The sequence below is a fragment of the Tachyglossus aculeatus genome, chromosome X1 (genome assembly GCF_015852505.1).
Source record: "Tachyglossus aculeatus isolate mTacAcu1 chromosome X1, mTacAcu1.pri, whole genome shotgun sequence".
Classification (NCBI taxonomy): Eukaryota; Metazoa; Chordata; class Mammalia; order Monotremata; family Tachyglossidae; genus Tachyglossus; species Tachyglossus aculeatus.
This window is the reverse complement of record NC_052101.1, coordinates 133,791,690-133,859,997: the sequence shown is the minus strand read 5'-3', so window position 1 is coordinate 133,859,997 and position 68,308 is coordinate 133,791,690. Positions and strand designations below refer to the sequence as shown.

The 68,308-nt window shown below is 46.9% G+C and overlaps 1 protein-coding gene, 1 long non-coding RNA gene and 1 pseudogene across 3 annotated transcripts; 1 reads left to right on the top strand and 2 right to left on the bottom strand.

Moving 5' to 3' along the window:
• Nucleotides 1-7,803, top strand: part of LOC119949978 — a 32,932-nt pseudogene extending 25,129 nt beyond the window's left edge.
• Nucleotides 7,804-28,520: 20,717 nt separating this feature from the next.
• LOC119919647 (telomere repeats-binding bouquet formation protein 1-like) lies at nt 28,521-53,627 on the bottom strand. Of its 2 annotated transcripts, XM_038740226.1 has the most exons (11): nt 53,505-53,627; nt 51,945-52,076; nt 49,639-49,699; nt 49,424-49,539; nt 49,139-49,261; nt 43,847-43,999; nt 41,909-42,040; nt 36,965-37,090; nt 34,961-35,085; nt 31,687-31,892; nt 29,137-29,240 (listed from the first exon to the last, which is right to left on the bottom strand). In XM_038740226.1, exons 1-11 carry the CDS (start codon nt 53,590-53,592, stop codon nt 29,210-29,212), a joined length of 1,293 nt encoding a protein of 430 aa, XP_038596154.1. In that variant the 5' UTR covers nt 53,593-53,627; the 3' UTR covers nt 29,137-29,209. The 2 variants fall into 2 exon arrangements, with proteins under 2 accessions (XP_038596155.1, XP_038596154.1); XM_038740227.1 differs by lacking the exon at nt 31,687-31,892 and having other exon boundaries at nt 28,521-29,240.
• Nucleotides 53,628-56,729: 3,102 nt separating this feature from the next.
• Nucleotides 56,730-61,673, bottom strand: LOC119919648. Its single transcript, XR_005447713.1, has 3 exons — nt 61,553-61,673; nt 57,504-57,564; nt 56,730-56,836 (listed from the first exon to the last, which is right to left on the bottom strand). It is a non-coding gene; the product is annotated as an uncharacterized LOC119919648 (long non-coding RNA).
• Between the last annotated feature and the right edge of the window lie 6,635 nt (nt 61,674-68,308).

The following is a 68,308-nucleotide window of genomic DNA, read 5'->3' as shown; positions in this document are numbered from 1 at the left end:
CAATCGTATTTATTGAGCACTTACTGTGTGCAGAGCACACGATTTTGACCCCTTCCTCACCTTCCTTCTCTCCTTTTCCATGTCCACTCTGATCCTCGGAGACTTCAACATCCACATGGATATCCCTGGTGATTCCTCTGCCGCCCACCTTCTATCCCTCCTTGACGCTGCCAACCTCTCGCTCCACCCCACCTCGCCCACTCAACAACTTGGTCACACCCTCGACCTCATCATCTCCTACCACTGCACTACCTCCACCCTCACCAACTCTGAAATCCCTCTCTCTGATCATAACCTTCTCACCTGCCTCCTCACTCACACTCCTCTCCCCTGTAAATCTATATTACTACCTCACAGAGACCTCTGCTCTCTCGACCCCAGCCATCTTTCTGAGCGCCTCACACCCCACCTCACCTCCCTTTCCTCTCTACCCAATCTTGATGATCAGATTACTGCTCTCAACTCTACCCTCTTTGCTCAGCTTGACTCCCTTGCTCCCCTTTCCCTTCATCACTCTCCTTCCACTAACCCACAGCCCTGGATCACTGCCACTGTCTGCCTCCTTTGCTCTTATGCTCGAGCTGCTGAACGCTGCTGGCGAAAGTCTAAACACCATGCCAACCTCGTTCACTTCATGTTTATCCTTTCCTGCCTTAACTCTGACCTCTCCTCTGCCACACAAAACTATTTCTCCTCCCTTATTGACACCTATGCCCATCATCCCCGTCAGCTCTTCTGTACATTTAACTCCCTTCTCAGGCCCCCTGTTCCTCCCCCTCCTCCTTCCCTCACCCCCAACGATCTGGCCTCCTACTTCATTAATAAAATTAAATCCATCAGGTCTGAGCTCCCCAAAGTCACTCCCCCCCTTCCCCAACCCCCGGCTCTCAACCCTCTCTACTACTCTCCCATCTTTTCCAGCAATATCCTCAGATGAGCTCTTCTCCCTCCTCCCAGGTGCTACTCCGGCCACCTGTACTTCTGACTCCATTCCATCTCATCTTATGAAATCTCTCGCTCCGTCCCTCCACCCCTCCTCCCCTCCTTAACTTCCATCTTCAACCACTCACTCTCCACTTGTTCCTTTCCCTCTGCCTTCAAACATGCCCATGTCTCTCCAATACTAAAAAAACCCCTCTCTTGACCCCACCTCACCTTCTATTTATCGCCTTATCTACCTCCTACCATTCCTTTCCAGACTCCTTGAACGAGTCGTCTACATGCGCTGCCTCTAATTCCTCAACGCCAACTCTCTCCCCTCCAATCTGGCTTCCATCCCCTACATTCCACAGAAACTGCCCGCTCAAAGGTCACCAATGACCTCCTGCTTGCCAAATCCAACGGCTCCTACTCTATCCTAATCCTCCTCGACCTCTCAGCTGCGTTCAACACTGTGTACCACCCACTTCTCCTCAACACGCTATCCAACCTTGGCTTCACAGACTCTGTCCTCTCTTGGTTCTCCTCATCTCTCTGGCCGTTCATTCTCACTCTCTTTCGCGGGCTCCTCCTCCGCCTCCCATCCCCTTTCTGTAGGGGTTCCTCAAGGGTCAGTTCTTGGTCCCCTTCTGTTCTCTATCTACACTCACTCCCTTGGTGAACTCACTCACTCCCACGGCTTCAACTATCATCTCTACACTGATGACACCCAAATCTACATCTCTACCCCTGCTTTCTCTCCTCCCTCCAGGCTCGTATCTCCTCCTGCCTTCAAGACATCTCCATCTGGATGTCTGCCCACCATCTAAAACTCAGTATGACCAAGACTTCAGTCTTCAGTCTTCAGACTTCAGACTCCTTATCTTCCCTCCCAAACCCTGCCCTCTCCCTGACTTTCCCATCACTGTTGACGGCACTACCATCCTTTCCGTCTCAGAAGCCCGCAACCTTGGTGTCATCCTCGACTCCGCTCTCTCATTCACCCCTCACATCCAATCCGTCACCAAAACTTGCCTGTCTCACCTCCACAACATCTCCACGATCTGCCCTTTCCTCTCCATCCAAACCACTACCCTGCTGGTTCAATCTCTCATCCTGTCCTGACTGGATTACTGCATCAGCCTCCTCTCTGATCTCCCATCCTCCTGTCTCTCCCCACTTCAATCTATACTTCACGCTGCTGCACGGATTGTCTTTGTGCAGAAATGCTCTGGGCATGTTACGCCCCTCCTCAAAAATCTCCAGTGGCTACCAATCAACCTCCTCATCAGGCAGAAACTCCTCACTCTCAGCTTCAAGGCTGTCCATCACCTCGCCCCCTCCTACCTCACCTCCCTTCTTTCCTTCTACAGCCCAGCCCACACCCTCTGCTCCTCTGCTGCTAACCTCCTCACTGTGCCTCATTCTCGCCTGTCCCACCATCAACCCCCGGCCCACGACCTTCCCCTTGCCTGGAATGCCCTCCCTCTGCACATCCGCCAAACTAGCTCTCTTCCTCCCTTCAAAGACCTACTGAGAGTTCGCCTCCTCCAGGAGGCCTTCCCAGACTGAGCCCCCTTTTTCCTCTCTCCCTCCTCCCCCTCCCCATCCCCCTGCCCTACCTCCTTCCCCTCCCCACAGCACCTATATATATGTTTGTACAGATTTATTACTCTATTTTACTTGTACATATTTACTATTCTATTTATTTTATTTTGTTAATGTGTGTTGTTTTGTTGTCTGTCTCCCCTTTCTAGACTGTGAGCCCGCTATGGGGTAGGGACCACCTCTATATGTTACCAACTTGTACTTTCCAAGCGCTTAGTACAGTGCTCTGCACACAGTAAGTGCTCAATAAATATGATTGAATGAATGAATGAATGAATGAATGGTCGTGGTCAAGCCTAGAGGAAAGGACACTTAATTTGTGGGCAGGGCAGTGGAAAATGAAGATGACTAATCTAAAGATTGAGAAAGCTGACAAAGGAAAGGAGTTCCGTCTTCATACTAAGGGAGGTGGGCAGCCATTGTAAGGTTTTGAGGAGTGGAGCTAGGTGTGCTGAGACATGTTATACTGTCATATTGTCCTCACCCAAGGACTTAATACAGTGTTCCGCACACAGTAAGCGCTTAGTAAATACAATTGACTGACTGACTGATAGCAGCATGTCGAGTTCAACTGAAGGGGCCAACGCTGAAGGCAGGAAGACCAAGGAGGAGATTCATTCATTCATTCATTCATTCAATCGTATTTATTGAGCACTTACTGTGCACAGAGCACTGTTCTTAGTGCTTGAGAAGTACAAGTTGGCAACATATAGAGACTGTCCCTACCCAACAACGGGCTCACAGTCTAGAAGATGAAAACTTGAACAGGTGTGGTGACTGGTTGAGGAGGAAGGGGCACATCTAGGTAGCGTTTTGGAGGAAGAGTTGCAGATTTAGCAGTGTGGAGGGTCTCTAATGCACTTTGGGAAAAGCAAGGGTAATTTCCCATAATCACTGGTTTATTTCAAAGAACAGGCATTAGGCATCTAGAACTGGCACTCAGGTTACAAAATGAGAGGAAAATGTTCTCATCTGTGTTGCATTAGGATTTTCAGTTGAAATAACACGAGAGCTAAACAATTTAATACCAAATTACTGACAAGTTAGTGACATGCATCTCAAACCTTATTCTGCAAATAATGTACTGAATAAGGATCACACTCCAATTGATCATTCGTACTTATGGAGCACTTACTGTGTGCACAGCCCTGTACTAAGTGCTTCTTTGTTACTTTTCCTGTTCCCTGTAAGGAGAATGTGTCTTTTACTTCCATTGTTATTTCCAAAGGAGAATTGGGGTTCCAGGACAAAGAATAATATATAGGCTTAGTGTGTTATGTAATGTTTTGTGAATTGAAGTTTGGTGACATCAGAGAGGTGGGTGGGCAAATTTTGTGGATTTTATTTTAAGACAATAAAGCGTTAACATTAGAACATTTATAATAATGTCCCAATTCTTTTTTCCACCTTTTACATAGCTGAGAATTTGCTCGATAAGCTTCTAGAATTCATTCCACATGACGTTTCAGAAAAAGAAGAATAAAGAAAAGCTCTTGGCTGCTTGAAGAACCTGCTTAAAGAACAAGTTAAAAAAGAAGAAGATAAGGTTTTCCTGTTCCTTTCAAAGATTATAAATCTATTTCCAAAGACTTTACAGAAAGCCTGAGAGTTTCACTGTGGGCAGGGAATGTGTCTACCAACTCATTTATATTGTACTCTCCCAAGCGTTTAATACAGTGCTCTGCACAAAGTAAGCGCTTAAGCAATAATTGATTGATTGATAGTTCTCCACATGTGAGTCCTAATTTTGGGAAGAAAAGAAAACTGAATTGCCATTTCTCCAAGAATTTCATTCTGTTATTTTCTGCATCGATATGAGGTGAAGCAAGACTTTCAGGGAAGTGAATCAGGGCCATTTGTAGGGAAAGGCCAGTTGGGCCAATGACTCCAAGTCCCTCCTTCCTCCTGGAGACCCCACCCCTCCTGGGGAATGAAGTTCTGGACAGTTGCTGTTGTGCAGGAGAGGGGGCTAAGGACAAAACAATGCACCCAAGTCCCCGGTGTCCCTTCTCTCTCCCGCCGCTCCTCACACAGGTAGCTCTCTGAGGTCCCTTGACCCATCAGAAGAGGCGGAGGGGGTTGCACACATGGGAAGCCATGGGCTCTACCCCTCTTGGGGTGCCCCTGAGAGGAATGAGGTCCAAGATGGAACAATGACGCGGCTGTTGATTGGCTCTTTAAGAGACCCTCTGCCATGATAGCAGATGTTGAAGCATAGGGCAAAAATACTCTAGTGCAAAGGGTTTAGTCTTAGGATGGGACATAATGATTAGGGCCCCATTAACTTGGAGTTAGCAGCAACTGAGAGAAACTTCAAGCACGAATTTGCACCCAGTAAGCACTCACTAAATACACTTGATTGATTGATTTGCTGTAGTCCGAGGGAATTTATCTAGACATTATTCATGTTAGGAAATGACCTTGCCCAGGACGAGAGTTTGTCCAGGTTTGTGCAAGTACAGAGTGTAAGCTCCCTGTGGGCAAGGATTGCATCTACTGACACCCAAGTGACGTCCTCTCCCAAACTCCGTGCACCTGAAGGATGTCCTTCTCTGGCCTTGGCCATTAGCACATCCTGGCCCTGCTTTTGATTTAACCTCTTACTATTGTGAGCTTTTCAATAGCATTTGTTGCAAGCCTACCAGTTGATCGGTCAGTCGTATTTATTGTGCAGCATGCTAGGTGTTTGGGAGAGTACCATAGAATTAGCAGATCTGATCCCTGCCTTTAAAACTTGTATTTTCTATAGTTAACACCACTCATTTTCCACATTGTGCCAGGGTGATGCTACGTGGAGCCACAGCACACCCGCCTCCTTGAAATGGTTTCTGTGGTGTCCTGTATTGCAGGGACAAAGCCCTAAAACAAGTGCCATTGTTGGAGATTCCTTGCTGAAAGGCAAGGACCAAGAAAAGGACCTTCCAAAGCAGCATTCTGAGTTACGTGCTCAGGTTTGCCACCCACCTGCAAATGATGAATTCAAGAGTCAGTTAGAGAGTCCGGAAGGAGATCCCACAAGTACTCTTTCTGGTGAGCTGGAACCCGTCGTAAGGTAAACCACAACAAAAGACAGCACAACGATTTTGTTTATTTTCATGTAGCTGTACCACGTGACGATGAGCCAGATCAATTCAATGAGTTTTAGCATTGTGTGATAGAGGGGATGGGGAACCTACTTACCCCCTTCCTCCTCAGTGTCACCTGATGGAGCTCGTGAGATGAGTCTGGCCTATGTAGCATCACAAAAATGGAGGAAGGAACCATGAGCAATCCCACCTGGGCCTGCCCTTTGCCCAAACTCCCCACGGGCTTCCTGTGTCTCTCCGCATCAGGCAAAAACTCACCATTGGCTTCGAGGCTTTTCACTGTCTGGAAAGGCAGTCTGTGTGTTGTTTCCATTGTATGTTCCCAGGTGCTTAGAACAATCCTTTGCTCAGCAAAGGCCACTGATTGATTGATTGATGGATCGTTTGATTGCGGTGGATTATGACCACCCTCCCCCACACATACCCAGGGTCTTTTTCAATTGTTTTGTCCCCGACCGAGCTGTCCCCTTTTGATTACTTTTTTTTCCTCCTCAAGTGTACTGTCTCACACTGTCAATCAATCACATTTATTGAGCACTTATGTGTACAGAGCACTGGACTAATAGCCTGGGAGAGTACAATATAACAGAGTTGGTCCTTTTTGACTTTTATTTCCTTTTTATAGGATTATTTGTCTGAAGTCATTTGGCCTTCCAAAATGTTAGCCACCCTAACCCGGTTTTATATTGATGGTAAATCTGATAAGTGTACTCTCAATTCCTTCATCCTGATCATTAATCAAGATACTGATCAAAAACACTATTACTTTATTACAACCTACTATCCCCTTTCTTTTAGTGAACCTGGGTCGGAGCATCCTGCTCCAGCAGTTGAAAAGTCGAGTGCAGCAGCCACCCAAAGAAAGTACAATTACAAATGTTTTCTATCCCTTTTTTAAGCTTAGCTGGAAATTTTAGAGGAGAGAATGGGTCCACTCTTCACCATCTCAAGTGACTGTCTCAGCTTTTACCTCCTAATGCTTGTGGCTCTGTCTCCTGGAATCTTTCCACTTTTCAACTAAAGCCTTTCAGCAACAGAGTGACTGGATGGGTAGTTGGGAGGGAATAATCAGGAACAGTGTTTCATTGTCTGATGACAATGCCAAGAAAGCTCTATTCATGAGAACCTGGATGAATTGTGGCGGGGAAATTGTTTTTGTCCCAATCCAAATAGTAGGCGTAGTGGGAGTGGTGGCAGTGGTTATTTGGCACCCACTTACTTGAGGTGCATCATACTTTGTGGGTGCTCTTGGTAAATTCAGAATAACCAAGTGACATATTCTCTGGGCACAAGGAGCTAATGCTGAAATGAGAGATCAGAGTGCTAGACTGCAAACTCCTTGTGGGCAGGGAATGAGTCTGCCAACTCTCTCAAACCCCTAGTACATTGCTCTGTACACAGTAAGTGGTTGCTAGAGGCTGTACATTAAATTCATAACTGCTAGAGCTGGCCAAAGGGATGGTATGACTCAAGGTGCTGGGAAATGAATCAGGGAGACCTGGCCTGAGGAGGTAAGATTTCAGGAGGGATTCGAATGTGGGGAAAGCTGTGGTCTGTCTGACATGGGGAAGGAGAGAGTCCCAAGCTGGGGGAATGGGGTGAGTAAGGGGTTGGAGGAGGGAGAGTCGAGAATGAGGTGCAGTCAGAAGTTGGTTTTGGGGAAAGGAGGAGAGCGACTTGGGGGATAGCCAGTAGAGAGAGCTGTTAGGTCAGGTGGGACCAGATTGTGGAGTGCCTGGAAGCTTACAGTATGCAGAATAGCATAGTGAGTCCTGGGAAGAATACACAGGTAGGAATTAGACACTGTCCCTGCTCTACGCTCCCTCACACAGCTCTCTCAAGTGTGCACTAAGCTGTTGAAAGGAAAGGAGAGGGGGCAGTCGTGCTGGTTGCAGAATTGCTGGAGGTCCCTATTCATCATCTCCCTTGGCGGATAATACTCGCTAGCATTGTCCGCACTGTGCTTTGTGGGGAAGGTATTGTCCCTCCTCACACTTGCTCTGCGGAGGCGAGTCTCTCAGCTATTATGACTGTCAGGGTGAGGGATGGGGGCAGGTGGATGGACAGATGGGCAGACAGCTCAGGAGGTACTGTAGATATGCAGACTAAGGAAGCCTTTCATCTTACATGTTTATGTAACCATTAAAGAACAACCCGAAAATCCCTAAAGAAGGTGCAGAAGAAAAAGTAGCCACCATCTTGACCACTGGAATTCAACTTCATGGTTTTACCCAGGAAAGAAGACTGCAGTGGCTCTGGACCATAAACACTACGAGTTAGAGAAATTGAGTGATATATAATTCCCGAAAGAGTTTTGGTGTAGAGATTTAAAAAAAACTGTACTCTGTTTTAGGCATTTCTGTTTTAAGCAAATTTTGTCTTACCGATCCCAGGTTGTTTCCCTGCAAGATATTCAAATCGGGGGTGGTGATATTGTTTCTTAAAGGGTCCTAAGGTAGCAGAAGTTGTGGAGACCTTTGTTTGGCTTGCTAAAGAAGCATGCCAAAAAGGAAGAAACACAAGAGTATTCACTGCTTTTAACTGTTTTCAAATTTGTCTTTTGTTTTTCCCATGACAAATGATTAGCAGGGGCAGAGATCACTAAATGTTTAAATAGGATTTTTGATGTTTTAATTGAATTTGGTTATTAAAAAGTGTTCTTAGTGAATGAAATAAATTGTGGGACGTTAAGATGTCATTATGCTTAAGTCATTAAGAACCAAACTTACCACCGAGGAAGAAGTTATGTAACCCATTGTTCAAATGCATTTGCATCACTTCTGGCCTGATGGGCAGAACAGAATGTAAGGCACTTTTGATCAAGGTGTACTTTTTTAAGTAAGTTAAATGAGATGTTATTATTAAATTAAAAGGATTTTTTCCTGAAAATGGTATGTGAGTAGTCCTTTTGAGTATTTTTTTTGTTCTAAATACATTTCTGGGTTGCAGAAATTGTACACGTCCTCTTTGGCCCCACACAATTATACATCACTGGTTCTCTTACATTTTTAAGTTCTTATTCCTTTTGTTGTACTGTCTACCATGCTTTCTGATGTCCCGACTTTCTTGAGGAGTAGGGAAACATGGACTTAACGATTTTGTTGATAAATGATTCGTGCAGGAGAGTGAAGTATGGATTGGAATGAGGAGAGACAGGAGGCCGGGAGGTCAGCAGGGAGACAGATGCAATAACCAAGGTGGGTTAGGGTAAGTGCTTGGATCAGCATAGTAACAGTTTGGATGGAGAGGAAAGGGCAGATTTTAGCGATGTTGTGAAGTAGAGCCGAAAGGATTTGGTGACAGATTGAATATGTGAGTGGAATGAGAGAGATGAGTTGAGGAAAACGCCAAAGATTATGGGCTTGTGACAGGTAGGAGAGTGGTGTTGTCTACAGTGATGGGAAAGATGGGGAGAGGGGACAGGGTTTGTGCAGGAAGATAAGGAGTTCAGTTTGGGACATGTTTAATTTGAGATATCGGTGGGACATCCAAGTAGTTATGTCTTGAAGGAAAGAAGAAGTGCAAGATTGCAGGGAAGGAGAGGTCAGGGCTGGAGATGTAGATTTGGGCATCATCCACATAGAAGTGGTAAATTGAAGCCATGGGAGCGAATGAGCTCTCCAAGGGAGTGGGTGTAGATGGAGAACAGAAGGAGACCCAGAACTGAACCTCGAGGGATCCCCTCTGTGCGAAGGTGAGAGGCAGAGGAGGAGCCAGCAAAAGAAACTGAGAAGGAGCGATCAGAGAGATAGAAGGAGAACCAGGAGCGGACAGTGTCAGTGAATCCCAGGTTGGATAACTGTTCAAGGATAAGGGGGAGGTCTACAGGGTCCAAGGCAACTAGCCATGACAGGGGTTCTCTTTGTGATGGGTGAGGTTTCTGAGCCTTCTTCCCCTGGCTAAGGACACGAAGAGTGGGGCATTTTGTTTACTCATTGGTGCCACCGTGTGGGGATCCCAGGGTAATAATAATAATAATAATAATGATATTTGTTAAGCTCTTACTATGTGCCAGGTACTGTATCCCCCCGGCCTTACCTCCTTCCCTTCCCTACAGCACTTGTATATATGTATATATGTTTGTACATATTTATTACTCTATTTATTTATTTATTTATTTTACTTGTACATATCTATTCTATTTATTTTATTTGTTAATATGTTTGGTTTTGTTCTCTGTCTCCCCCTTCTAGACTGTGAGCGCACTGTTGGGTAGGGACCGTCTCTATATTTTGCCAACTTGTACTTCCCAAGCGCTTAGTACAGTTCTCTGCACACAGTAAGCACTCAATAAATACAATTGATTGATTGATTGATTGATTGATTGCTGGGGTGGATACAAGCAAATCAGGTTGGACATAGTCCCTGTACTATATGGGGCTCACGGTCTCAATCCCCATTTTACAGATGGGGTAACTGAGGCACAGAAAAGTGAAGTGACTTGCCCATGGTCACACAGCAGCCAAGTGGCAGAGCTGGGCTTAGAACCCATGACCTTCTGACTCCCAGGCCCATGCTCTATCCATTATGCCACACTGCTTTCTCTTTCCTTGTTTGCCTTTTCACACACCATCCCCAACTTCTATTCTCCTATTGCACACCACATCCAATTCCCAATTTCTGAGTTTTCAGTGAAGGCCCATTTGTACATCTAATGTGAGCACTTCAGTCAGTGACAGTGGATGTCACAGGAATCAATCAGAGGTATAGATTGTGCGCCTACTCTTTGTGGGGCACTGTACTAAGCATCTGGGGGAGCATAAGACAGAGGGTGTTCCAGGCCAGGATCAGGACGTGGGCGAGAGGTCGGCAGTGGGATAGATGAGACCGTGGTACAGTGAGGAGGTTGGGGTTAGAGGAGTGAAGTATGCTGGCTGGGTTATCGTAGGAGCAGAGTGAAGTGAGGTAGGAGGGGGCAAGGTGCTTGAGTGTTTTACAAACCGATAGTGAGGAGTTTTGGTTTTATGCGGAGGTGGGTGGGCAACCACTGGAGGTTCTTGAGGAGTGGAGAAACATGGACTGAAGGTTTTTGTAGAAAAATGATTGGGGCAGCAGAGTGATGTATGGATTGGAGTGGGGAGAGACAGGGGGAGGGAGATCAGTGAGGAGGCTGATGCAGTAATCAATGCGAGATAGGATAATTACTTGGATTAACGTGGCAGCAGTTTGGATGGAGAGGAAAGGGTGGATTTTAGCCATGTTGTGAAGGTTGAACTGACAGTATTTAGTGATGGATTGAATATGTGGGTTGAATGAGAAAGAGGAGTCAAGGATAATACCAAGGTTATGAGCTTGTGTGAAAGGAAAGGATGATAGTGCCATTTTCAGTGATGGTAAACAGGGTAGGACAGGGATTGGGTGGATAGAAAGAGTTCTGTTTTGGACACGTAGAGTTTGAAGTGTTGGTGGACATTCAAGTAGAGATGAGGGGAAATGGCTGTTTGTGTATGTGGAGGGGAGAATGAGGTCAAGGGGGCGGGTAGGGGGGCATAGAGGGAATGGAACTGAGAGTGGGGGTAAAGCAGGGCTCAGGGTGGGGAGATCTTGGGAGAGTGGGGAGAGCTTGGTGTGGACTAAAAATATGGCACATCAATCAATCAATCATTTGTGTTTATTGAGCACTTACTGTATGCAGAGCATTGTACTAGGCGCTTGGGAGAGTAGACACAGTTGGTAGACACATTCCATGCCCACAATTAGCTTATGGTCATTATTATTATTATTATTCTAGGATACAGACTGAAGGGGTGAGAGGTTGGAGGGAGGGAGGCCTACCTAAGGGCACTAAATAAAATTACATGGACAAGAACAGGAAAACTGGTTCAAGGACTATAGCCAAAGAGATTTTACCATTAGTGTATCCCTTGCTCTTTTATAATCTTTATATTTCCTTGTGTGTTATTATTCATCTACAAGAAAAGTGTGCTTTCAAATTATTTTGATCGGTTTGTTTCAGAACATTGTCAATACAGTAAAATGCATTAAGGGTGCAAGAACATTTCATCAATAATACTACTAATCGGACTGTTTGACTTTTCATTCTTTTATATGGGGTATATTTTCCCAGGGAATAGAAGACCTATCTTCTTTTCACAATTCTGCCATTCATTTCCTGGACAAGAGTTTTTAGAGCCCTTGTTACTCAGAATATGTCTGTGCGTCTGAATTTCCCCTCATTGAAGAAAGGAAGATAAGAAATTTTCCAACTATCTATCTAATAAAGCTGTTGTGAAGGTATCTTGGGTTTTAAAGTTAAATCCCTGAATGCTAAGTCCTATAGAAATGTTTAGGACAATCAGCCCCCCAATCATTTGCTCTTTGTGGCACACTTGTACGACCTATGCAAGTTATAAAGGATGTACAAGACATGATCCTGGTCTTCATGTGGCTTCCTAACACCTGGAGAGACGCAAAACCACAAATTATTGCTGTATATTTACACTTGTCTAACATAAAAATATAAGTACAATCACAGTCTGATAAATAGGTTAAAAGTTTTCAAGCCTTCACAAATATTCTACCCACCTGCCCGTCAAAATGCCTTATATATAATCACTCAGTGGTATTTATTGAGTATTTACTGTGTACTGAGCACTGTACTAGGCACTTGGCAGAGTACAGTACAGTAGAGTTGGAAGACACATTCCCTGCCCACAAGGAGTGGGAAGTCAAGAGGGGAAGTTGTGAAATAAAGTACAGGTGGGGAAAATGGGAGATTCCCTCCTCCTGTCCCTTCTTCAACACTCCCATCTTTCCTAGTAGTATCTCAAGAGGCGCTCCCCCGCCTTTTCTCAAAATCCATCCCGTCCACTTGTGCATCTGACCCCATTCCTTCACACCTTATCAAAGCATTTGCCTCCTCCCTTCTTTCTTCCCTGGCCTCCATTTTCATCTTCCAGTGACTTTTTCCCCACTTTCCAACCTGCTCACGTCTCCTCTATCCTAAAAAAGCCCCCCCTTGACCACACGGCTCCCTCTAGTTATCACCCCATCTCCCTCCTACCATTTCTCTCTAAACTCCTTGAGCGATGTGTCTACACCCACTGTCTCAAGTTCCTCTCCTCCATTTCTCTCCTTGACCCCTTCCACTCTGGCTTCCTTCCCCTTCACTTCACAGAAACAGCCCTCTCAAAGACCACAAACGATCTACTTCTTCCAAATCCAATGGCCTCTACTCCATTCTAATCCTCCTCGATCTCAGAGATTCATTCATTTATTCAATCGTATTTATTGAGTGCTTACTGTGTGTAGAGCACTGTACTAAGCGCTTGGGAAGTACAAGTTGGCAGCATATAGAGACGGTCCCTACCCAACAATGGGATTATAGTTTAGAAGGGGTAGACAGACAACAAAACAAAACATGTGGTCAGGTGTCAAGTCATCAGGATAAATAGAGGTAAAGTTAGATGCACATCATTGACAAAATAAATAGAATAGTAAATATGTACAAGTAAAATAAATAGAGTAATAAATCTGTACAAACATGTATACAGGTGCTGTGGGGAGGGGAAGGAGGTAGGGCAGGGGGGTGGGGAGGGGGAGAGGAAAAAGGGGGCTCAGTCTGGGAAGGCCTCCTGGAGGAGGTGAGCTCTCAGTAGGGCTCTGAAGGAAGGAAGAGAGCTAGCTTGGCAGATGTGTGGAGGGAGGGCATTCCAGGCCAGGGGAAGGACATGGGCCGGGGGTCGACGGCGGGGCAGGTGAGAACGAGGCCCAGTGAGGGGGTTAGTGGCAGAGGAGCGGAGGGTGCAGGCTGGGCTGTAGAAAGAGAGAAGGGAGGTGAGGTAGGAGGGGGCGAGGTGATGGACAGCCTTGAAGCCAAGAGTGAGGAGTTTTTGCTTGATGCGTAGGTTGACAGGTAGCCACTGGAGATTTTTGAAAAGGGGAGTAACATGGCCAGAGCGTTTCTGCACAAAGATGATCCGGGCAGCAGTGTGAAGTATAGGTTGAAGTGGGGAGAGACAGGAGGAGGGGAGATCAGAGAGGAGGCTGATGCAGTAATCCAGTCAGGATAGGATGAGAGATTGAACCAGCAAGGTAGTTGTTTGGATGAAGAGGAAAGGGCGGAACTTGGTGATGTTGCGGAGGTGAGACCAGCAGGTTTTGGTGATGGATTGGATGTGAGGGGTGAACGCGATAGCAGAGTCGAGGATGACACCAAGGTTGCAGGCTTGTGAGACGGGAAGGATGGTAGTGCCGTCAACAGTGATGGGAAAGTCAGGGAGAGGGCAGGGTTTGGGAGGGAAGATAAGGAGTTCAGTCTTGGACATATTGAGTTTTAGTTGGCGGGCAGACATCCAGATGGAGATGTCCCGAAGGCAGGAGGAGACCCGAGCCTGAAGGGAGGGAGAGAGAGCAGCGGCAGAGATGTAGATTGGGGTGTCATCAGCGTAGAGATGATAGTTGAAGCCGTGGGAGCGAATGAGATGACTTCGACACTACCGACCACGCACCCCTTTTCTCCTGGAAACATTACCCAACCTCGGGTTCATGGATGCTGTCTTCTCCTGGTTCTCCTCTGATCTCCCTGGCTGCTCATTCTCAGTCTCGTTCACAGGCTCCTCCCCTGCCACCCACCCCCTAACTGTGGGGGTCCCTCAAGATTCAGTTCTGGGCCCCCTACTATTCTCCATCTACACCCTCTCCCTTGGAGAACTCATTCACTTGCATGGCTTCAACTACCACCTCTATGCAGATGATTCCCAAATCTACATCTCCAGCGCTGATCTCTCTCCCTCTCTGCAGTCTTGCGTTTCCTCCTACCTTCAAGACACCTTTACTCGGATGTCCTGCTGTCACCTCAAACTTGACATGTCCAAAACAGAACTCGTTCTCTTCCCATCCAAACCCTGTCCTCCTGTCACCCGTCATTCGGGGACGGGTTCATTCAGTAATCCGCACGGAGAGAGAGAGAAAGAGAGAGAGGCCAGGGATGGAAAGCCTGAGTTTTATATAAAATTTACTCTGCAAGGCGAATTGAATTATTTAATTGTTTAGGCACAATGGATTGAACTTCCCTTTCGGGAGGAATGTAATCAATTAGTAATATTAGAGCTTCCCTAATGGGTGGAACATAATCATACGTTAGTCGCACATGGGTGAGGCGGCTAGCTCTCACCCATGTGCACTTCCCACACGGGAAGAATCCACTTACTTTCCCACACGGAAGAAATCCACTTACTTTCCCATACGGGAGGAATCCATTACATTACCCACGCACGTGGTGGGCGGCTAGCTCTCACCATGTGCTCTCCGTACATGAGAGGAATCCACTTATGTTCCCCATCTGCAGCAGGACACCTGGCTCCCACCCATGAACATTCAGCGAGACACTCACCCACCCCGCGGCCCTCTCCTCAGTGTGTTGGTTCTGGTTGCAAAGCAACCTTGGTGTAGCCCGCAACCTTGGTGTCATCCTCGACTCTGCTCTCTCGTTCACCCCACACATCCAGTCTGTCACCAAAACCTGCTGGTCTCACCTCCACAGCATTGCCAAGAACCGCCTTTTCTCTCTATCCAAACCGCTACACTTGCTGGTTCAATCTCTCTTCCTATCCCGACTGGATTACTGCATCAGCCTCCTCTCTGATCTCCACTCCTCCAGTCTCTCCCCACTTCAACCTATACTTCACGCTGCTGCCCAGATTATCTTTGTGCAGAAAGGCTCTGGGCATGTTACTCCCCTCCTCAAAAATCTCCAGTGGCTGCCTGTCAACCTACGAATCAAGCAAAAACTCCTCACTCTGGGCTTCAAGGCTCTCCATCACCTCGTCCCCTCCTACCTCACCTCCCTTCTTTCCTTCTACAGCCCAGCCCGCACCCTCCACTCTTCTGCCACTAACGTCCTCACTGGGCCTCGTTCTCACCTGTCCCACCATCGACCCCCGGCCCATGTCTTCCCCCTGGCCTGGAACACTCTCCCTCCACACATCCGCCAAGCTAGCTCTCTTCCTCCCTTCAAAGCCCTACGAAGAGCTCACCTCCGGGAGGCCTTCCCAGGTTGAGCCACCTTTTTCCTCTACTTCTCCCCATCCCCTCACCCTACTCCTTCCCCTCCCCACAGCACTTGTATATATTTGTACAGATTTATTACTCTATTTATTTTACTTGTACATATTTACTATTCTATTTATTTTGTTAATGATGTGCAAATAGCTGTAATTCCATTTGTTCTGATGATTTTGACACGTATCTACATGTTTTGTTTGTCTCCCCCTTCTAGACTGTGAGCCTGATGTTGGGTAGGGACCATCTCTATATGTTGCTGACTTGTACTTCCCAAGTGCTTAGTAATAGCAATAATAATAATAATGGTGTTTATTAAGTGATTACTATGTGCAAAGCACTGTTCTAAGCACTGGGGCGGTTACAAGGTGATCAGGTTGTCCTACAGGAGGCTCACAGTCTTCATCTCCATTTTACAGATGAGGGAACCGAGGCACAGAGAAGTTAAGTGACTTGCCCAAAGTCACACAGATGACCATTGGTGGAGCTGGGATTTGAACCCCTGACCTCTGACTCCATAGATCGTGCTCTTTCCACTGAGCCACGCTGCTTCTCTTCTCAGCCACTTCTGCACAAAGTGAGAGCTCAATAAATACGATTGAGTGAATGAAAAGCGGGCATCTGACCTTCTGGGCAGAAAAAGACACTTTATCATCATCAATCGTATTTATTGAGCGCTTACTATATGCAGAGCACTGTACTAAGCACTTGGGAAGTACAAATTGGCAACATATAGAGACAGTCCCTACCCAACAGTGGGCTCACAATCTAAAAGGGCCGCCACTGCTGCTGCGGCTGATCCTCCTGCTGCTGCATGTCTCGGTGTTCTGTTCCCAGAAGCTCAGAGGCGACAGGTATTTATTACCTGTGCTCCTAGGACATTCCAGCTTCCGGCCTAAATTTATCCAATCTCTAACCTGCCCCCTCCTCCTTACCTGATTTGATTGGCACAAAGGCGAGGGACATCTTCTGTATTCCCGGCTTGGGCTGTCAATCTAGCAGTTTTGGTTGTGGGGGCGGTATCCCACCCTCACTTCCAAGTTCTGCCTGCTGGCTCAGGTGGTCACGAGATAGCATTTGACCTTGAGATGGCCGGTACCCCAGGGTCACCTTGGGACACCTCCCCCTGACTTTAGAGAAGCAGCGTGGATCAATGGAAAGAGCACAGGCTTTGGAGTCAGAGGTCATGGGTTCAAATTCTGGCTCCACCAATTGTCAGCTGTGTGACTTTGGGCAAGCACTTAACTTCTCTGCGCCTCACTTACCACATCTGTAAAATGGGGATTAAAACTGTGAGCCCCTCGTGGGACAACCTGATCAACTTGTATCCTCCCCAGTGCTTAGAACAGTGCTTTGCACATAGTAAGTGCTTAATAAATGCCATTATATATAAAGTGTGCAGGCTTGGTTGTAGTGGGAGAAGAGCTAGAATAGGTAGGTGGGAAAGAACTGATCGAGTGCCTTAAGCCAAATGGTCAGGAGTTTCTGTTTGATGAGGAGTTGGATGGGCAACCACTGGAACTTTTTGAGGAGTGGGGAGATTTGGACTGAGGGTTTTTTTAGAAAATTATCCAGGCAGCAGAATGAACTATTTACTAGAAATGGGAGAGGCTGGAAGCCGGGAAGCCAGCAAGGAGGCTGTCGCAGCAGTCGAGGTGGGATATGACAAGTGCATGGACCGGCATGGTAGCAGTTTGGATGGAGGAGAAGGGGCAGATTCTAGATGGTGCGAAGATAGAACTGACAGGCTTCTTAGCAGACCGAATATGCAGATTGAATGAGGGAGATCCATTGAGAATAATGCCGAGGTTACAGGCTTGTGAGGCAGGGAGGATTGTGGCGCTGTCTATAGTAAAGGGCAAGTCTGAGGGAGGACAGGGTTTAGATGGGAAGATGAGAAACTCTGTTTTGGACATGTTAAGCTTAAGGTTTCAGTAGGACATCCAAGTAGACGTGACATGAAGGCAAGAGGAAATTCGAGGCTGCAGAGAAGGAGAGCGGTCAGGGCTGGAGAGGTAGATTTTGGGAAGCATCCACGAAGTTGAAGCCATATGTACTAATGAGCTCTCTAAGGGAGTGGGTGTAGATGGTGATTATAAGGAGACCCAGAACTGGGCCCTGGAGGGACCTCCACAGTTCGAGCGTTGGAAGCAGAAGAGGACCCCATGAAAGGGACTGAAAATGATTGGTCAGAGGAGGTAGGAGGAGAACCAGAAGAGGACAATGCCAGTGAAGCTAAGGTTAGATAATGTTTCACGGAGAAAGGGGTGAGCCACAGGGTCAAAAGCAAGTGAGAGATCTAGGAAACTTCGGATTTGGTAGAATGCATTGAATTCAGCAGAAAGGAAAGTCATCAGTGACCTTGGAGAGGGCAGTTTTAATAGAGTGGAAAGGGAGGGAACCTGACTGCAGAGGGTCGAGGAGAGAGAGAGAGAGATGAGAGGAAGTAGAGGCAGTGGAGGTAAACCATTCTTTGGAGAAGGTCAGAGGGTCTTGTTTACATGCTGTCCCAGTACTAGGACACGGAGTCCCCAGAGTTCTCTTTCATCATGGTTGTCAGACACCCCTTCTTTTCATCAGAGGACAGTGTCCTCACGGCTCTGGGTGAAGGGGCTAATGGCCCCATTCAGTTGTCTTCAACTGAGGTGTCTTCACCCCAAGGGAAAATGGGCACTTGTCCCATTCCCCCAGACTGGAACGTTGCTTGTACACACCCCCTTCATTCTCAGGGGATCCATCTCATGCTCACTCACCAGCACCGCATCAATCAATCAATCAGTCAATTGTATTTATTGAGTGATTACTGGGTGCAAAGAACTGTACTAAACACTTGGGAGAGCTCAATGTAACAGAGTTGATAGACACATTCGCTGCCCACAACGAGCTTACAGTTTGGAAGGGGAGACAGACATTAATATAAACAAATAAATTATGGAGATGTTGTGGGGCTAAGGGAGGGGTGAATAAAGGGTGCAAATCCAAGTGCAAGGGCAATGCATAAGCGAGTAGAAGAAGAGGAAATGAGGGCCTAGTTAGGGAAGGCCTCTTGGAGATGTGCCTTCAGTAAGGCCTTGGAGACGGAGAAAGTGATCATCTGTCAGTTGTCAAGAGATAGAGACGTTAAATCCGAAAAGAAGGAGTTTCTGTTTGACACAGAGGTGGATGGACGGCCACTGGACTTAGCCTTCCTTGACCAAGCCCCCTTTCCTCTTCTCCCATGCCCTTCTGTGTCACCCTGACTTCTTCCCATTATTTTTCCCCCTCACAGCCCCACAGCACTTATGTACACATCTTTAATTCACTTATTTGTATTCATGTCTCCCCCCCGCCACCATCTAGATGGTAAGTTTGTTGTGAGCAGGGAATGTGTCTGTTTATTCTTGTATCATACTCTCCCAACCACTTGGTACAGTGTTCTGCACACGGTAAGCATTCAATAAATATGATTGAATGAATGAGTGGGGAAACATGGACTAAATAATTTTGTAGAAAAATGATTTAGGCAACCGAGTGAAGTATGGACTGGAGAGGAGAGAGACAGGAGACAGGGAGGTCAACAAGGAAGCTGATAGAGTGAGTAGTCAAGGCAGGGTAGGATAAATGCTTGGATCAACATGGTAGCTGTTTGGATGGAGTGGAAAAGGTGGATTTTAGCCATGTTGTGAAGGTTGAACCAATAGGATGTAGTGACATATTGAATATGTGGGTTGAATGAGAGAAATGAGTCGAGGATAACACCAAGGTTTTTTTTATGGCATTTATTAAGCGCTTACTATGTGCAAAGCACTCTTCTAAGCGCTGGGGTAGATACAAGGTAATCAAGTTGTCCCACGTGGGGCTCACAGACTTAATCCCCATTTTCCAGATGAGGGAACTGAGGCCCAGAGAAGTTAAGTGACTTGCCCAAAGTCACACAGCTGACAAGTGGTGGAGCCGGGATTTGAACCCATGACCTCTGGGTTATGACCTTATGAGATGGAGAGGATGGTGGTTTTCTCTGTAGTGGCAGGAAAGTCAGGGGGGAAATGCTCCCTTAACCCCATGGCTCCCTCCTACCATTTCTCTCCAAACTCCTTGATTGAGGTATCTACACCCACTGTTTCTGCTTCCTCCTCTCCAGTTCCCTCCTTGACCCCCTCCAAACTGGCTTCTGCCCACTTCACTGCACTGAAAGTGCCCTCACTCGAAAGTCACCTATCAATCAATCATATTTATTGAGTGCTTACTACATGTAAGTGCCCACTGTACTTGGGCAAGTACAATACAACAGAATTAGAACATATGTTCCCTGCCCCTAATGAACTTACAGCCTAGATGGAGAGACAGATATTTGTGTGAATAAAATGATTTCACATCCATTGCCTAGGCCAAGGGATCTCCTAGGGAACATTTCCTCACCCAGAGAGTGGCCAAGCTGTGTCCTACAGAGACATTTCCTCCCTTGGAGGTTGGCACAGCGGGTGTCCAAGAGAGGCATTTCTCATCCCTAAGTCCAGGATATGTCTAGATAGGCATTTCCTTTGCCAGAGAGTGACCAGTAGGTATGCAGATGCCCTTCCTCTCTCAGAGAATGGCACAGGAAGTGCCCTAGAGAGTCATTTCCTCCCCCAGAGAGTGGACCAGCAGGTGTTCTATGGTGATGATGATAATAATGGTATTTGTTAAGAGCATACTATGTGTCAAGCACTGTTCTTAACACTGGGGTAGATACAAATTAATCAGGTTGGACATGGTCCCTGTCCCACATGGGGTTCTCTGTATAAGTAGGAGGGAAATCAGGCATTGAATCCCCATTTTACAAATGAGGAAACTGAGGCACAGAGAAGTTAAGTGATTTGCCCAAGGTCACACAGAAAACAATTGGAAAAGCAGGAAATAGAACCCAGGGCCTCTGACTCCCAGGCCCATGCTCTTTCCACCAGGCCACACTGCTTCTCCAAAGAGGCATTTCCTTTTTCAGAGAATGGCACAGGAAATGTCCTAGAGAGGCATCTGCTCTCCCAGAGACTGTCCAGTGAGTGTCCTAGAGAGAAATTTCCTCTTCTATAGAGTGGCCTAGTGTATGTCTTAGAGTGGCAATGGCTCTCACAGAGAGTGGCCCAGTGAGTATCTTACAGAGGCATTTCTCCTTTAGGAAGTGGGCAGAAGGAATCCTAGGGAGGCATTTCCTCATAAAGAGAGTAGCCCAGCAGGTGTCCTAGAGAGGCATTTTCTCTCACAGAGCGGGACCCATTTGGTGTCTTTAGAGAGGAATTTCCTCTCACAGAATATTGTCCTGCAGGTATTAAGCACCCTCTGTGTGCAAAACAATGTCCTAAGCATTGGGAGAAAATACACAGGTAGGAATTAAACATCAATCAATCAATCATACTGTACACAGAGCATCATACTAAGCATCATACAGAGTTTGTAGATATGTTCCCTTTCCACAAGAAGTTTACAGTCTAGAGAGGGAGACAGGCAATAAGTAAAGTGCTAGAGGTCTGAGAGTGGGATGAATAAAGGGAACAAATCCAAGTGGAAGGGTGACATCGAAGAGAGTTGGAGAAGAGGAAATGAGGGCTTACGATCCCTAAACCTTATGGAGCTCACAATCTAAAAATGAGGCATTTCCTTTTCCAAAGGGTTTGCTAAGCAGGTGTCTGAGAGAGGCATTTCCTGTTGCTACTACTACTACTACTACTAATGATGGCATTTGTTAAGCACTTACTATGTGCGAAGCAGTGTTCTAAGCACTGGGGGGATACAAAGTGATTAGGTTGTCCCATGTGGGGCTCACAGTCTTAATCCCCATTTTATAGATGAGGTAACTGAGGCACAGAGAAGTTAAGTGACTTGTCCAAAGTCACACAGCTGACAAGTGGAGGAGCTGGGATTAGAACCCATGACCTCTGATTCCCAAGCCCGGGCTATTTCCACTGAGCCTTGCTGCTTCTGCTATTAACCAGTCAATTAATCATTTAGCGAGTTTCTTGCTGTGTGCAGAACACTGTATGAAGTGCATGGGAAAGAATGCAATGCTATAGGATTTGAAGACACAATCGATGCCCCAGAAGTTTACAGTCAACAGGAGACAGATTAAAAGAATTACAGATAGGAGAAATACTAGAGTATAAGGATCTGTACCTAAGTGATGGGGAGCTGGGGTGAGGATCAAAATGATCAAGGGATATACAGCCAAATGTGTAGAAAAGGTAGAAGGGTGAGCTCAGGAGGTGTCTTTGAGAGGCATTTTTTCTCCCAGAGAGGCTCCAAGCTAGAGAGCTACAGAGTACAGTGTCCCAGTGAGTATCCTAGAGAGGCATTGTCACTTGCACAGAATACCTCCTAAAAAGGCATTTCCCTTCCCGTAGATTGGCCCAGTTTGTGTCCTAGACATGAATTTCCTCTCATAAAGAATGGCGTGGCAGGTGTCCTATCATTATTATCGTCATCATTATCATATTTGTCAAATACTTACTATGTATCTAGCACTGTTCTAAGCACTGCGGTAGATACAAGTTAATGAGGTCAGTCACAGTCTCTTTCCCACATGAGGCTCCAGTCTAAGTAAGAGGGAGAACGTGCACTGAATCCCCATTTTTCAGATGAGAAAACTGAGGCACAGATAAGTTAGATCACACAGAAAGACACACAGTAGGCAACTGGCTGAGCTGGGATTAGAACTCAGGTCCTCTGGCTCCCAAACCCATGCTCTTACCATTAAGCCATGCTGCTCATCCTTTGGGTGGGCAATTCCTCACCCAACGAGTGGATCAGCAGGTGTCCCGAAGAGGTATTTCCTATCCCAGGGAATGGCCCAGGTAGTGTCGTAGAGGTGCATTTCTCCCTTAGAGACAAGGCAGGAAGTAATCCTAGGGAGGAATTTCCTCTCAGGGAGAGTGGCCTAGCAGGAGTCCTAGAGAGGTATTTTCACTTCCAGAGAATAGCCCAAGGAATATCCTAGGGAGGCATGTCCCCTTCCAGAGAGGAGGGCAGCAGGTGTTCTGGAGAGGCAATTCCTAACCGAGAGAATGGCCAAGTGAAAGACCTACAGAGGCATTCTTTGCCCTTAGAGACAGGAACAGAAGGAACCCCAGGGAGGCATTTCCTGTCTCAGTGAGGGCCCCACAAGGTGTTCTACAGAGACATCTTTTTCCAAAGGGCTGCTCAACAGGTGTCCGAGAGAGGAGTTGCATGTTAATCAATCAATCAATCAATTCAATGTTAGTCCTAGGGAGGAATTTTCTCTCTCAGAGAGGGGCATTTCCTCTCACAGATCTTGGTTCTGCAGGTGTCCTAGTAGTAAGAGTATTTTTCAAGTGCCTACTGCATACAAAGCACTGTTTTAAGTATTTCCAGAAAAACGCCAGTTAGAATAAACACAGTTCCTATCCCTTGTGTGGCTCAAAATCCAAAAGAGAGGCATTTCCTTTTCCAAAGGGGTTGCCAAGAAAGACATTTCCTATTAATCAGTCAATCAATCAATGGTATTTATTGAGCGCTTACAGTGTGCAGAGTGCTGTGTGAAGTGCAAGAGAAACAATAGAGTTTGAAGGCATAATCAATGCCCAAAAGGAGCTTACAGTCAGAAGAAGACAGACATTAAAAGAATTAGCTTATAGGGGAAATAATAGAGAATAAGGATACATACATAAGTGTTGTGGGTCTGGGGTGATTATAAAAATACTTAAGGGGTACACAACCAAGTGCATAGGTGAGGGAGAAGACAGGGCCCAGGAGGTGTACTCAAGAGGCATTTCCTCTCCCAGAGAGTGTACAAGCTAGTGAATTACAAAGCATTTCTTCTCCCAGACATTGCCAGTGAGTATCCTAGACAGGCATTTCCCCTCTTAGAATGGGCCAGCAGGAATCAGAGGGAAACATTTCCTCTCCCAGAGATTTGGCTTAACGAGTGCCCCAGAGAGACATTTTCACATTCAGTGAATAGGCCAGGGGATCTCCTAGGGAGACCTTTCTTCTCCCAGAGAGTAGCCAAACTGTGTCTTACAGAAGCATTTCCTCTCCCAGAGAATGGCACATCAGGTGTCCAAGAGATAGATTTCCCATTCTTGAGGCCGGGAGATATCTAGAAAGGCATTTCCTTTACCAAAAAGTGACCAGTAGATGTCTAGAGAGGCTTTCCCTTTTCCAGAAAGTAGTTCAGTAGGGGTCCCAGAGAGTAATTTCCTCTCATAGAGAGTGGACCAGCAGGTGTCCTAGAGAGGTCTTTCCTTTTTCAGAGAATGGCACAGGAAGTGTCCTAGCGAGGCATTTCCTCTCCCAGAGAATGGGCTAGGAGGTGTCCTAGAGAGGCAATTCCTTTTTTCAGAGAAAAATAATAATGATGGTATTTGTTAGGTACTTACTAAGCAGTGGGTAGATACAAACTAATTGGGTTAGACAGAGTCCTTGCCCCACAGGGGGCTCAGAGTCTTCATCCACATTTTACAGATAAGGTAATGGAGGCACAGAGAAGTTAAGTGACATGCCCAAGGTTACACAGCATATAGGTGGCAGAACTGGGATTAGAGCCCAGCTCCTTCTGACTTCCATGCCCATGCCCTGTCCACTAGGCCTTGCTGCTGACACAGGAAGTGTTCTAGCGAGGCATTTCCTACCTCAGGTAGTGGACCAGCAGGTGTCCTAGAGAGGCTTTTCCTCTCCCAAAAAGTGGCCGTGCTACTACTACAGAGGCATTTCATCTTTCCCACAGTGGCCCTTTGAGTATTCTAGAGAAGCATTTCCACCCATAGAGGAGACCTGAATGAGTCCAGGGGAAGCATTTCCCTTACTGTCCTAGAGAACCTCTGTTTCTTCCAGAGAATAGGTCATGATGAAACCTAGGGAAGCATTTCTTCTACCAGAGAGTGGCCAAGGTGTTTCCTTTAGAGGCATTTCTTTTCTCAGAGAGATGCGGGCTGGGCTGTAGATGGAGAGAAGGGAGGTGAGGTAGGAGGGGGCGAGGTGATGGACAGCCTTGAAGCCCAGGGTGAGGAGTTTCTGCCTGATGCGCAGATTGATTGGTAGCCACTGGAGATTTTTGAGGAGAGGATTAACATGCCCAGAGCGTTTCTGGACAAAGACAATCCGGGCAGCAGCATGAAGTATGGATTGAAGTGGGGAGAGACAGGAGGATGGGAGATCAGAGAGAAGGCTGATGCAGTCCAGCGCTTGGAACAGTGCTTTGCACGTAGTAAGCGCTTAACAAATGCCATGATCATCATCATCAGTAGTCCATATGGGATAGGATGAGAGCTTGAACGAGCAGGGTAGTGGTTTGGATGGAGAGGAAAGGGCAGATCTTGGCAATGTTGCGGAGCTGAGACCGGCAGGTTTTGGTGACGGCTTGGATGTGATGGGTGAATGAGAGAGCGGAGTCGAGGATGACACCAAGGTTGCGGGCTTGTGAGACGGGAAGGATGGTAGTGCCGTCAACAGAGATGGGAAAGTCAGGGAGAGGGCAAGGTTTGGGAGGGAAGACAAGGAGTTCAGTCTTGGACATGTTGAGTTTTAGGTGGCGGGCAGACATCCAAATGGAGATGTCCTGAAGGCAGGAGGAGATGCGAGCCTGGAGAGAGGGGGAGAGAGCAGGGGCAGAGATGTAGATCTGGGTGTCATCAGCGTAGAGATGATAGTTGAAGCCGTGGGAGCGAATGAGGTCACCAAGGGAGTGAGTGTAGAAACATGCTCACGTATCCCCTTTCCTAAAAACAAATAAAAAGAACCTTCCCACAACCCCCTCCAGGTCACCCCATCGCCCTCCTACCATACCTTCCCAAACTCCTTGAGTGAGTTGTCTACATTCGCTGCCTCCATTTCCTCTCCTCCAAATCTCTATTAGAAACAGACTTCCGAAGAGGCTTCCACCCCACTTCACTCCACGGAGACTGCCCTAATGTCACCGATGACCTCCTTCTTGCCAAATTCTATGACCTTTACTCCATCCTAATCCTCCTCAACCTCTCACCATTCTTCAATATTGTGGACCACCCCCTTCCGGAAACATCATCTAACCTCGGCTTCACTCACACACTCCTCTCCTTCTCCTATCTCTCTGACCGCTCCTCCTCTGCCTCTTTCAAAGGCTCCTCCTCTGCCTCCCTCCCTCTACCAGTGGGAATCCTTCAAGGGTCTCTTCTGGACCCCATTCTACTTTTTATCTTCATCCACTCCCTTAGAGAACTCATTTTCTCCAAAGGCTTCAACTACCATCTCTATCCACCTGATTCCCAAATCCCAATACTCCTGACTTCCATTTCCCAGCTCTTTCCACTGGGCAATACTGTAGTGCTTCTCTATTGCATTACAGTGAGGGATAAACAGTGTGATTTAGTGGCTGGTAAATGGGCCTGCAAATCAGAGGCCGCGAGTTCTAATTCTTGCTTCACCACTTGTCTGGTGTGAAACCTTGGGCACGTCACTTCACTTCTCTCAGTCTCAGTTACCTAGTCCGTAAAATGGGTATAAGACTGTGAACCCTATGGGGGACAGGAACTGGATCGAACCTGATTAGCTTGTAAACCCCAGCGTTTAGTTCATTCATTCATTCATTCATTCAATCGTATTTATTGAGCGCTTACTGTGTGCAGAGCACTGTACTAAGTGCTTGGGAAGTACAAGTTGGCAACATATAGAGACAGTCCCTACCCAACAGTGGGCTCACAGTCTAGAAGGGAGAGACAGAGAACAAAATAAAACATATTAACAAAATAAAATAAATAGAATAGATATGCACAAATAAAATAAATAAATAAATAAATCGAGTAATAAATACATAAAAACATATATACATATATACAGGTGCTGTGGGGAGGGGAAGGAGGTAAGGCAGGGGGGATGGAGAGGGGGAGGAGGGGGAGAGGAAGGAGGGGGCTCAGTATGGGAAGGCCTCCTGAAGGAGGTGAGCTCTCAGTAGGGCCTTGAAGAGAGGAAGAGAGCTAGCTTGGCGGATGTGTGGAGGGAGCGCATTCCAGGCCAGGGGGATGACATGGGCCGGGGGTCTCACCTGTCCCGCCATCGACCCCCGGCCCACGTCCTCCCCCGGGCCTGGAATGCCCTCCCTCTGCCCATCCACCAAGCTAGCTCTCTTCCTCCCTTCAAGGCCCTACTGAGAGCTCACCTCCTCCAGGAGGCCCTCCCAAACTGAGCCCCTTCCTTCCTCTCCCCCTCGTCCCCCTCTCCATCCCCCCATCTTACCTGCTTCCCTTCCCCACAGCACCTGTATATATGCATATATGTTTGTGCATATTTATTACTCTATTTATTTATTTATCTTACTTGTACATATCTATTCTATTTATTTTATTTTGTTAGTATGTTTGGTTTTGTTCTCTGTCTCCCCCTTCTAGATTGTGAGCCCACTGTTGGGTAGGGACTGTCTCTATATGTTGCCAACTTGTACTTCCCAAGCGCTTAGTACAGTGCTCTGCACACAGTAAGCGCTCAATAAATACGATTGATTGATTGATTGATTGATTAACAGGTGAAAATGAGGCACAGTGAGGAGATTAGCGGCAGAGGAGCCGAGGGTGCAGGCTGGGCTGTAGAAGGAGAGAAGGGAGGTGAGGTAGGAGGGAGCAAGGTGATGGAGAGCCTTGAAGCCGAGGGTGAGGAGTTTCTGCCTGATGTTCAGTGCCTGGCATATAGTAAGCACTTAACAAATACCATTTAAAAAAACTGGAACCAGAGTATAAGGCTAGGTAGGGATACAAGTGTTGTTAGGGCACGGAAGGGGGTGAGTGCTCAAGTACTTAGGGGTTACAGACTCAAGTTTATCAGTTATACAGTAGCGTGGGAAAATAGGGTAGGGAGACAAGACACTTGTCCGGGAAAGCCTCCTGGAGGAGATGAGATGTAATTTTATTTAGGCTCTGAAAATGGGGACAGCAGAGGTCTGTCAGATGTGAACGGGGAAGCAGGTCCAGGCAGGAGATGGGAGCTCTAAGTCCCCAGTCCCCGAGCTCCAGTCCCCTGCCCCTCACCTCTGACCCCGCCCTGGACTCCTCCCGCTCAGCATGACAGGCATTCTCTCCTCCTCGGCCCCACCAGCCCCATCCTCACTGCTCCCTGGCCATAGTGGGGACGTCCTTACCCAGCCCCGGATCCTGACGGGGAGCCGTGGAACAGCCAAGGCCATTGTGGGATGCAGAGCAGCCGGGGACCCCCTCCTTCAGGGTGACCACCTGTTAGCTGGGTTCTCTCTGGATCGAAGGGGAGAATTTCAGGGGCTCCAGGTGCTCCTTCTTTTCCCCACAGCAGAGCCTTACACATGGTGCCACCCCCTACGTGACATTTATATTACTGTCTGCACCCACCACTAGACTATAAGATCCTTCAGGGCATGGATTTTGTCTACTTTATGCTATTGTGCACTCCTAAGCTCTTAGTACAGTGCTCTGCCCATGGTAAGCATTCAGATGTGTCGTTCCTCCTCACCACCCACACATATACACGCACATCCATGTGCACACACACTTTCCTCAGGGAAGTGTAACTCACAGGAATACTTGTGCCATTCTTGAGAGGAACACCTGGGTTTCCCCACACCATCTTTCTGACAGTGCCATACTTAGGTGGATTGTGTATATGGAGTCAGGTTTTTTGTTTTGTTTTGTTTTTGGATCAGGTGAAGCTTTCAATTCTAGCTTTAAAAGCCTTGGCCCCTATGTGCATTAAAGGCTTTTTTTTGTCAGGTCAGGTAAAAGAAGTAATGCCGTATGTACGTATTTCAGAGGTCGGACATCGGAAACCATGGTAGAAAGTAGATTTAAAGAAAGAAGAACATCAAAATTTAAGAGAACCAGAGATGTTCAGTTATGTGGAACCAAGTAGGGCATGCACAGCTTCTGCTAGCCAGAAATGTCTCAAGAACAAAGAAATCCTCTAAAGGACTACTCAAATAGCATTTTCAGAAAAAAACGCTTTTTATTTAATAATGGCATCTCCTCTAACTCACTTAAAAAAGTACACCTTGATCAACAGTGTTTTACATTCTCTTCTGTGTATCAGGTGTCCAAACAACAGGCTAAATAAGATACTCCTTGGTGGTATGTTAGGTTCTTAATGACTGAGGCAAAGGGATATTTTTAGCATTCAACATATTAATTCATTCGTTAAGAGCATTTTTTAACAATCAAATTCAATCAAAACATCAGAGAGCTATTAAAACATTTAGTGACCTCTGCCCTTCTTAATTGTTTGTCTGAGGAAAACCTAAAGGCAAATACTCAAAACAAACATTTAAAAGGAAGGAACACTTGTGTGTTTCCTCCTTTTCCACCTGCTTCTTGAACAAGCGAAACAAAGGTCTCCAGAACTCATGCTACCACAAACCCCTTTAAGAAACAATATCACTGTCCCCCATTTAAATATCATGCGGTGAAACAACCTGGGATTGGCAGGACAGAACTTGCTTAAAACAGATAGAAGTTACCTTTTTTAAAAAATCTCTACACATAAACTATTTTCAGAATTATAAATCACTTAATTTCTGTAGCTTGTAGTATTTATGGGCCAGTTTCATGCAGTCTTCCTTCCTGGGTAAGACCGTGAAGTTGAAGTTCAGTGGTTTCTCAGCTTCTTTACTGTAGTCAAAATGGTGGCCACCTTTGCTTCTACACCTCCTTCAGGGATTTTTGGGTTGACCTGTAATCATTACATAGGTGAGATGAAAAGGCTTTCTCAGTCGGGAAATCTGCAGTACCTCCCGAGCCTTGCGTCTGTCCACCCATCTGTCCATCCATCCACCTGCCCCTACTCCTCACCCAAACAGTAGTAACTGAGCAAGAGACTTGCCTCCACCAAGCAAGCGTGAAGAGGGACAATACCTTCCCCAAGGACCACAGTGTGGACAACAGTATGGAGCACCATCCACAAAGGGGGTTAATGAATAGAGACTGCCAACAATTCTGCAGCCAGCATAGCTGCCCTGCTCCTTTCCCGTCAATGTCTTACTGACAAACGTGAGAAAACTGTGTGCGGGAGCATAGCACAGGGACGGTGTTTAATTCCCACCTGCATATTCCCCCCAGGACTTAGTTTGGTGTTCCACAAACAGTAAGCACTTAATAATTACCACTCCCCCCACTACAAACTACTGCGCAGATCATCTTCCTAAAACATCATCGCCCCTGCCCTCCAAAACCTCTCCATGTCTCTCCGTGTCAAAAGAAAACTCCACACAATTGGCTTCCAGGCTCTCCACCATCTGGCCCCACCTGACCTAACTGCTCTCTCTACCCGTTACCCCCAAGTTGCTCTTCTCCTTCCCCCACAGCCAACCCTGTGACTGGACCTCGTTCTCGAGCCTCCCGCCTCCAACGCCTCACTCACCCAGATCCCCCAGCTTGAAACTCCCTCCTTCCCCACATCAGACAGAGCACTGCTCTCCCCACATTTGACTCCCTCCTGAAATCCCACCTCCTCTGACCATTCATTCATTCAATCATATTTATTGAGTGCTTACTGTGTGCACAGCACAAAGGACTGTGCAAAGCACCCGGGAATGTACGAACTGAAGCACTGCCTTGCCAGAAGGTGGAGGGCCTCAAAGCCTCAAAGCTGATGGTGAGTTTTTGTCTGATGTGGAGAGACACCAGTGCAGGGTTTGGGCAAAGGGCGGGCCCAGGTGGGAAGCGCTCAAGGTTCCTTCCTCCATTTCTGTGATTCTACATGAGCTCAATCATGTCAAAATTCTAGGTGTTTCAGTGGGCAGGAGGAAAGGGACATTTAGCCTCCTACCTAAAACTTGTGAATTGTAAAACTCTCAACATGTCGAAGACTGACTCAACATGTCGAAGACTGAACTCCTTGTCTTCCCTCCCAAACCTTGCCCTCTCCCTGACTTTCCCATCTCTGTTGACGGCACTACCATCCTTCCCGTCTCACAAGCCCGCAACCTTGGTGCCATCCTCGACTCCGCTCTCTCATTCACCCCTCACATCCAAGCCGTGACCAAAACCTGCCGGTCTCAGCTCCACAACATTGCCAAGATCCGCCCTTTCCTCTCCATCCCAACCGCTACCCTGCTCATTCAACCTCTCATCCTATCCCGTCTGGACTACTGCATCAGCCTTCTCTCTGATCTCCCATCCTCGTGTCTCTCTCCACTTCAATCCATACTTCATGCTGCTGCCCGGATTATCTTTGTCCAGAAACGCTCTGGGCATATCACTCCCCTCCTCAAAAATCTCCAGTGGCTACCAATCAATCTGCTCATCAGGCAGAAACTCCTCACCCTCGGCTTCAAGGCTGTCCATCCCCTCGCCCCCTCCTACCTCACCTCCCTTCTCTCCTTCTACAGCCCAGTCCGCACCCACCGCTCCTCCACCACTGATCTCCTCACCGTACCTCGCTCTCGCCTGTCCCGCCATCGACCCCCGGCCCACGTCATCCCCCGGGCCTGGAATGCCCTCCCTCTGCCCATCCACCAAGCTAGCTCTCTTCCTCCCTTCAAGGCCCTGCTGAGAGCTCACCTCCTCCAGGAGGCCTTCCCAGACTGAGCCCCTTCCTTCCTCTCCCCCTCGTCCCCCTCTCCATCCCCCCATCTTACCTCCCTCCCTTCCCCACAGCACCTGTATATATGTATATATGTTTGTACATATTTTTTTACTCTATTTATTTATTTATTTAATTTATTTGTACATATCTATTCTATTTATTTTATTTTGTTAGTATGTTTGGTTTTGTTCTCTGTCTCCCCTTTTAGACTGTGAGCCCACTGTTGGGTAGGGACTGTCTCTATATGTTGCCAATTTGTACTTCCCAAGCGCTTAGTACAGTGCTCTGCACATAGTAAGCGCTCAATAAATACGATTGATGATGATGATGATGATTGACGATGATGATGATGATGATGATGATGATGATGAATTGATCTATCTTGTCATTCATTCATTCATTCAATTGTATTTATTGAGTGCTTACTGTGTGCAGAGCACTGTACTAAGCGCTTGGGAAGTACAAGTTGGCAACATATAGAGACGGTCCCTACCCAACAATGGGCTCACAGTCTAGATGTTCTTTTATCATCACACTGTATGGCAACGCTGAAGTAAACGAAAATGCTGTGCTACCCTTGGTGACAGTTTACCTCCCGATTGGTTCCCACTTGCTGGAAAGACAGCTTGCAGACTCCAGCCCTTCAGGACTCTCTAACTGACTTTTGAACTCATCATTTACAGGTAGGTGGTAAAGCTGAGCATCTAAATCAGAAAGCTGCTTTGGAAGGTCCTTTTCTTGGTCATTGCCTCTCAACAAGGAATCTCCAACATTGCCATCTGTTTCCAGGCCTTGTTCCTGCAATACAAGACATCAGAGAAACAATTCCAAAGAGGCAGGTTTGCCCGTGGCTGCATATGGCATCACCCTCATACAATGTGGAAAATGAGTAGAGTTAACTAGAGGAAATGCAAGTTTTAAAGGCAGGGATCGGGTCTGCAAATTCTATGATACTCTCCCAAGTGCTTTAATATGGAGTTCTGCACACAGTCCATGCTCAATAAATACAACTGATTGATCGACCGGTAAGCTCACAGTAAGTACTATTGGAAAGCTCACAAGAGTAAGAGGCCGAACCGAAAGCCAGGCCAGGATGTGCAAATAGCAGAGGCCCAGAGAAGGACTTCCCTCAGATGCAGAGAGTGTAGGAGGGGTCCGCTTTTGGATGTCGGAAGGTGTGATCCCTGCCCACAAGGAGCTTACACTCTACACTTGCACACACCTGGACAAAGTCTCATCCTACGCAGGGTCATTTCCCAACATGAAGAACGACTAGATAGATGTCCTTCAAACCATTCGTTCATTCATTCATTCAATTATATTTATTGAGGGCTTACTGTGTGCAGAGCACTGTATTAATCAATCAATCAATCGTATTTATTGAGCACTTACTGTGTGCAGAGCACTGTACTAAGCGCTTGGGAAGTACAAGTTGGCAACATATAGAGACAGTCCCTACCCAACAGTGGGCTCACAATCTAAAAGGGGGAGACAGAGAACAAAACCAAACATACCAACAAAATAAAATAAATAGAATAGATATGTACAAGTAAAATAAATAAATAAATCAATAGAGTAATAAACATGTACAAACATATATACAAATATACAGGTGCTGTGGGGAAGGGAAGGAGGTAAAATGAGGGGGATGGAGAGGGGGACGAGGGGGAGAGGAAGGAAGGGGATCAGTCTGGGAAGGCCTCCTGGAGGAGGTGAGCTCTCAGTAGGGCCTTGAAGGGAGGAAGAGAGCTAGCTTGGCGGATGTGCGGAGGGAGGGAATTCCAGGCCCGGGGGATGATGTAGGCCGGGGGTTGATGGCGTGACAGGTGAGAACGAGGTACGGTGAGGAGATTAGCGGCAGAGGAGCGGAGGGTGCAGGCTGGGCTGTAGAAGGAGAGAAGGGAGGTGAGGTAGGAGGGGGCAAGGGGATGGACAGCCTTGAAGCCGAGGGTGAGGAGTTTCTGCCTAATGCGCAGATTGATTGGTAGCCACTGGAGATTTTTGAGGAGGGGAGTAACATGCCCAGAGCATTTCTGGACAAAGACAATCGGGGCAGCAGCATGAAGTATGGATTGAAGTGGGGAGAGACAGGAGGATGGGAGATCAGAGAGAAGGCTGGTGCAGTAGTCCAGACGGGATAGGATGAGAGCTTGAATGAGCAGGGTAGCGGTTTGGAGGGAGAGGAAAGGGCAGATCTTGGCAATGTTGTGGAGCTGAGACCGGCAGGTTTTGGTGATGGCTTGGATGTGTGGGGTGAATGACAGAGCGGAGTCGAGGATGACACCAAGGTTGCGGGCTTGTGAGACGGGAAGGATGGTAGTGCCGTCAACAGAGATGGGAAAGTCAGGGAGAGGGCAGGGTTTGGGAGGGAAGACAAGGAGTTCAGTCTTGGACATGTTGAGTTTTAGGTGGCAGGCAGACATCCAGATGGAGATGTCCTGAAGGCAGGAGGAGATGTGAGCCTGGAGAGAGGGGGAGAGAGCAGGGGCAGAGATGTAGATCTGGGTGTCATCAGCGTAGAGATGATAGTTGAAGCCGTGGGAGCAAATGAGGTCACCAAGGGAGTGAGTGTAGATGGAGAACAGAAGGGGACCAAGCACTGAACCTTGGGGAACCCCCACAGTAAGGGGATGGGAGGGGGCGCTTGGGAAGCACAAGTTGGCAACATATAGAGACGGTCCCTACCCAACAACGGGCTCACAGTCTAGAAGGGGGAGACAGACAACAAAACAAAACATGTGGACAGGTGTCAAGTCATTAGAATAAACAGAAATAAAGCTAGATGCACATCATTAACAAAATACATAGAATAGTAAATATGTATAAGTAAAATAAATACAGTAATAAATTTGTACAAACATATATACAGGTGCTGTGGGGAGGGGAAGGAGGTAGGGTGGGGGGGATGGGGAGGAGGAGAGGAAAAAGGGGCCTCAGTCCGGGAAGGCCTCCTGGAGGAGGTGAGCTCTCAGTAGGACTGCAAATCAGTTAATCAAGGGTATTTATTGACCACTTACTGTGGGCAAATTCACATAAAGTTTCCCCTAGCTGCAGCTGACTCCAAGTTAACAGGGCCCTAATTATTTCACCACATCCTAGGACTAAATCCTTCACACAGGAACATTTTTGCCCTATACTTCAGCATGTGTCATCCTGGCAGATGGTCTCTTAAGGAGCCAACCAATAGCAGCATCACTGTTCCATCTTGGCCCTCATTCCTCTCAAGGGCACCCCAGAAGTGGCAGCGTTCATGGCCTCCCACGTGTGCTGTCCCCCCCTTTATGTCCCCACACGCCCTCTCAAACCTCTTCTGATGGTTCTCGGGCCCATCACCCTAGGTGGGTTCCTCCCTCCCTGGCCAGGGGACCCTAGAGAGCTCCTGGCGTGAGGAGCGGTGGGAGACAGAAGTGGCACTGGGGATTCAGGTACATGGCTTCCTCCACCTCCATGGAAAACAGCAGCTGTTCAGAACTCCATTCCCCAGGGAGTGTGAGTCCCCAGGAGGGAGGGACATGGAATAATTGTCCCAACTAGCCCTTCCCTATGAATGGTCTGGATTCACATCCCTGAAATTCTCCCCTCATCTCATATCAATTAATCAATAGTATTCACTGAGCACTTACGGTATGCAGAGAACTGTACTAAGCTCCTGAGAGACTACAATATAAAAGACAACTCCTGCCCACAACGAGCTTATTGTTTAGAGAAGGGAATCTTTGCCTAGAATAACAGTCTGAAAAGCCTGGAGAATTGGCAATTCAATTTGCTTACCCTTCCAAAAATTATGATTCACATGTGAAGCATTATCACCCCTTCATTAAAATCTTTGGAAGGGGATTTATATACTTTAAAAGCTATAGGCAAACCTTATATTCTCTTTTAAACGGGGTGATTTTTGTTTTCTTCAAGCAGCCAAGAGCTTGTCCTTCATTTTCCATTGCAGAAATCTCTTGCAAAACATGTGCAAGAAGTTGAATGAGCAATTTATCAGCTATGTAAAAGGAGGGAGGGGCGATAAAAAGAGTTGGGACATTAATACAACTACTTCAGTACTGTCTCAAAAACAAATTCACAAAACTTGTCCACCCACCACTTCAAGGTCCCCAAACCTCAACTCACAAAACATCACATAACACACTAAGCCTTCATTTCTTTCCTTGTCCTGGAACCCCAATTTTCCTTCAGAAATATTGTTGGGAGCAAAAGAAGCATAATCTCCTTGAAAGGGAGCAGGGAAAGCAACAAGTAAGCACTTAGTATGGTGCTCTGCACACAGTAAGTGCTCAATAAATGCACTTGATTGATTAAAGGGTAATCCTTACTCAGTCCATCATTTGCAGAATAATGGTTGGGTTCCAAGTCACTAACCTGTCAGTAACTGGGTAACAAATCTGTTAGCTATCATGTTATCTTCAGCTGAAAATGCTAAGAGAACACAGACGAGAACATATTTCTCTCATTTTCTGACTTTATTGGAGTCCCAATTCTAGAGGCCTAATGCCTGTTCTTTGAAATGAGTTAATGATTAGGGCAACTAATCTTTGTTTTTCTAAAGGTGAGTAAGAGCCCCTCCACACTGCTAAATCCTGCCATGCTTAGTGCAAAATACTGCCTAGACGTGCCTTTTCCTCTCCAACCAGTCAACGATCTGGCTCAAGTTCTCTTCATATCGTCTCCTCCCTGGTCTCCCTGCCTCCAGTGTCCTCCCCCTTCGGTCTGCTCTGCATGCTGCTATCCATATCAACTTCCTGAAACACGTCTCAGAACACCTAACTCCACTCCTCAAAACTTTCTAGTGGCCACCCATCTTTCTTCTCATCAAGCAGGAGCTCCTTACCATCGCCAGCTTTCTCCATCTAACAAATCAGTCCCCTCCACCCACCACTGCCCTGCCCACAAGCCAACCGTCCCTCTCTCTCAACTCTCCCACCTCCATCCCCTCTGGCTTATGCTCTTCCCTCAACCTCCAGTTTCCTCCCCGGCCACATCCACTGGTCTCCACCCCTGCCCATCTTCAAAGCCCACCTAAAACCCCACGTACTCCATCATGCCTTCCCCAATTAATTTCCTACACCCCAAGTTAGAGCCAACCAATGGCCACACCCAAACTGTTAGGTGTTTACACCCATCCTTGGAATGTGTATAGAGACAGACAGGCAATGGTCCTGCTGATTGTTCATTCCGACTTTCACTCTACTTCCCTCTACGATCCTCATCCTGCCAACTGCCCCCACTATTGGCACAGATTTGGTAGGTCTGCCTCCCCCGAAGAGAACATCAGCTCCTTGAGGGTAGGGAGCATCTGGCTTGCTCTGCTGTACTCTCCCAGGCTGATTTTGGATGCAGGTGGGAGTATGGTGATAATAATAAAAATGATGGTATTTGTTAAGTGCTTACTATGTGCAAAGCACTGTTCTAAGAGCTGACGGGGTAGCCAATGCAGTGAGACCCAGAGAAGGCTTCCTTCAGAATGCGGAAGATGTGAGCTGGATTGGGGGCCCCTGTGGGGACCAAGGACAGCTAGGGGAGGTGAGTGGATGTGAAGGAGGAGGCAAGCCTCGAGGTTATCACTGTCCTGACAGTGGCGATTCAAAAGCTGGAGAGGTGAGAACTGCAGCGGTGTACAACTGTCTGCTACCCAGGGAGAAAACTCCTTCAAACTCTAAGAGGACAAGTCCAGAGGGCACCTGGGGCTGGTTATGAGAGGTATCAACTGGCATTTCTTCTACCCACCTTGGGAACAGATTTGCTTTCTTTCATGAACGTACAGTTTAAAGCACCCCACGCTTGTCATTAATGTAAAAAGAACTACAGCCTTTGGAAACTGAGATTATGCGGAATCACTTTTCCAACAATAACATTCAACTTACCAAATATCTTACACTTGTGCTGGACAATAGAAACAACGATGCTTACAATTTCACTATGAGACTCAGATAGGGAGTCTACAATAAGTTCAAGGCCATTGTTCTGGAGCAGAAGACACAGACTTTCCTCTGTAAAATACAACGGGGTTACAGTTAGCCAGTCTGTCAGTCAATAGTATCTATTGAGTGCTTACTATGTGCACAGCACCGTACTAAGTGTTTGGGAAAACACTGTGAGCCCGTTGTTGGGTAGGGGCCATCTCTATATGTTGCCAACTTGTACTTCCCAAGCGCTTAGTACAGTGCTCTGCACACAGTAAGCGCTCAATAAATACAACTGAATTGAATTGAATTGAAAGTACAGTATAACAATATAACAGACACACTCCCTGCCCACGACAAGCTTACAGCCTAGGGTCTACAGTCAGTGTCTGTCTCCCCGGCTACATTACAATCTAGATTACAAACTCCTTCTGGGCCAGGATCGTGGCTACTGATTCCACTGCTCCCTCGCATGTGCCTAGTCCAGGACTCTGCATGCTCAATAGGTGCTCAATCAAACCATGGTGATTGACCTAACAAGTTTCAAATATTAACTGGGAAGAAAGCGTTATGACAGTCAATGTCAACTGTAGAGGTGATAGCCATCATATGTCACTATTCATAAGGGAGAGAGGGCTATGTTTATTTGTAAACTGAAAATGCATAAAAGACCTTTCACTACCATCTATAGTATGTATATATACTTTGTTCGTCTAGGCAGGATAATAATAATAATAATAATAATAATAATAATTGCGGTATTTGTTAAACCTTTACCACGTGGCAGGCACTGTACTAAGCGCTGGGGTGAATTCAAGCAAATTGGGTTGGATACAGTCTCCATTCCACACGGGGTTCACAGTCTTAATCCCCATTTTACAGATACTACTACTACTACTACTACTACTACTACTACTAATAATAATAATAATGGTATTTGTTAAGCACTTACTATGTGCAAAGCACTGTTCTAATTGCTGGAGGGGATACAAGGTGATCAGGTTGTCCCACGTGGTGCTCACAGTCTTAATCCCCATTTGACACATGAGGTAACTGAGGCACAGAGAAGTTAAGTGACTTGCCCAAAGTCATACCTGACAAGTGACAGAGTGGGATTAGAACCCACAACCTCTGACAGTAGGGACTGTCTCTATATGTTGCCAGCTTGTACTTCCCAAGCGCTTAGTACAGTGCTCTGCACACAGTAAGCACTCAATAAATACGATTGATTGATTGATTGATTGATTGACTCCCAAGCCCAAGCTCTTTCCACTGAGCCACACTGCTTCTTTAAAAAATAATAATTATATTTGTTAAGCGCTTACTATGTGCCAAGCACTGTTCTAAGCACTGGGGGAGATACAAAGTAATCAGGTTGTTCCTCATGGGGCTCACAGTTTCAATCCCCCATTTTACAGACGAGGGAACTGAGGCCCAGAGAAGTAAAGTCACTTGCTCGAAGTCACACAGCAGACAGGTGGAGGAGCCGGCATTAGAACCCATGACCTCTGAATCCCAAGCCCAAGCTCTTTCCACTGAGCCATGCTGTTTCTCCAGTGTGGAGAAGCAGATGAAGTAACTGAGGCCCTGAGAAGTGAAATGATTTGCCTGAGGGTGCACAGCAGTCAAGTGGCGGAGTCGGATTTAGAATCCAGGACTGTCTTGACTCCCAGGCTTGGGCTCTAGACTGTAAAATCGTTGTGGGCAGGAAATCTGTCTATTGTATTGTTATAGTGTATGCTTCCAAGCACTTGATACAGCATTCTGCACACAGTAAATACTCCATAAATATGACTGACTGACTCTAGCCGCCAGGCCACATGGCTCCTCAACATCCATGTGACAATACAGAAAATGTTTCTGTACAGCAGATTGAATTGGCTGACAAAAAAGATAACTGGCTGAAGAACATTTCCAGCTGCTGTTGCAGACCCAGACCTGAGAAGCGGTGACATTCAAAGTCCCTGCCTTGGGCTCAACTATAGAAGCCCAATCACTGCTTCCTCCCTTCAGGTTCCCCAGGTGCATAACGAGGGAAGGAGTAATTGCTTGGGTCATTTTAACAGTGCTACTGATTGATAACTCTAGACTGTAAGCTTGTCGTGGGCAGGGAACGGGTCCACCAAATCTGTTGCATGGTACGCTTCCGAGTATTTGGGGAGGCAGTGTGGCATAGTGAGAGAGCTGCGGCCCTGGATGTCGGAGGTCCCAGATTCTAGTCCTGCCTCTGCCCCCGGTCTACTGTGTGGCCTTGGGCTAGTCATTCAAGCGCCTCATGCCTCAGTGTCCTCATCAGTAAAATGCGGATAATAAGACCTATACCTTAGCTCACAGGGTTTTTGTGGGGAGCAAATTAAAATAACTAATGTAGGGCACTTTGGCAATAAAAGCACCTAAATAGAAACTTGAGTAGCAGCATGGCCTAATGGACAGAGCATGTGTGTGTGTGTGTCAGAAGGACCTGGATTCTAACCCTGGCTCCGCCCCTTGTCTGTTGTATGACCTTGGGCCAGTAGCTCAACTTCTCTGTGCCTCAGTTCCCTCATCTGCTAAATGGGGATTAAGACTATGAGCCCCATGTGAGACATGGACTGTGTCTAACCTGATTAGCTTTTATCTACCCCAGAGCTGCGTAGAGTACCTGGCACACAGTAAGAGCTCAACAGGTATCATTAAAAAAAACTGGTTAGTACAGTGCTCTGCACCTAATAAGTGCTCAATAAATATGAATGATCGATTGATATGCATAAAAGGTCTGGACCTAAAGAAGCCACATAGCCCAATAGCAAGAACAGAGGCCTGAGAGTCAGAGGTCCTGAGTTCTAATCCCGGCTCTGCCCCTTGCCTGCTGGGAGATTCTGGGCAAGCCACTGCACTTCTCTGGGCCTTATATCCCCGATCTGTAAAAAGGGGGTTCAATACCTATTCTTCCTCCTACTTAGACTGCGAGCCCCATGTAGGACACAGAGTGTGTCTGTCCTGATTCTCCTGTATCTACCCCAGAGCTCAGTACAGCACTTGGCATTTCACAAACACTTGGATTATTATTATTATCATTGCCTAACGAGTGATATAGAGAAATAAGGCTGAACCAATTTTTATTACTAGAATTTTGCTTCCCTGATCTTTCCAAATTGTCCAACAGCTTGTCTGAGTAAATGTTACTCTTTAAGTAGTCTTCAGCGTTGACTCCTGTGACAGCAAATCATACACCACAGAATTATCAACCAATAGGCAATGTATCACTAACCCATCTAATCAAGAGTTTAGGAAAATTCCACCGGCATTCTGTAAGCTGCCAAATGACAACTTGACCTTCTGATTGTTTCCTTTGGATCAAATCATGAATAAACCTAACTTCTAAAGGGACTCCCCCACTGCTTCATATCCGACAGACCATCAATCTCTCCCCATTCAAGGCCCGATGAAAATCAGATCCCCTCTAAGAGGCCTTCCCAGCTTAAGCCCTCATTTCCCCTACTCTCTCTCTCTTCTGTGTCACCCTTGTATTTGGATTTGTATGCAGAGCATGTTATGTACATATCCATAATTTTTTTTAATGTCTATATCCCCCTTTAGATTTTAAGCTCCTGGTGGGCATGGAATAAGTCTACCAACTCTGTGATAAAACACTCTTCCAAGCCCTTAGTTCAGGGCTCTACACACAGTAGGCACTCAATCAATACGAATGATTGATTCAAGTCATTTATTGCATGATCCTTTTGCTCTGCACAATAGTAACACGCAGCTGGCTTGGCAATAACACAACAGAATCCCCTGAAATTAGTAAGATACAATTTTTGACCTTCAAATTTAGAATGATTTTATGGTTTTTATTTTTCTAGAAAGTTCTGAATCTTGAGGATGTGAAAATATTGCTGGCCCTGATCACAAGAAGTAGCATGATTTCCTTCCTAAACAGGAATTATGGCATCTGCATCAGGATAACACGAGTGAAACATGACTCCTGTCACCCCCACAGGTGAACCTCATCATCATCATCATCATCAATCGTATTTATTGAGCGCTTACTATGTGCAGAGCACTGTACTAAGCGCTTGGGAAATACAAATTGGCAACACATAGAGACAGTCCCTACCCAACAGTGGGCTCACAGTCTAAAAGGGGGAGACAGAGAACAAAACCAAACATACCAACAAAACAAAATAAATAGAATAGATATGTACAAGTAAAATAAATAAATAAATAGAGTAATAAACATGCACAAACATATATACATATATACAGGTGCTGTGGGGAAGGGAAGGAGGTAAGATGGGGGGGATGGAGAGGGGGACGAGGGGAAGAGGAAGGAAGGGACTTAGTCTGGGAAGGCCTCCTGGAGGAGGTGAGCTCTCAGCTGGGCCTTGAAGGGAGGAAGAGAGCTAGCTTGGCGGGTGGGCAGAGGGAGGGCATTCCAGGCCCGGGGGATGACGTGGGCCGGGGGTCGATGGCGGGACAGGCGAGAACGAGGTATGGTGAGGAGATTAGCGGCGGAGGAGCGGAGGGTGCGGGCTGGGCTGTAGAAGGAGAGAAGGGAGGTGAGGTAGGAGGGGGCGAGGTGATGGAGAGCCTTGAAGCCCAGGGTGAGGAGCAGCAGTGTCATTTTCAGGCATGAAGGAGGTATATACAAATGCACACACGTGCGCGTGCGCATACACACACATATGCACTCATTCTCTCTCACACACATACTGTATATAAACAAAGAGTGGAAACAGTACTGTACTCATTGTAGAGTCAAGCCTATTAAGTAATACACTGTCTTCTAGACTGTGAGCCCGCTGTTGGGTAGGGACCATCTCTATATGTTGCCAACTTGTACTTCCCAAGTGCTTAGTACAGTGCTCTGCACACAGTAAGCACTCAATAAGTACGATTGAATGAATGAATACACGTACTTACCACATGACTCTATGCAACACCCAAGGGTAATCAGAACAAGGGTTTTCTCTTCTGAATCCAGATTCTCCAGAAACAGCAAAGTCAGAAGTTTGGGCACAATGTGATGCTTCCCTAGAACTATACTCCCAGGAGCTAGTAGTATAAAATGGTTTTAAACATTAGTGTAATTGACATGAACATTTTTAATCATCAGAGTAAAAAACAAAATATAAATAGAAACCTTTCAGGCCCTCCTCTGCCCCTCCGTGAGCATCCTAAGCAAACTCCCCCGAACCTGGAACCATTCGATGACAGCAATCTTTGGCAGGGAATGGATTCCTATCAGGCACATGGGGTGCTGCCACACAGCTGCTTGTCTTAGGGGCTATTCCATCCGACCAGGGTTTACCCATGCTGTTGCTATGACACGCTGATTCCTATTGAGCTGTGGACGACGAGCTACTTCCATGTGGCATAAAATGGTGCTATTACACAGGGCTCCTCCATCTACCTTTCCTCTCTTGCTCAACGACACCACAGGGACGACTTTGTCCCAGAAGGAAGTGCTTTCGAGGCATGCCATAAGCTCTCTCCCTCTTCCTCTCCCACTCTCTTTTCACACTGTGGGCAGGGAACATGTCTGTTATAAAGTACTCTTCCAAGCGCTTAGGACAGTGTTCTGCATCCAGTAAGTGCTCAATAAATACGACTCACTGACTCTAGACCCCGGCTTACACTCTTCATTCCTTCCAAGTTCACTGTCTCGCTGTGCCTTGTTTTCAACTCTCCTGCCTCTGACCCATGCTTGGAACGCCTTCCCCCTTCGAATCCATCAAACTACAGCCATCCACATCTTAAAAGCCTTTACTGAAATCCCACTTCCCCCAGGAGGCCTTTCCTGATTAAGCAAGCTTCCCAGGTTGTGTCAATCCAACAGCGGCCCTTAGCCTTTGGGTTTATTCGCCTCGGTACATAGGCACATTCTCGACTTGTAGCAATTTACCCTTATCTAACCATCCTTCCCTCCGCCCGCTACCAAAAGCCATAGTGTTGTGGTTTCTTTCTGCTCAACTATTTGTGAACTCCATTTTTGCTCATTTTTCTTGCTCCTAGTTGTCACAATCTTTGCCCTTTTCTTCTCACGGTAGATAGACCATCCTTGCTCAAGGAACAGCACTGACTGACCAACAAGAAGGTTGTCAAGATAAACCAGGAACACCATTTGGGTGGAGCAGTGACTGGAGGAAAGGAGAGGAAAGAGATGATCCGAGACAGAATGCGGAGACAGAATCAGGAGGTTCTGGTGATGATTTCAACGTGGGCAAAGAATGAGAAAGAGGGAGCTAAGGTGATGCCAATGTTATGAGCAAGGGGTGACAGAAAGGACAGTTAGTGCCTTTGAAAGCGATGGTAAAGGTGGGAGGAGTTAAGCAGGGAATAGAATTAGCTTGGTGGAACAGGACACAGACACACCAACCCAGGGCAGTTAAGGGGGCAACTGCTTACAGAGTTGGGAATGTAAAGAAAAAAGTTCCCAAGGCTTCTGAATGGACGGGGAGAGACTGACAGGAAACAAAGCCACAAGCTGGCAATGCCACTCATCAGTGGCTGGCTTCCGGAGCCAGACTGGGGGTGGTTGGGGGTGGGGGTGGCCGTGGTGGTCCATGAGGTGACTGGGCAGGGGGCTTGACTCTTTCCCAACGGGCTCCTAGGTCTGCCAGGAGTATTTTGCATCCCCACTGGAAGCTAGGGTGGCAGCGGGTATGGCAACAGGAGGTGGAGAGTATTGAGTTTGTGATCCCAGAGGGAAAGCAGCAATATGAATAATAAAACATCATAAGTCTTTCACAGCATTTGTGTGTAAATCAACTCTGCATAAAATCACACCCTGAACTGTGGAACAATCATAAGAAATGGAATTACTGGAATACAATACAGAACAATCTTTGAATCACTCACGGTTATTAGCAATGCAGGCCTCCATGGCGATTGTCACTGTTACTGCCATCTTAGTATTAGAAATGTTCTGATGTGAATCTCCAACCAGCTTGGTAAAAATGTCAGCCAAAACATCCAATCCACCAAGATATGTGAAGAATTTCTGAACCGGTGCTTCGGGAATTAAGTTACAGAACAGGCTATACTTTTATCCAGCACAGAGATGATTACCGTTTCGTAGCTTTTGATTCGCAAAGCTACAAGCACTGCTGGTGGAAATCCAGCTATCAGGCCGACCTTGTCCACTGCAGGTTTGTCCGTGCGTGCTTTAACTCTGCCCAGCCAAATTATTTCTCCATCCTTACTGACACCCATGCCCATGGCTCTTGCAGTTGTTCCAGAGGTTGAACTCCCTCCTCAAGCTCCCTGTCTCCCCACCTCCCCCATACCTGGCCCCTAATGACCTGGCCATCTACTGTATTGAGAAAATTGGAACCATCAGGCATGATCTCACTGAACTCATCCCAGGCCCTCCCCTCTCCTTGCACCTTCTTCAAGTCTCCCATCTTTCCCAGGAGAGGAGAGGATCTCCTGCCTTCTCAAAATCCACCCCCCAACCACCTGCGCAACCGATTCCATTCCTCTGAACTTTGTCAAAACACTTGCCACCCTCCCTTCTTCCCTACCTGACCGCTATCTTCAACTGTTCCCTCTCCAATGACTTTTTCCCCACTTTCCAACATGTTCACGCCTCTTCTATCCTAAGAAAGCTCTCCCTGGACCCCATGGCTCCCTCTAGTTATCACCCCATCTCCCACCTACCATTCTTCTCCAAACTCCTTGAGCGAGTTGTCTACACCCGCTGCTTCAAGTTGCTCTCCTTGACCCCCTCAATATGGCTTCCTTCCCCCTCACTCCACAGAAACCACCCCTCAAAGGTCACCAATGATCTCCTTCTTGCCAAATTCAAAGGCCTCTACTCCATCCTAATCCTCCTCGGCTGCTCAGCTGCCTTCGACACAGTCGACCAGCTCCTTCTCCTGGAAACATTACCCAACCTCGGCTCCACTGACACTGCCTTCTCCTGATTCTCCTCCTATCCCCTCTGGCTGCTCTTTCTTTCTCAGGCTCCTCCTCTGCCTCTCATCCCCTGTGGGGGTCCTCAGGGTTCAGTTCTGGGTCCCCGTCTATTCTCCCTCTATGCCCACTCCCTTGGAGAACTCATTCATTCCCATGGCTTCCACTACCACATCTATACGGGTGAGTTCCAAATCTACACCTCCAGCCCTGATCTCTCTCCCTCACTGCAGTCTCATATTTCTTGTTATTCCCTCCTGCCTTCAAGATGTCCTGCCATCACCTCAACTTTAACGTGTCTAAAACAGAACTCCTTATCTTCCCACCCAAACCCTATCCTTCCTCTGACTTTCCCAACACTGTAGATGGGACCAAGATCCTTCCTGTCTAACGAGCCCATAACCTTGGCATTATCTTCGACTCCTCCTTCTCATTCAACCCACATATCCGACCCATCACTAAATCCTGTCGCTTCGACCTTCACGACATAGCTAAAATCTGCCCTTTCCTCTCCAGTCAAACCGCTACTATGTAAACCTTATCCTAGCATGCCTGGATTACTTTATCAACCTCCTTGCTGACTGCCTTGCCTCCCATCTCTCCCCACTCCAGTCCATACTTCACTCTGCTGCCCAGATCATTTGTCTACAGAAACATTCAGGTCATCTTTCCTCACTCCTCAAAAGCCTTCAGGGGTTGCCCATCCACCTCCATATCAAAGAGAAACTCCTTACCATCAGCTTTAAACCAGTCAATCACCTTGCCCCCTTCTATCTTACCTCACTACTCTCCTACCACAACTCAGCCTGCACACTTTGCTCCGCCAATGCCACCCTTTTCATTGTACCTCAATCTCATCTATCTCTCCGCCGACTTTTTCTGCACATCCCACCTCTGGCCTGGAACTCCCTCCCCTCTCAAACCTGGCAGACAACTACTCTCCCCCACTTCAAAGCCTTATTGAAGGCATATCTCCTCCAAAGGGACCTTCCCTAAGTCCTTTTTTCCTTTTCTTCCACTCCCTTCTGCATCACCCTGACTTGCTCTCTTTATTCATCCCCACTCCCAGCCCCACAGCATGTATGTATCTATCTGCGATTTTATTTATTCAAATTAATAAATCCACCCCACTGCTTAGTACAGTGCCTGGCACATAGTAAGTGCTTATCAAGTACTATTAATGTCTGTCTCCCCCTCTAGACTGTAAACTCATTGTGGGCAGGGAATGTGACTGGTAAATTATTCTATTGTACTCTCCCAAACACTCAGTACAGTGCTCTGCAGACAGTAAGTGCTCGATAAATACGACCGACTGACTGACTAAACTAGTTTTACGTAAGTATTCCTCACATCCATTTACAAAATGGATACAATTGCATCAACAAGGAGAAGCAGGGTGGACTAGTGGATAGAGGACAGGCCTGGGAGTCAAAATAATAACAATGATAATAATAATAATAATAATAATAATAATAATAATAATAATAATAATAATCAGGTTGTCCCACGGGGGGCTCATAGTCTTAATCCTCATTTTGCAGGTGAGGTTACTGAGTCCCAGAGAAGTTAAGTGACTTGTCCAAAGTCACACAGCTGACAATTGTTGGAACCAGGATTTGAACCCATGACCTCTGACTCCAAAGCCCGTGTTCTTTCCACTGAGCCATGCTGCTTCTCAGAATTGGATTCTAATCCCGGGTCCGCCACACGTCTGCCGTGTGACCTTGGGCAAGTCACTTCACTTCTCTGGGCCTCAATTCCCTCATCTGTAAAATGAGGATTAAGATTGTGAGCCTTTGTGGGACAGGGACTGTGTCCACCCTGATTAGATTGTATCTACTCCAGTGCTTGGTACAGTGCCTGGAACATAGTAAGTGCTTAACAAATACGTCAAAAAAAGTTCCTAGGACAAAAAAATTGGTGTTGAAATGGTACTTTTCTTGCGCAGTTAAAGGAGAATTGTTCTTGAGTTTTAGAAAGATGTGTTTCTCCTGGCAATGTGAAATCATGGAATGATACAGTTCAGGCTATTCAATCAATACCCTGTTATTGTATTAATCAGGCTGCCAATTTTCTGATTTTTTAAAATGGTATTCGTTAAGTGCTTCCTATTTGCCAGGCACTGCACTAAACCCTGGGGTAGATGCAAACTAATTATGGGGCTCACGGTCTTAATCCCCACTTTACAGAGGAGATAACTAAGGCCCAGTGAAGTGAAGAGACTTGCTACAGGTCACACAGCAGACAAGTGACAGAACTGGGATTAGAACCCACGTCCTAGGTTCTTAAATTTCTGAATTCCAATGCAATCTGTCAGTGTTACCTATTGAGCACTCACCCCTGGGAGTCAATCAAGTTTCAAGATAAAGACCAAACACATCCTGCCTTGACTACTGCATCAACCTCCTCGATGACCTCCCTGCCACCCGCCTCTCTCCACTCCAGTCATTACTTCACTCTGCTGCCCGGATAATTTTTCTGAAAACTACATTCAGCCCACGTCTCCCTGCTCCTCCAAACCTCCAGTGGCTGCCCATCTACCTCGGCATCAACCAGAAACTCCTTCCCATTTGCTTTAAAACACTCAATCAGCTATTCTTCTCCTACCATACCCTGCTGATTCCCTACTACTCCCCAGCCCGAACACCTCACTCCTCTATCACCAACCTGCTCTCGGTACCTCAATCTTGTCCATCTCACCGCTGACCCCTTGCCTGCTTCCCCACTCTGGCCTGGAACTCCTTCCCCCTTCATTCATTCAATAGTATTTATTCAGTAATCTTTATCGAGTGTTTACTGTGTACAGAACACTGCACTAAGCACTTGATATCCTTCATATCCAACAGACCACTACTTTTCTCACCTTTAAGCCCATACTCAAATCACACCTCCTCCAAGGGGTCCTCCCCGACTAAGCCTTCATTCCCCTTATCCCCCACCCCTTCTGCCTCACCTAAGCAATTGGATCTGTATCATTTAAGTATTGAATAGTCACCCGATCTTCAGCCCCACAGCACTCCATAATTTATTTTAATGTCTGTCTCCCTCTGTGGACTGGAAGCTCCCTGGTGGCCAGGGAATATATCTGCCAATCCTGTTGGAATGTACTTTCCCAAGCGCTTGGTACTGTGCTCTGCACACAGTTAGTGCTCAATAAATACCATTGATTGATTGGTTAATGGATGAATGGATAGAGACGATTTCTTGCACTTCACATATTCTAGTCTACGGTTTTCTTACTTTCTTGTTGCCTAAGTAGCCTCACGGTGACTAACACTGCTTCTAGGCAATGCTTCCCAGACAAAGACACGTGTTTTGTGCAACAGAGCATGAAGATGGCTCCAAACCGGGGTCCTCTGCCTCCCTACCCTGGGTCCTTCTCAGGGGCAAGCAGATAGCCAGTTCCCAAAGATGGACACCTCTCCATGGGTTCACACCTTGGGCGGAGACTCCAACTCTATTGCCCCCAATCCAACACTCGCTCCATCAAAACGTTTCCCAGACACCTGGAGACTGTAAGCTCCTTATGGGCAGGGATCACGCCTACCAACTCAGTTGTCCTGAACTCTCCCAAGAGCTTAGTACAGCACCCTGTACACAGTAAGAGCTCAACAATTACACTGACTGATTGATCAGGTTATTTTAGAAATTCCTTCTAAAGCAAAATATTACCAACGGCAGATGGAAAACTAGGGAATACTGTGTTTCAATGTACATGAGAAAATGGTGCATGAATAAAGGACTAGATGCCCTCAGTAAAGGGGACCTAGCTTCATGGTGTGTTTTATCAGTGTTTTATCATTTCCTTCTCAGAGGAAATGAATTTTCCCTTTCTGCCTTTTCCTTAGAATTCCATTGGCTGCATCTTGGGGATCGGATTTTCCACCACTCTTGAACACAGTCACTTCCTTTAAGCCTCCAAGTAGGTTCGATACTCTGACTGCCTCCTATTTGAGGATTCAACCGTACTTTTCAGGGCCATGCATCTAGTTGATCTGGTTTTCATGCTCCCCGAACCTCCCCCCTTGAAAGTGACACTGGCACAACGGCTTTATTTACATTCGGTGGAAACTGTCAATGTACCAAACTTTTTCAAGTGCAGACAAGCTGGTGCCACCACAGGGGTTTGGCTTATCCCAGAAAAACTCAAGCACTGGAGGAAAACAAGCACGCCAATTATTCCACAAGAACGGTTCTCCTAAAATGCATCTCAATTAAGAAATAGTTGATCCTTACGATTTCCTGCCACCGAGAGTCCAATAAACAGGCAAAGAGGATGAATTATCTCAGGCTTCACGCAGCCTTCCAACAAGGTCTGTACATGTGACAATGTGGAACAGCAAATTTTCTGATTTTCCTCTGACAAGAAAAGAAACCAAACCTGAATCAGGGAGGAAGAAGTCTGACTTGGCACAGGGACTTAACTGGAAAAACTCAGCTGCCAATAATTCACGGAGGTTCTCATTTTTGTTATGTTCATTTCAATGGCCACAAATACTGTAGGGAATTTACAGCGCTTACCATTTTGAGGATTATTTACAGCTGCACCCAGAGTTTTGCACACTCGATACCACAGGAGATATTTCTCCTCAAAGCTTTCGTTTGAGGAATCAATTTCAGACTTTGTGAGAGTTTCTCTATAACGAAACAAGCAGTTAAAATGCTCAAAATGTTTTAAATTCAAGGATATCTGTTACTCACGATCTTGACTGGAAAAGAGTTTCCTACTTGTTTACCTGAAAAACTTCTGTAGAATGGAAAGACAGCCTGTTTCTCTCAAAAGCATTTGTCCAACACCTAAAAATAATAAAAAAATGGATTAGATATCATCCTAAGAATTTCAGTATGCCTTCAGTGAGGCTACATTCCCTCAACAGTTGTGTGATCTTATGGAAAAAAAATAAGGATGGAGATGTACAGCCCCAAAGGACAAATGCTGATAGAGCAAGAGCAGATCAAGTTTTTCAATACATGAAAAAGCTCAATTTGACAATTGTTCCCACTCAAAAGGTGCACATTTCAATTAAAGAGTGAACTAAAAGTTAATCTTATTAAGGAAATGAACCTTAACTCTTCATCTACATATCTGTAATTTCTTTATATTACTGTCTGTCTCCCCCTCCAGGCTGTAAGCTCACTGTGGGCAGGGAGTGTGTTTGTTACATTGTTGTACTGTACTCTCCCAAGCGCTTAAGACAGTGCTCTGCACATAGTAAATGCTCAATAAATACGACTGACTGATCTACTTAGAATTTCAAGTTACTGTCAAATTTTATGAATCAAAGAAAATACCATAAGAAAAACACCACATGAATGTTACACTCGAAAGCACTTCAATTAATCGACCAATCAATCAATCAATCGTATTTCTTGAGCCTCACCCTGGGCTTCAAGGCTCTCCATCACCTCGCCCCCTCCTACTGCACCTCCCTTCTCTCCTTCTACTGCCCAGCCCGCACCCTCCGCTCCTCCACCACTAATCTCCTCACTGTACCTCACTCTCGCCTGTCCCGCCATCGACCCCCGGCCCATGTCATCCCCCGGGCCTGGAATGCCCTCCCTCTGCCCATCCGCCAAGCTAGCTCTCTTCCTCCCTTCAAGGCCCTGCTGAGAGCTCACCTCCTCCAGGAGGCCTTCCCAGACTGAGCCCCTTCTTTCCTCTCCCCCTCGTCCCCCTCTCCATCCCCCCATCTTACCTCCTTCCCTTCCCCACAGCACCTGTATATATGTATATATGGTTGTACATATTTATTACTCTATTTATTTATTTATTTTACTTGTACACTTCTATCCTACTTATTTTATTTTGTTGGTATGTTTGGTTCTATTCTCTGTCTCCCCCTTTTAGACTGTGAGCCCACTGTTGGGTAGGGACTGTCTCTATGTGATGCCAATTTGTACTTCCCAAGCACTTAGTACAGTGCTCTGCACATAGTAAGCGCTCAATAAATACAATTGATTGATTGATTGATTGAGCCCTTATGGCACTGTACTAAGCGCTTGGGAGAGCACAACTGAGATGGCAGACATGATCCCTGCCCTCAAAGAACTTATAATTTACTGGGGGGGACAGTCATTTGAAAAATTACAGCTAGAGGAGTGAAGTGTGTGGGCTGGGTGGCAGAAGGTTTTTTTAGGACTGGGGAGACTGGAACCAAATTTTGGTTTGGGCTGGGGTTTTTTTGAGTGATCTGGGCAGCTAAGTGAAGTATCATCTGCAGTGGGGTGAAACTGGAGGTGGGAAAGTCAGTAGTTTACTGCTGCTCACCATGGAGCACTCTAAAATGCTGAGGAACTAAAAACATCGAGGTTGAATTTTTTTTTACCCCACTAAATCTAGAACTTTTCATGAACTGGTGATGTAGAGAATCAGGTGGCTCAGTGAAAAGAGCACAGGCTTTGGAGTCAGAGGTCATGGGTTCAAATCCTGCTCTGCCTCTTGTCAGCTGTGTGACTCTGGGCAAGTCACTTAACTTTTCTGTGCCTCAGTTACCTGTAAAATGGGGATGAAGACTGTGAGCCCCACGTGGGACAACCTGATCACCTTGTAACCTCCCCAGCGCTTAGAACAGTGCTTTGCACATAGTAAGCACTTAATAAATGCCATTATTATTATTATTATTATTATTATTACACACACAGCCTTCAGATGACTGAAACAGGCAGAGAAGCAGTGTGGCTTAGTGGAAAGAGCACGGGCTTGGGAGTCAGAGGAAATGGGATCTAATCCCAGCTCCCCCAGCTGTCTGCTGTGTGACCCTGGGCAAGCCATTTAACTTCTATGTGCCTCAGTTACCTCATCTTTTAAAATGAGGATTAAAACTTTGAGCCCCATGTGCGACAACCTGATTACCTTGTATCTACCCCAGTGCTTAGAATAGTGGTTGGCACATAGTAAACGCTTATCAAATGCCATCATTGTTATTATTACTTTGGATTAAAGGGGCTGAGAAGAGCTGCTGTAGTACATGGACCAAATAAAACAGAAAACAAAATATTCTGGTTCCATGGAGATAATCCTCAATGGAAAATCTGCACTTACTGTTCTTTGAAACCAGGGCCAATAGAAGAGAGACAGATCTTGTTTGCAAACGCATGCTGGACTTCTCATCAACTATGAACAACATCATTTCGTCAAACAATTTATGAGTACGGAGACTTTGCTCACAGAGGACTGAAATAAGAACAAAAGTCATAAGAACGGTTGTTACTAATACACAAATACTTTCTAATACACACATACTTTTAAAATCAAATTCAATCAATTGAAAACTTGCACCCTAGAAAACGAGCCAAAACTCCTTTTGTGTGGAACCAATTCAACTGTGCAGAGCTATAAGACCAATGCTACCACAGTCCAGAACAAATGTGTCACGTCTATCCCAGGCCAACATAACTGGGTGATTTCTTCCACATCAGATGCACATAAATCTCGCTCAAAAATGGGTTCTTCTGCACTGAAAAAGTAAGTGAACTGGGGAAAATTGTTCCCCATTCCCACCCTCCCCCTCAAAACACATTTCTACAGAGTGGTAAATACTGAAACAATTTTCTATGGTAAGCAAACGGCCCAAAAGAGAAAAAACAATTCATCTTCAGAATGGAGACTCCCAACACTATTCTGGAAAATGATGAGAAGCAGTGAGGCCTAGAGGAAAGACAGCATGCCCAGAGGACCTGGGCTCTAATCCCGGCTCTGCCACTTGCCTGCTGTGTGACTTGGGGCAAGTCACTTCACTTCTCTGTATTTCAGCTACCTCGTCTGTAAAATGGGGATTAAAACTGTGAGCTCTTTGTGGGACAGGGGCTGTAATCAACCTGATAATCTTGTATCTACCCCAGTGCTTAGTACAGTGCCTGGCACATGGAAGTGCTTTACAAGTATCATGAAAAAAAAAATGAAGCAAATGATGTTGGGACTGTTTTTCTACGTCCCTTCAATAATTTTACACATATAGGGCATAGGAGCAAGAGTTAGCAAAGAATTCTAGGACTCACCATAATAAGGAGGTTAGCAGTTCTACAGAGAAAATCATTTCTAATCATCAGGATTTTGAGCTACATGGAATTGTATTCTGATGAATAACTAGAATGCTTTAGAATCTTAATGTTCGGTTTGATTTGACAAATTAAAATTCTGGTTTCCGTTCAAGTAAAATACACATGAAGACTGTGGTGTTAACAGATATTCACTGACACCCAATTTATCACATAGAACCTGGCTGGGTTTTTTAATTCAACTGACATTGCTTCATTTGTTTTGGGATTAATACAGCTCCTGGCAGTGTGGCCTAATGGCAAGAGCACAGGCTTGGGAGCCAGAGGATGTGGGTTCTAATCCCAGCTTTGCCACTTCTCTGTTGTGTGACCTTGGGCAAGTCACTTAACTTCTCTGTGCCTCAGTTACCTCATCTGTAAAATGGGGATTAAGACTGTGAGCCCCATGTGAGAACCTGATTACCTTGCATCTGCCCCAGTGCTTAGAACAGCACATAGTAAGTACCTAACCTGGATGCAAAAATGTGGAAAGTACAGAAAATTAGCCTGAAATGGTTCAACAGGTGCATGAATGTGCATTAAGAGATAAAATGATCTATCTTACCATTAGATTTGGCTAGCAGTTCCATGGTATACAGGGCAACTTCCTTTAACATGCTGGGTGCCTCTGACCTTGCAATATCATGTACCATCTTTAAACCACCAATATATTGAAAATAACCACTTGCATTACCTGCAGGATTTGCAAACAAATGAAAGATCAAACAAGGTTTCAGAATTATTCTGAGGAATCAGGCAATCAATCAATCGATGGCATTCATTGAATGCATTCTGAGTGCTAGGAGCCAAACATGAATTAAGACAACCATATGGCCCATTCTTAGGGCTCTAATCCCCTTCAATGCAAAGCACTTTTCTACAAGAAAAACTCCTAGGGCCATCGACTGCCGACTGGCTGGGGAAGTGGGAGAAGGGAAGAGGGTAAGAGTGGGGCCTAGGGTTTCTTAGTTATGTTGGTTCCTGTGACCAAAGCCTGGGGAAGGGGGCCGGGGGCAGAGTCTCTGCAAGCCTATTTGATGGTGGCAAGGGCAGGGTGGCTGTTGACTAAACCTTCTCTCTGGGCCTATTTCTCCTTAGCCTGTGCTAGGATGAGAGATTGAAATGTGCTGGGGCCTGAGTTTCCTTTAATGCACAACCATACGCCAGCTGCGGTTCAGTGGGGAGGAAAGGGAATGGTGCTTAATAAGACTATAAGAACAAACCCCTTTCATTCTGTGGTTTTGCTATCCTTTCATCACTCACCTGAGAATGGGGGTAGAGGGGTCTAGTAGCACCAGAGAAGGGAGGATACCCATAAACAAGTCAAACCCAAGAATGAAAGTGACTGCCTTTCTATCGGCAGACCCCTACTGACCTCTGGGCACAACTTTTCTAGCTTAGAAAACGCCCCATCTTCACTCTCCCTCTTTTTTCTCATGAATTCTCCCATTTCCCCTGCTCCTTCCAGCCCCTAAGTTAGTCGATATTTATTGAGTGCTTACTGTTTGCAGAACACTGTACTAAGCGCTGGGGAGAGTACAACAATAAACGGACACATTCCCTGCCCACGATGAGCTTACAGGAGGGAGAGTCAAGCAGAGGCATACCCACTCCATTCCTAGCTTGGGCAGTAGATAGTGAGCAGAAGACAATATGCTGCAAGTCAAAACTCACCTGTGCTGGGCAACAGTGGCATGGGAGAGAGTCTAGGGTGGAGACTCAGGTTTACCGCATGGAAAAAAGCAACGGCAAACCACTTCCGTGATTTTACCAAGAAAATTCTATGGATACACTCCCAGAACGATAGCAGATAGAGTTGGGGCGCTCTGGGAGAGATGTGTCCATGGAGTCGCTATGGGTCAGAAATGACTCGGCAGCATTAGACAAAAACAACAGCCTACAGCCTGGGAAAGTCTCAGTCTTCTCTAGCCACTACATACCCTCACTCGCTCCCTCACAGTCTCTCGCTTTCCTAGTCACTCACTCTCACTCATAGTCTCTCTTTCTCCCTCTCTTCCCTCTTCTTTTCTCCCTTCTCTGTAGAACCCAGGAATTCCAGCATCTCTCCCAGTGCATGCCTCTCAGCCTGGCTCCCGGTTCCTCTCCCTGCAGGTGGCAGCAGACTGCTTGACCCTATCCAACTATCACCTGGCTCCACTAACAATGAAGATGAAGATAAAGTAGAGTTCATTCTCGCCGGTAGCCCAGAGGAGCACCCACAAGCAAGAAGTCATCTGGCTGAGCAGGGGTGGGTCACTGGGAACTGCACACTAAGCCTGGAGAAGGAAGAGGGGTGGGAGCAGAGCAGTGCCACCCTGAGTCACCCACATCCCCCTTCACCTTACACTAAGAGCCCGACATGGGACAGGGATAAGGTCTCAAATGATTGTCCTGTATCTATCCCAGATCTGAGTAGAGTGATAGTCATCATTCATTCATTCATTCAATCGTATTTATTGAGTGCTTACTGTGTGCAGAGCACTGTACTAAGCACTTGGGAAGTGCAAATTGGCAACATCATCATCAGCGCTCACTATGTTCCAAGCACTGTTTTAAGCACTGGGGTAGACACAGGATAAGCAGGTCAGATACAGTCCTTGACCCACCTTGGGGCTCAAAGTCCAAATAGGAGGGAGAACAGGCATTGAATCACCATTTTACAGATGAGGAAACTGAGGCACCGGGAAGTGAAGTGACTTGCCCAAGGTCACAGGGCAGGCAGGAGGCCTGAGCCCCAGGAGGAGCCCCAGACTGAGACCCCTTCTTCCTCTCCCCCTCCTCCCCCTTCCCATTCCCCCGCCTTACCTCCTTCCCCTCCCCACAGCACCTGTATATATGTTTGTACATATTTACTACTCTATTTATTTTACTTGTACATATTTACTACTCTATTTTATTTTGTTAATATGTTTTGTTTTGTTGTCTGTCTTCCCCTTCTAGACTGTGAGCCCGCTGTTGGGTAGGGACGGTCTCTATCTGTTGCCAACTTGTACTTTCCAAGCTCTTAGTACAGTGCTCTGCACACAGTAAGCGCTCAATAAATATGACTGAATGAATGAATGAGGCAAACCTGGGATTAAAATCCAGGTCCTCTGATTCCCAGGCCCATGCACTTTCTACTAGGCCCCGCTGTGTCTCATGGTAAGCACTTAACCAATACCATTATTATTATTATTATCATTATTATTTCCATCATTACTATGATGATGATTACATCCACAGGTTAGGTGAAAGCCTCTGGGGTCCTATTTTTGTCTTGAAGGCATCTGTTTGACATCCCTATGAACCTAGATGCTTGCTCTCTTCCAACCACTGACTCTACTGTCACCCCTCCCCAACTAACAGAGGAACAGATACCCCATTCCTTCAGAGTAATAATGATGGCCTTAAGTGTTTACTCCGTGTAAGCTCTTTTTGGGAAAGTGGTCAACCAACTGTTACATTGTACTTTCCCAAGGGCTTAGCGTAGGTGCTCTGCACACAGCAAACACTCGATAAATATGATTGATAGATAGATTGATTGCTGGGGGAGAACAGGATAGTCAGATCAGACACCGTCTGGGTCCCTCAAAGGGCTCATAATCTACTTTATCCCAGGTTCCTACAAAAAAAGCCTTCTCATTCTCACCTGTTCAATTTCAAAAATTATCTTTTTTGCAGAGGCAAGAAAATGACATGCTCCAACATTGTCTTTAAGTATAAAGAATTATGCGTTTTGTGTCATGAGATCTCACAATGTACTATGAAAAGAACCCCAGATCAAATTTCAGTGAATCATCTTACTGTTTCCTTGACAAATCGAAACAACTGACAGCAGAGCACTATTTACAGCAGGTGTGTTGAGTGAGTTTAGTTGCTGCTTAATGTACTCCAGCAGTAAGTCCATTATGTCCTCAGCTGTTTCAGAAAACAAACATACAAAAACAACCTTTAATAACTGTTGTATCTGCTTTCCCCATTGAAAATGAACATTTTAACATTTACAGCTGTCTTTCCTCATGCACAATGTCTCTGAGAGAAACAGAAAATACTCAGATAAAAGTCTTCCTTAAGTGGGGGACTCAAACTTTCAGGTAATAACCGTTTAGTAGTATGAGACTATGTAATACATTTGGTTCCCAAATTGAATTGAAGAGCACTTAGAAAGCAGTCCTTTTCTGTTAAGCTACTTCATTCAAATGGCTTTAACTGTTGTCTTCTATTTATGCACATAAACATGGAGGCTTTTGAGTGAGGTTTTGAGGGAGAAGAAGAAGTGAAGAGAATGGATGGTTGTGTGTAGGGAGGGGAGAGTGAGGCCAAGTGGGTGGGAAAGCAGGGGCACTGAGGGAAAGGAACTGAGAATGGGGGTAAAGCAAGGGGTGAGGCTGAGGAAAGCTTGGCCGGGTGGCCTGAAAAATGCAACATTCATTATGAATTACTATTCTTATTTTAGTATATAGACTGAAGGGGTGAGAGGTTGGAGGGAGGGAGACCGACCTAAGGGCACTCAACAAAAAATACATTGACAAGAAATAGGAAAACCCGTTCAGGAATAGAACTAAAGGGGTATTTTTTTTTTTACCACAACTGTGCTCCTTGTTCTTATAACCTTCCATATGTCCTTCTGTATTCTTATTCTTTTGCTACAAGAAAAGTGCACTTTCAAATTATTTAATTCAGCTTGTTTCAGAACATAAATGATTTATTATATAGAATACTTCACTCCGAATGCCTGGATCATTTGTCTAAACAACCATACTGTCCATATCACCCCATTCCTCGAAAACCTTCAATGGTTGTCTATACCCCTCCGCATTGAGCAGAAACTTATCAGCTTTAAGGCATTCAATAGGCTCTCGTCCCGCTTACTTAACCTCGTTCCCCTCTGACTCCTCTCACACCAACCTACTCCCCATGCGTAGATATCCTCTTTCTTGCCCTTGACCATTGATTCATACCTTTCCTGGGGCCTGAAGCTCCCCCACTTCTTATCAAACAGATTAATTCATTCAATCAATCGTATTTATTGAGTGCTTACTGTGTGCAGAGCACTGTACTAAGCGCTTGGGATGTACAAGTTGGCAACATATAGAGATGGTCCCTACCCAACAACGGGCTCACAGTCTAGAAGGGGGAGACAGACAACAAAACAAAACATGTGGTCAGGTGTCAAGTCATCAGAATAAATAGAAGTAAATCTAGATGCACATCACTGACAAAATTAATAGAATAGTCAATTTGTACAAGTAAAATAAATACAGTAATAAATCTGTACAAACATATATACAGGTGCTGTGGGGAGGGGAAGGAGGTAGGGCAGGGGGGATGGGGAGGGGGAGAGGAAAAATGGGGCTCAGTCTGGGAAGACCTCCTGGAGGGGGTGAGCTCTCAGTAGGGCTTTGAAGGGAGGAAGAGAGCTAGCTTGGCGGATGGGCAGAGGGAGGACATTCCAGGCCAGGGGGAGGACGTGGGCCAGGGGTCGACGGTGGGACAGGCGAGAACAAGGCCCAGTAAGGAGGTTAGTGGCAGAGGAGCAGAGGGTGCAAGCTGGGCTGTAGAAGGAGAGAAGGAAGGTGAGGTAGGAGGGGGTGAGGTGATGGAGAGCCTTGAAACCGAGAGTGAGGAGTTTTTGCTTGATGCGTAGGTTGACAGGCAGCCACTGGAGATTTTTGAGGAGGGGAGTAACATGCCCAGAGCGTTTCTGCACAAAGATGATCCAGGCAGTAGCGTGAAGTATAGACTGAAGTGGGGAGAGAAAGGAGGAAGGGAGATCAGAGAGGAGACTGATGTAGTAATCCAGTCGGGATAGGATGAGAGATTGAACCAGCAGGGTAGCGGTTTGGATGGAGAGGAAAGGGCGGATCTTGGCGATGTTGCGGAGGTGAGACCAGCAGGTTTTGGTGACGGATTGGATGTGAGGGGTGAACGAGAGGGCAGGGGCGAGGATGACACCAAGGTTGCGGGCTTGTGAGACGGGAAGGATGGTAGTTCCGTCTACAGTGATGGGAAAGTCAGGAAGAGGGCAGGGTTTGGGAGGGAAGAAAAGGAGTTCAAATCATCCCTCTTCCTATCTTTAAAATCCTGCTAAAATTCTATCTCCTCCACGAACTCTTACCTCATTAATCTCTCATCTCCCCATCTTATTTTCCCTCTTTTCTAGGTCACCCAGGCTCTGCAGACCTCACCGCCTCAAGCATTTAGGAATTTACCCCCACACAAACAGCCCTTATGTACATATCCTTACAGTCAATGGCCTCCCATACTTGCAATTCATTTCAATGTCTATCTCCCCCACAGCCCTAGCCCTCTGGTTCTGTATCTGGTTGTCCTTATCGTTTCTATTGTTTTTCTCTTTGTAGTGTTTCATCTTCCCCTTGGTGCTTGTCACCTTCTCTCCTCCTTCATGTGGAGATGTAAGCCCACTGGGATCCAGGGCCTGTCCCTAATTTTCACTTGTGTATTTAGTACAATGCTCTGCACAGAGTGAGCACTTTAATGAATACCATTATGACTACAACTACTACTATTTATCACACTCTCCTTCCGAGCATTGTTTCCACATCAACCTTCCTGGATTTTCCTTCTGCATTGGCTCCGGCAGGCCGTTAGACAGCCAGTTGGTTCACTTGTTCACCTACTAGAACTGGCGGATTTACCTCAGCTACACGAGTCCTGTGGTTTCCCACAGAACCTGCCCTGAGAAATGTGGCCCCAAGATAGGTCCAGCCGGGGCTTCATATGGTGGCCTCGGCTGTCCTGCATCCGTTTGAGGGCCGGAAGCCCACCTCATCCCTGTAGTGGAGGGTGAACTCTACTGAGCGTGCCCCCTTCGTCCTGTGAAGGTAAGCTCTAAGCTCTGCAGAGAGTTGCCCCTTTCCCCTGTGGGGCACTCTCAACTCCATCGAGAGTGCCCCCATGCCCCTCTGGGGGAGTTAAACTCCATCAAAGAGTGCCTTCTTCCCACATGGAGGAGGAAATTCGACCCAAAGAGCCCCTCAATCCCTGTGAAGGAAAATTCTGATGATAGTGCCCCTCCTTCCCCTGTGGAGGAAGCAAACTCCACCGAGACTGCTCCCCTTCCACTGTGGTGGAGGTAAACTCTGCCCAAAGCATCTCTCAATCCCTGTGGAGGAATTAAATTCTGCCCAAAGTGCCCCCCGAAGTCCTGTGGAGGAGGTAAACCTGGTTTAAAGTGCCCCTAATCCCTGTGGAGGAGGTGAGGTAAACTTTGCCCAAAGTGCCCCCCCAATCCCTGTGGAGGATGTAAGCTCTGCCCAAAGCGCCCCTCGATTCCTGTGGAGGAGGTAAACCACACCCAAAGAACCCCCCAATCCCTGAGGAGGAGGTAAACCCTGCACATTAGGCATAGTTTACCTCTTCCAAAAAAAGGGGGGAGCACAAAGTGCCCCCAATCCCTGTGGAGGAAGTCAACTCTGTCCACAGAACTCCCAATCTCTGTGGAGGAGATAAGTCTGCCTAAAGCACCCCTCAATTCCTGTGGAGAAGGTAAACTACATCCAAAAAGCCCCCCAATCCCTGAGGAGGAGGTAAACTCTGCGCATTGTGCTCCCCAATCCCTGTGGAGGAGGTAAACTCGACCCAAAGCTCCCCGCATACCCTATGGAGGAGGTAAACCCCATCTTCAAAGTCCTGCTAAAATCTTATCTCCTCCAGGAACTCGTCCTTCACTAATTTCTCATCTCATGTTATTTTTCCCTTTTTCTGTGTCACCTAGGCTCTTGAGACCTCATCCCCTCTAGCACTTAGGGACTTACCCAAACACAAACAGCACTTATGCAGATACCTTTATAATCAGTAATCCGTGTACTCACCTTTAATTTATTTCGACATCTATGGCCACTAGAGCCTATTGTTGTGTATATCCCTGTCCTTGTCTTTTCAGTAGTTTTTGTGTTTCTATAGTTTCACCTTCCCCTTTGTGCCTACCACCATCTCTCCCCTCCTTTCACTATATCTATGTTTCTTGGGGGCCAGGACCCGTATCTGATTTTCATCTGTGTACTTTGTATAGTTTGGTATATTCTGTATATTTGCTTATGAAGAGCTTGGAAAAAGTCATGAAATGTGCTGATGTAACAATTGCCACAAAAATACAAATTGTCAATTCTATGGTGTTTCCAGTGACAGTGTATGGATTGAAAGCTGGACAGTGAAAAAACAGGATAGAAAGAGCATTGCTTCTTTTGAAATGTGTTGTGTTGGAGAAGGCTTTTGCAAATACCACGGACTGCCCGAAAAACAAACAAATGGATTCTGGAGTAAATTCAACCAAAGTGGTCTTTGGAAGGCCAAATGGCTCGACTTAGATTAGCATGTTTTGGACACACAATAAGAAGAATTAATTCTATGGAGAAGTAGGAAGAATCCAGGGAGAATGTGGAAGAGGCGGAGCAGCCACTAGATGGATAGAGACCACAAAAACAATACCGGATGAACCATTAGAATGGTAGCGGATTATATAAGAAGACAGGACGCTCTAGAGAAAATATATCCATAGAGGCTCTTTGACTTGGAAACGACTCGACAGCACTTGATAGTAATAATTTTGTATAGTGCTTTGCACAGAGTGAGCACTTAAATACCATAACAACAACAACTATTACTACTTACCTCACTCTTCTTCCAAATGTTGTTTCCTGGACTTTTCTTCAGTGTTGGCTTCTGCAGGCCGTTTGGCGGCCAGTCAGTTTGCCGGTTCACCTGCTAGACCCGGTGAATTTACCTCAGCGCCCCGAGTCCCGGGGCCTCCCACAGAGCCCGCCCTGAGAATGTGGCCTCGAGATCGTCCCGGCCCGGGCTTCACACGGAGGCGTCGGCGGGCCCGCGTCCCTCCTCCAATGTGTAGTGTAGCGTAATGGCGGCCGAACTGTGACGAGGGGGTCCCCCTTCTCTCTCCTCTGGAGGAGATCAACTCTGCCCCGTCCGCTCTCCCTTCCCCTGTGGAGGAGGGATACTCTACTCACAGCACCTCCTTCCCCCGTGGAGGGGAATAACGCTGCCCAAAGCGCTCCTCGATTCCTGTGGTGAAGCTAACTTCTGCCCAAGTAGCCCCAATTCCTGTGGAGGTAAACTCTGCTCAAAACACTGCCCACCCCCCCAATCCCTGTGGATGAGGTAAACTCTACCCAAAGTGTCCCCTAATTCCTGTGGAAGAGGTAAATTCTGTTCAAATCTCCCCCCCTCACCCTGCCCAATTCCGATGGAGGAGATAGGCTCTGCCCAAAGCGCCCCTCGATGCCCGTGGAGGGGACAAACTCGACCCTGAGGGCTCCCGCCCAAGATGTCCGGCCCCGTGGAGGGGACAAACTCGAGTGTGCGGGCTCCCGCCCAAGATGTCCGGCCCCTCACCCTCGGCCCACCTGGTCTCCGGCCCCTCGGCGCCCTCGGCCTCACGTGCTAATTGTGGTGGCTCCCCGCCGGTCCCGGGCGTGGCAGCTCCTCCTCAGGGACCCGACTCCTCCTCGACGCCTCAGCCACACCCGGCTCCGCCGCCCGACCGTCGCCTCGCTTTTCCCGCGCAAAGGGCTCCTCCCCGGCCCGGCCCGGCCCCGCCTCCCGAGCCTCGCGCGCCACTTCCGCCCTCCTCCTGACAACGGCCGCCCCACCGCCCCCTACCGGCCTCCGGCCGCTATGGCCCTCTCCCTACCTTTCCCCCCACGGCCGCACGGTGGCGCGCCGCCCTCGAAAGCCCCAGCGCTCCCTACCGCTCCCTACCGCCCCCTACCGGCCAGAGAAGCGCCTCCCCGGAGCAGGTCCAGCCCCAATGCTCCGCGCAGCCCGGCTCCCACACTGTCAGTCAATTGATCAGTCAATCAGTGGGGCATACTGAGCGCCTACTCCCTGCAGAGCCCTTACTAAGAGCTTCGGAGAGTGCGATAGACTTAGTAGACCCGATTCCTGCCCCCGAAGAACTGACAGTTTCATTTGGGGAGGCCTAATAGTAATGATAATTATAATAAAAATAATGATAACAACAATAATAATGATGATGATAATGATAGTAAGTCTCTTTCGCATCCCCCTCCTCCCCTCCCATCCATTAACTGTAACGGTCCCGGCCCATGTCCTCCCCCTGGCCTAGAATCATCATCATCATCATCAATCGTATTTATTGAGCGCTTACTATGTGCAGAGCACTGTACTAAGCGCTTGGGAAGTACAAATTGGCAACATATAGAGACAGTCCCTACCCAACAGTGGGCTCACAGTCTAAAAGGGGGAGACAGAGAACAAAACCAAACATACTAACAAAATAAAATAAATAGAATAGATATGTACAAATAAAATAAATAATTAAATAAATAGAGTAAAAAATATGTACAAACATATATACATATATACAGGTGCTGTGGGGAAGGGAAGGAGGTAAGATGGGGGATGGAGAGGGGGATGAGGGGGAGAGGAAGGAAGGGGCTCAGTCTGGGAAGGCCTCCTGGAGGAGGTGAGCTCTCAGCAGGGCCTTGAAGGGAGGAAGAGAGCTAGCTTGGCGGATGGGCAGAGGGAGGGCATTCCAGGCCCGGGGGATGATGTGGGCCGGGGGTCGATGGCGGGACAGGCGAGAGCGAGGTACGGTGAGGAGATCAGCGGTGGAGGAGCGGAGGGTGCGGACTGGGCTGTAGAAGGAGAGAAGGGAGGTGAGGTAGGAGGGGGCGAGGTGATGGACAGCCTTGAAGCCCAGGGTGAGGAGTTTCTGCCTGATGCGCAGATTGATTGGTAGCCACTGGAGATTTTTGAGGAGGGGAGTGATATGCCCAGAGCGTTTCTGGACAAAGATAATCCGGGCAGCAGCATGAAGTATGGATTGAAGTGGAGAGAAACACGAGGATGGGAGATCAGAGAGAAGGCTGATGCAGTAGTCCAGACGGGATAGGATGAGAGCTTGAATGAGTAGGGTAGCGGTTGGGATGGAGAGGAAAGGGCGGATCTTGGCAATGTTTTGGAGCTGAGACCGGCAGGTTTTGGTGACGGCTTGGATGTGAGGGGTGAATGAGAGAGCGGAGTCGAGGATGACACCAAGGTTGCGGGCTTGTGAGACGGGAAGGATGGTAGTGCCGTCAATAGAGATGGGAAAGTCAGGGAGAGGGCAAGGTTTGGGAGGGAAGACAAGGAGTTCAGTCTTCGACATGTTGAGCTTTAGGTGGTGGGCAGACATCCAAATGGAGATGTCCTGAAGGCAGGAGGAGATGCGAGCCTGGAGAGAGGGGGAGAGAGCAGGGGCAGAGATGTAGATCTGGGTGTCATCAGCGTAGAGATGATAGTTGAAGCCGTGGGAGCGAATGAGGTCACCAAGGGAGTGCGTGTAGATCGAGAACAGAAGGGGACCAAGCACTGAACCTTGGGGAACCCCCACAGTGAGAGAATGGGAGGGGGAGGAGGAGCCTGCAAAAGAGACTGAGAAAGAACGACCTGAGAGGTAAGAGGAGAACCAGGAGAGGACGGAGTCTGTGAAGCCAAGGTCAGATAGCGTGTTGAGAAGAAGGGGGTGGTCCACAGTGTCAAAGGCAGCTAAGAGGTCGAGGAGGATTAGGACAGAGTTTGAGCCGTTGGATTTGGCAAGCAGGAGGTCATTGGTGACCTTTGAGAGGGCAGTTTCCGTGGAATGTAGGGGACGGAAGCCAGACTGGAGGGGGTCGAGGAGAGAGTTGTTGTTGAGGAATTCTAGGCAGCGAGTGTAGACAACTCATTCAAGGAGTTTGGAAAGGAATGGTAGGAGGGGTATGTGATATGGAATGCCCTCCCTCCCCACGTCCGCCAGGCTAGCTCTCTTCCTCCCTTCAAGGCCCTACTGAGAGCTCACCTCCTCCAGGAGGCCTTCCCACACTGAGCCCCCTCCTTCCTCTCCCCCTCCTCCCTCTCTCCATCCCCCCGCCTTACCTCCCTTCCCCACAGTACCTGTATATATGTATATATGTTTGTACATATTTATTACTCTATTTATTTATTTATTTCACTTGTACAAATCTATTCTATTTATTTTATTTTGTTAATATGTTTGGTTTTGTTCTCTGTCTCCACCTTCTAGACTGTGAGCCCACTGTTGGGTAGGGACCATCTCTATATGTTGCCAACTTGTACTTCCCAAACGCTTAGTACACTGCTCTGCACACAGTAAGCACTCAATAAATGTGATTGATTGATTGATTGATTGAAAGTACAGTTTTTGGTCCCCTTCTATTCTCCATCTACACTCACTCCCCTGGAGAATTACTTCGCTCCCACGGCTACAACTAGTCATTCAATCATATTTATTAAGCGCTTACTGTGTGCAGAGCACTGTGCTAAGCGCTTGGGAAGTACAAGTCGGAAACATATAGAGATGGTCCCTACCCAACAACGGGCTCACAGTCTAGAAGGGGGAGACAGATAACAAAACAAAACGCAGACAGGTGTCAAAACCGTCAGAATAAATAGAATTATAACTATGTGCACATCATTAATAAAATGAATAGAGTAGTAAATATGTACAAGTAAAATAAATAGAGTGATAAATCTGTACAAATATATACAAGTGCTGTGGGGAGGGGAAGGAGTTAGGGCATTGAAGGGAGATGGGGAGGAGGAGAAGAAAAAGGGTGCTCAGTCTGGGAAGGCCTCAGTAGGGCTTTGAAAGAAGGAAGAGAGCTAGTTTGGCGGATGTGTGGAGGGAGGGCATTCCAGGCCAGGGGAAGGACGTGGGCCGGGGGTCGCCAGCAGGACAGGGAGAACGTGGCCCAGTGAGGAGGTTAGTGACAGAGGAGCGGAGGATGTGGGCTGGGCTGTAGAAGGAGAGAAGGGAGGTGAGGTAGGAGGGGGCGAGGTGATGGACAGCCTTGGGGCCTAGAGTAAGGAGTTTTTACTTGATTCATAGGTTGACAGGCAACCACTGGAGATTTTCGAGGAGGGGAGTAACGTGCCCAGACCGTTTCTGTACAGAGATAATCTGGGCAGCAAAGTGAAGTATAGACTGAAGTGGGGAGAGACAGGAGGATGGGAGATCAGAGTGGAGGCTAATGCAGTAATCCAGTCGGGATAGGATGAGAGATTGAATCATCAGGCTTGTTGTTTGGATGGGGCGGCTCTTGGCAATGTTGTGGAGGTGAGACCGGCAGGTTTTGGTGATGGATTGGATGTGTGGGGTGAATGAGAGAGTGGAGTCAAGGACAACACCGGGGTTGCGGGCTTGTGAGACAGCAAGGATGCGGATGACACCCAAATCGATATCACCTCCCCTGTTCTCTCTTCCTCCCTCAAAGCTCGCATCTCCTCCTGCCTTCAGGACATCTCTACTTGGATGTTCTCCCGCCACCTCAAACTCAACATGTCCAAGACTGAGCTCCTTATCTTCCCAGCCCAAACCCTGTCCTCTCCCAAACTTTCCCATCACTGTGGACGGCATAACCATCCTTCCCGTCTCACAAGCCCACAACCTTGGTGTCATCCTTGGCTCCACTCTCTTTCACCTCACATATCCAATCTGTCACCAAATCCTGCCGGTCTCACCTTCACACCATCGCCAAGATCCATCCTTTCCTCTTCACCCAAACCGCTACCACCTAAATGCAATCACTCATTCTATCCCAACTGGATTGCTGTATTAGCCTCCTTTCTGACCGCCCAGCCTCCTGTCTCTCCCCAATTCAGTCCATACTTGACTTTGCTGCCCGGATTATAGAGAAGCAGTGTGGCTCAGTGGAAAAAGCATGGGCTTGGGAGTCAGATGTCATGGGTTCTAATCCCAGCTCCACCACGTGTCAGCTGTGTGACTTTAGGCAAATCACTTAACTTCTCTGTGCCCCAGTTACCTCAACTGTAAAATAGGGATTAAGACTGTAAGCAACCTGATTACCTTGTATTTCCCCTCCCTCGTGCTTAGAACAGTGCTTGGCACATAATAAGCACTTAACAAATACCATCATCATTATCGTTATCATTATTATTATTCTCTTTCTACAGAAACGTTTTGGGAATGTCACCACCCTCCTCAAAAATCTCCAGTGGTTGCCTATCAACCTAAGTATCAAACAAAATCTCCTCACTATTGGCTTCAGAGCTCTCCATAACCTTGCCCTTTTTTACCTCACCTCCCTTCTCTCCTTCTCCATCCCAGCCCACACACTCCGCTCCTCTGGTGCCGCTAACCTTCTCACTGGGCCTCGATCTTGCCTATACCACTGCCGACCGCTGGACCACATCCTGCCTCTGGCCTGGAATGTCCTCCCTCCTCAAATCTGCCAAACAATCACTTTGCCCCCCTTCAAAGTCTCACCTCCTCCAAGAGGGCCTCCCAGACTGAGCCCCCCTTTTCCTTAGTTCCCCCTCCCTTCTGCCTCACCTAGGCTCACTCCCTTTGCTCACTTCTCCCCATCCCACAGAACTATGTATGTACGTACACATCTATAATTCTATTTATTTACATCGATGCCTGTTTTCTTGTTTTGATGTGTATGTATCTATAATTCTATTTATTATATCAATTCCTGTTTACTCGTTATGATGTCTCTCTCCCCCCTCCTAGACTAGAAACCTGGCGTGGGCAGGGATTGTCTCTTTTATTGCTGAATTGTACTTTCCAAGTGCCTTATTACTGTGCTCTGCGTACAGTAAGCACTCAATATATATCACCGATTGACTGGTTGACTGCTGTGACATCGGCTCCGTGCAGGGTCCCCGCCTGAAGTACTCAGAGACGTTCAAATGGGGCTTCATAGAAAATTTGGAAAAGGGGAATCGGGTGGTGTGTGTTAGGAGAATGGAATTTAGGGTAGGTGTGAGAAAAGACAAGCAAGGAAAGAGAACCTGGGATCGTCACACACGATGGCGCTGCCAACTAAACAGAATGCCCCGCTTTTCGTGTCCTTAGCTGGGGGAGAGAAAGCTCAGAGGCCTCACCCATTGTAAAGAGAACGCCCATCCTGGGCCAAGGCAGCAGAGAGCAGGTCTCACCTGCTGCCTCCCTCTGTCTCCATGTGCCTCAGATGCCGATGTGATGGCAAATAATGTGACGGGTGGTAGGAGCCCCGGGGACCATCCTGCTGTGGTGCCCTTAGTTCAACGTACAGATTAATGATTACTCTTGGCCCTGAGTGCAGGAGTGGGCCTGGCTTGTTCTAAGGGACAGAAAATTAAATTGGGTAATATTCAAATGACTTAGGGGCCTTTTACCACAATTGTACTAACTTGTCTTCTGCTGTGTCTAAACGAGGCCATTGATCTGGAATTCGGTTGTCAGCAAAAACGTTCGAAATGAAAACTGCTTAAGAGAGCGGGAATGATAGCACAGCTATTGCCTCCTTTGGAGACTGATCCAAAACCAGACAATGCCAATTTAGCTTTTTGGAATCCATTTGGGTGTGCTATAACTTAACCGTGTTTGGTGTGCTGTAACTT

What these genes read in the sequence shown, in the direction of transcription:
- LOC119919647 (XM_038740226.1), bottom strand. Translation starts at nt 53,592, where the DNA reads ATGGTACATGATATTGCAAGGTCAGAGGCACCCAGCATGTTAAAGGAA. An exon ending in GGCCTGCATTGCTAATAACC is followed by an intron (nt 42,041 to 43,846) that starts GTGAGTGATTCA and finishes TTATACTACTAG; the next exon opens with CTCCTGGGAGTATAGTTCTA. An exon ending in CGTTTAAAAGAGAATATAAG is followed by an intron (nt 31,893 to 34,960) that starts GTTTGCCTATAG and finishes CTTGTATTGCAG; the next exon opens with GAACAAGGCCTGGAAACAGA.